This window comes from Glycine max, chromosome 2 (genome assembly GCF_000004515.6).
Source record: "Glycine max cultivar Williams 82 chromosome 2, Glycine_max_v4.0, whole genome shotgun sequence".
Taxonomy (NCBI): Eukaryota; Viridiplantae; Streptophyta; class Magnoliopsida; order Fabales; family Fabaceae; genus Glycine; species Glycine max.
The window spans coordinates 5,980,978-6,032,004 of record NC_016089.4 but is presented as its reverse complement, the minus strand read 5'-3'; the positions used below and the strand labels follow the sequence as shown (position 1 = coordinate 6,032,004).

The window sequence follows — 51,027 nt, the reverse complement described above, 5'->3', positions numbered from 1 at the left end:
AAAAGAGAAAGACCAACAAAGAAACTCACGGATTGCAACTTTAATTCAAGGCTAAGGGCTTTCCTGTATCATGCTAGTTGGAAAGGTAATTTACTTTCTATAATGGGGAGAGTGCAGCTAGTCAAGTTGGTTATCTCAGGAATGGATGCTTAGAGATTTAGTGTTTATTGTTGGCCAAAGAATATGTTGAAAGATCTTGACACTTGGATTAAAAAAATTATCTCAGGAAAATAGTAACGGTCCCTTGGAATGTGGTTTGTATGCCGTTGAAGCTTGGCTTAAAGATCTTTCAGCATCTGTTTTGCTTGGAAAGTTTTATCTTTGAACGCTCCCTGAAAAATAGGTTAACCAGGAACCTTTGGGAGCCAATTTATAGGAACTTTGCCATGCATCTATCTTGGTATTCCTTCATCTCTTGCATCGGCTAATGGCTTGAAACAGATTCAGAGTTGGTCACTAAAGCTTTCAAAAGTAGCCAAATATTCTGAGACAGTTTAATTTCAAGGTCATTCACATATATATACAGAGAAGGTAATCAATGTAGATTTACGTACGTGCTAATTTTGCTGTTACCCCCCATATTTTGCGCTCAGATTCATCTCTCATTAGCATGGGTTTTGGTTTTGTCTCCCCCTAGCCTTTTTATTATCAATGAATTTTGGCGGGTCAGTGGGTCCCTACATAGTTGGGATGCTCCACCATTCCTTGATGCCTCTTTCTCTGCCTTTCATAAAAAATAAAAAAATTTGATCTTTCTATCATTCATGTTTGAATCACTTAAGACAAATATGAATAATAAAATTATTTTTCTCAATACTTAAACTTTAAATTTAAAATCGGTTATTAAACTAAAACAACTAATCTTAGACCAATTTAATTATCTACAAACTTTGTGATTGAGTTGTATTATAATGCAATAACAAATCTCGCAAACCTTGACACGTATCGTAACTTCATATATTCTGGATTTGATTCCTGATTTAGTATTTCCCCACAAGAGGGTCTTATCAGAGCACAGCCCTACACCCCCACGATCATTAACGAAAAAGGTGAGGGTTGGTCCTTTCAATTTGTATAACAACTAATAATTCGTATAATTATTGCATAAACATGGCTTATCTTATACCAAATAATCATGTGATCTTGTTTTTCTACGTTCCACCAACTAGCTATTCCCGAATAACTGAGTCGCATCTTTGTATCCAACTTATGCAGCCACATGCAGTGCTTTTTCAGTTTCAATTTTGTTTTTTTGAGACGTTAGATATGATTTATCTGTCAGGTTTCAAATACCATGCATATGGACAACCTAAGGACTTGTTATGCTGGCGATGAGTAATCTTACTCCTAAGTACAATTCTTCGATTCACAAATGAATTGTACGAATTCTATTTCATTAGATAAGAGTTGGTTTATATATATATATATATATAGAGAGAGAGAGAGAGAGAGAGAGAGAGGTGTGCTCTAAAATGACAAAGTTTTTAATTAAGAGAATAAAATTACATGTATTATTGGCTTAAATTAAAGTACCTTGTAATCTTAACTAATTTTAAATTATTGATAAATAATTTTATTTTTGCTGAACTAATGCGGCTAGCCAGCCCAAAAAACAAAACTACAAAGATTAGCCAATAAATTTGTATCTTCTTACTTTAAAGGTTTATTTATTTTAGGAAAACAAAACTTAGAAGTTTAAATTGATATATCTCAAATATTAAAACTTCAGGTAATAATTTAAATAAAGTTTTAAGTATAATCGAGTAGCTTATGACTTGACGTTTATTAAATGATAATGATAATTTAGTTAAATATTTGTATAATTGAATCAACTTTATAGTCTTTATGCATACCTTATGCATAATAAATAGTTCATATCTTAAAATTTTATGATAAACATTACATGTAAAGGAACTATTAGCAGCTTTAATCAGGTTGAAATATATATATTTTATTTAATTAAACATGGTGGTGACCTCGTCAAAATGAACGAACGTCTTGAAATGGAAGAAAACCAGGCTTGCTCGATTAGACTGATTTGAATTGGGTCCGTTCGGTGTGACATTCATTGGTCATATCAAACCTATGCAGAGTGGGGTCTATAAAATGTCAATCCAAATTGAAAATTATTTTGAGTCTGAAAAACAAGCCCTACCATATAAAAGTGCATGCAATGTTAATTTTAATAATCCACGAAAATGTTACAAATTGTTGAATAGGAGATGAAAATGAAAAATCATCTACATAAATGTTACAAATTGTTGCATGGGAGATGAGAATGAAAAATCATCTACATAAATGTTACAAAATTGTTGCGCAGGTGATGAGAATGCTAATAAGGCTTTTAATTTATTTAACAAAATAAATAGTACTTTGTTTAATTGAAATTAGTTTAGAACTATTTTTTCTAACATTTTTAATTGATAATATCATCAATAAATTTAACATTTCTAGAAACATTGCTATTTTCTAATATATTAATGTTAATTTTATGTCAGTCAAAGTAATAATACAATTTTTTAAAATGATTTATAGGTAATATACGTACTTTTTTTTTTACCATTATATAACTTTTATTTAGACCAAAAGTATATCCATTAGAGTCAAAGTCAAGTTAAAATTAAAAGTAATAAATTTTTTGGGATATGAAGCTAAGACTTCGATGGCTTACGCTTTTGCCAGCCTTGCGAAAAACGGCCCCATGTTTCCAGTAAGCTATAAATATATATGCATGCTGTATTATCTTTTTTTGGTACAAATATGCATATTTTGTATTGAAAAATTGCATTTATTAACAGAAAAAGTTTTAAATATTAAGATCTGTTATTATATCTTATTTAAAATAAGATAAATTATTAATACGAAAATTGTGGGTTTATATTAATAATACAATATATTAATTAATATTCGACGTATTATATACTAAGCCAACTTCCTAAATCAATTCATCTTATTGTGTTAGGGATTGAAATCTGGATGTTATATTAAATTTTCAGACTAAAATGGATGTGATATTAAATAGATGGGATTAATATCTTACAAAGAGGTAAATTATGATTTGTATCTTTTAGAAAGTGATACCTTTATTTAATATGCAATTTCATGCGTATATTCATCAAAACATTTTGTACCATTTGGTTCTTCTGGTTTTGTTGAAGGATTTATAATTGTTTCATAATATTTATCAATATAATTATGTTTGGATAAATCTATGACTTTATGCCTATTACTCCAACTCTCCACTATTACTATTAAATTAACCGTAACGGGTTAAAAAAAATCAATTTACTATACTCTCTTATTTTCTTTTTAATATAAAATTTAAAAAGATTATCCAATAAAACCAACGTTTGTTTACACAACCACTATACAACTATTATTTAGACCAAAGTTATATCCATTAGAGTTAAAGATAAGTTGGTCTGAATCATATATAATTATTATAATATTTTTTATTCAAATATCTAAATTGGAACAATATCACGCAATTGATACATACATTCGATAATATATATATATATATATATATATATATATATATATATATATATATGTTTTTTTATAAAAGGTTTTAATATTGTTTATTTAACTATTTTATTTTAATGGGATTGCCGTTGAAATCAAGTATATGTGGATTTAATAGTAAGTGAAACCTAAAATGAAACTTAAAAAAATACTTCTTTTACTTTAAATATAAATCTAAAGTTTAAATTTTAATTGTTTTATAACTGGGGATGAGGAGCGATAGGGCGAATTACTATATAAAGAAGAGTCCTAAACTATAGGACTTGTTGTTGATTAGGAAGATTTTGATAGACGATTTGATTAAAATAGGAGAAATGATTCTTTGTAGTGACATTATAACTGCATAAGATTCTGGTCATTAAAAGAAATTTCATAGCATAATACATATTTATTTTAAAATTGAGCTTTGAGAAATGGTTAGATCTTAACACTTTAGATCTTGTTGAAATGGTGAACACGTACATTACTTATCCGTTCTAGAGACATAAATCCGTAGTAAGCACTTGGCAAACAGTGTCTCCTAATTTTGAAATACCATTTAATATTTTTTTACAAAGGACATATTGTGTGTCATGTTAATAGCCAAAGCCAAACCAAACACCACGCACGGGGCCCTTGTACTGACAATTGCTACCTCCCAATCCCACCTTATATATTCTCTAATATTTTTCGCTGCAAATTATATTTGATCCCTAAATGGAAATAGTAACTTCAATAGCTAGCTGTTATAAAAAAAAAAAAAAATTTCTGTCTTGAGTTTGAGGAATACAATTCCAAAACTGAATATAATATTGTGAGCTTGTTTTCTTTGGGAATTATATGGGAGAACATTTTAAATTCATAGGAATGCATATTTTTCTGTATCTCAATAAAAAAATTGTTTATTCTTTTTTAATCGATGTCATTAAGATACTAATTAATATTTGCCTTACTATTTTTCCGATTAATATGATTTCAGAAACTCGTAAAAGAAAATAATGTTAGAAACATCATTTTCTTTAATTGCACGGTAAGGATAATCTTCCACTCTATTGGGAGATGATACGTTGGCCTAATACATTTATGAGAAATAATTCTCATGTGTGTTAGCTCAATTTCTGCAACCTTATCGCTAAACAAGCTAAGAATAATTATGTGGTCGTATACTAATCCGTCTCAAAATAAATATGTATTTAAAAGAAAAAAATTTCATATAAGTATCGTATTTAATATTTTAATGTAACATTAATTACTCTTTTTTATTAATACTTCTAATCAATATCACTTTAATTTTTTGAATTTAATATAAATAATACTATTTTATTTCATCTATTTAATAAAATTATTACTCTTTTATTTATTAATTCTTGTTTATTTTGTAAAGTAAATTAAGATTACACTTATTTCAGGACACACTTTCAGACAAAAGAAAAATAAAAAATTAGGCCTCAAATACAATGAATATTATAATAATTTAAATAAAAGTCATTGATGACAAGCCTGCAGTGAATGCTAGCCATAAGCGCGTTATGTATTACAAATTATTAAAATTAATCTGTCATTATTAATATCAACCAAGTAAAATAATACGCAACAATAACTGATTAATCTTATATTGTTAAAACAATAAATACATTAATATAAATTTATTTTATCTATAAGAAAAAGAGGAATACATAAAATTTATAGTAACTCATGCATAATTATGATTTTGATACTAATAATTACAAATTAATCTAATAATCTGTAGTATTATGTCCTTACATTAAAGAGGTCCAAGCAGGGTCTTTGTGCCTATATATACCCGTTGGAATGCACAAGAAGGACGTATCACAACACAAGTTGAAACACAAAGAAGAAAAAATGGGTTCCTCTTTGTGGACTTGTCTGATTTTGTTATCACTTGCTTCTGCTTCCTTCGCCGCCAACCCAAGAACACCAATTGATGTGCCATTTGGCAGAAACTATGTGCCTACTTGGGCCTTTGATCACATCAAATACCTCAATGGTGGTTCTGAGATTCAGCTTCATCTTGATAAGTACACTGGTATGTAACTATATATGTGTGCTAATGCTATGCTAATATGATATGATATATAAAGTAATTGAGACTGTTATAAAAAAAAATCATAATACTCATGCAATTTTGAGCAGGTACTGGCTTCCAATCCAAAGGATCCTACCTGTTTGGTCACTTCAGCATGTACATAAAATTGGTTCCTGGTGATTCAGCTGGCACAGTCACTGCTTTCTATGTAAGAAAAACAATTCTCTGTTTTGTTTTCAAGTTTCTCTACCAATTTGTTTTCCCAGTTTTGTTATGTGACCCTTTCTTTGGCTGTGATTGGCACTATGCAGTTATCATCCACAAACTCAGAACATGATGAAATAGACTTTGAGTTCTTGGGAAACAGAACCGGGCAACCTTACATTTTGCAAACTAATGTGTTCACTGGTGGCAAGGGTGACAGAGAACAAAGAATCTACCTTTGGTTTGACCCTACAAGAGAATACCACAGATACTCAGTGCTATGGAACATGTACCAGATTGTGTAAGTATATATTGACTTCTTCACTCAACAAGTAACAAACTCACCTTCCTTTTTCACCACCATCTTGTTCCCCCAATACACAGAAATCATATTCAAGAAAAATTCAAATAAGTAATGAAACAATTTATATATAACTACTAAAATTCGTTACTAAATTTTTGTGGTATCAATGAAGATATTTTTACCACTAAATTTGAGTCTCTTTATTTTTGGAAATTTGTCTACATAACATTATTATTACTACTAAAAGAAATCCAAATGTGGGGTGTGCAGTTTCTATGTGGATGACTACCCAATAAGGGTATTCAAGAACAGCAATGACTTGGGAGTGAAGTTCCCATTTAACCAACCAATGAAGATATACAACAGTTTGTGGAATGCTGATGACTGGGCCACAAGGGGTGGTTTGGAGAAAACAGATTGGTCCAAAGCCCCCTTCGTAGCCTCCTACAAGGGCTTCCACATTGATGGTTGTGAGGCCTCAGTGAATGCCAAGTTCTGTGACACACAAGGCAAGAGGTGGTGGGATCAACCAGAGTTCCGTGACCTTGATGCTGCTCAGTGGCAAAAACTCACCTGGGTTCGCCAGAAATACACCATCTACAACTACTGCTCCGACCGCAAACGCTACCCTCAAGTCTCTCCAGAGTGCGCCAGAGACCGAGACATTTAATTTGGCTCATCAAGATATTGGTGGTGTCAATTATCCACTGACTTTGCTCATGAGTAATCTTTCTGTCCCCATACATATAATTTAATATAAGCTTCCATATCCTATTTTTATTACCACTACCATAAAGTTCCCATCTACTTGATTTCATGAAGGCCACACCTAAGTGCTGATACAAAATTCAATTTGGGTTTATTGCTTGTATTGCTGATAATTTATATCATCATTTATTGCTGCTGCTAATGCTATGGTATGTATACCTGTTTGAGCTATGTAACAAAAGAAATGGCAATGTGCCTTAATTTGTATCTGTAATTCAATCAAAATATACCACTGTTACTAGCAAGTATATGTGTTATGTTATTATTGTTATTCTTGGTCTATCATTTTTGTTCTGTGCTAGTATGGGGCCTTTTCTGGCTAATGAGTTGTAATGCATTTGCATATATATCCGTATTCGTGTTCTCATCCTGTAAGGAAAAGACACCGACAAGGGTATTAAATGGAAAAAATATTGAAAAAAGTGGAAAGTGTGGTGGTGATACTGAAAACAGAGACAAAAACATTGAACGAGTCTTGTAGTACGTGGCTCCAGTGAACACTTCCGCACGTGACAGTAGAGAGGTTGCAGTGGATAATAACAAATTGAAAACTGTGCTTTGGACCATTAAAATTTTAACATGCTTTGGCATGACTCAAAATCTCAAATTAGGAAAGTTAGTTCATAAACACTAACATGTAGTTCATTGTTTGATCGTATAATTAGTCTACATGTTATTTTTCCAATAATTGCATTCAAATTTTATTTTTGTTTTTATAGTTTTAAATCTATCAATTTGATTCTTATACTTTAAAAAGCTAGATATATTTAGTCACGATACACTGAAAATTGACAGGTTAATGTTATGTTGGGTAATATATTTTTGTTAATTTTTAATATGTTTTACTAGTTGAGAAGCTTAATTAGTTGTTCCATAAATAATTTTTTAGTAATTTTTAATTTTTTTTAAAATGATACTTGAATTAATATTTTTTAAATGTCAGTTCCTATTTTTTTTTTACTTTTATTTTTGATATATTTATTTATTTTCTTTATTATATTTTTAAATAAATCAATATCATATACTTTTTAGTTACTTCAACCATTAGTCTTATTGAATATTTTTAATTTAATAAGATAACTTTTTAACTTTTAACTTCTAACTAATTTTTTAACTTTCAACTAACCTTTTCATATAGTTTTGTTAAATATATAATATATAAAGACTAAATCTAATAATTTACCTATATTTTAAATTAAAGTATAGGATTTAAAACTTGTTAAACATATAGTATATAAAGACTAAATCTAATAGTTTACTTATATTTTAAATTAAAGTATAGGATTTTTTTTTCAGTCATAGTACTAGTTGATATGCAATCTTTCACACATGTTTATATAAAAGTTAAATAACAATAAAATTAATATGTCCCATATTGTCAATTATTTGAATTTAATTAGATTAAAATCCAAGACCTGCTTGGACAATGGACCACCTTTTGACATGCATGTCTACGTAGTGATGAGACGATAAGCCAAAGAGGTAGTAATGCAGAATTAGAAAGGGATGAATCTTGATGGTCTCATTGATCACTTACTTACTCCATCGTTGAACTTTCCACATAACGAGGTCATCAACGTTGGGTTGATTGAGAAATATGGATTCAGTAAGATGTCAAATAACACGTGCCTTGATGAGGTACATGGTTGGTTGCATTATTTCAATGTGGAAAATAACACTATTTGGATTTTACGCGGTTAAATTACTAGAGCAACATGATCATTTTTTTTTGGTAGAGTACTCCTTTGGAAAGTAAAGACTAGGTCTTCGACCAGTTAGTGAGACCACACTGAGACTTTTTAAGAAATTGACTTCTTCTAACACTTATACATAAGTTTAAAAATATTAAAGTCTTAATTATATATTTCAAGAACAAAGTTCTTTACTGTGACATGCATGAATCATTAAACAAATGAATATAGAATTGGAAAATACATTCGAGTAAGTTGTGATCTCTCTTTTCTTTCTGTTATAAAAGGAAGCATTATGGGAGCTAGGGGTGGTCAAACTAGATTAATCAAACCTAAACATTATAGAAATGGACTGAATTGTAAAAGCGGTTTGGTTGAACCCAACCGAATTCGTAAAAATTCGAGTAAATTGAAATTGTGTAACGGTTTAAGCGAAACAAACTTTGCCTGTAACAATTCACTGATTCAAATGAATTGAGTTGAACCATGCTGCTGCTTACTACTAAATGAATCATTCAACAAAGAATCAATGACATTGAGATGACATCGAAAATCATTGAGAAAAAGAAAAGATGACATTAATGCACTAAAAAAAAACTTAACAGTGAAGAAATAACTTACATATGATTTTTTAAAAATTGTCGCTGAAATTTTAATTATGTAAATGTTAGTGACAAACATTGTTATTAATTAGTATAAAAAATTTAAAACCTTATTACTAATGCATTGATTTCCTGTAGTGATGCAACATCTACGATCATGGAGATCACACTCAACAAAGTTGTCTTTTAATATTTTTTTTCCAAGTACAGAGAGTTACTAGCTAGCTAGTATTAACTTGTTTTTTTATTCAAAAATAGCTAGTATCATTTTAAGTCTTAATATTCAGGGAGTTGCTTTGTGTGGAGGATCATTGCTCACGCAGTAATATTACATCTTCTTATAAATCTTTTTGAATTTTTATTATTTCGTAAAAAAAATATTAAAAAATAAATACATTTAACATATTAGTTTAAAAATATAAAATAAATTCAAATACTTAAAGAAATATTATAAAATGATTTAATATTGTTCTTACTCTATTTGCCCATGTTACGTTATCCTATTTTCCAGGCAAAAACAAGCAGTGTGGACCATTGTTTGACTCCATAATCAATCATAATCTATGCCGCCATAACTTTTTTGACTTTTATTGGAAAAAATAATTAAACAATAAAGTATGAAAATATGGTGGGTCACCAAAAAAAAAATGTATATGGTTCCATCATCCACGAGGTAAATTATGTGATTTTCGTTGAAGTTATTTAGTCTGTCGGCGCATTATTTTTGCTGTGTATATGCTTTAACTTTGAAGAGAATTGCTGTGGTTATTTTTTGCTATTCTGTCTGGTGTACTTGTGTGTTTGTGTAAGTGCGTGTAAGTAGATTTTATTTTTATGTAGTAATTTCTTTGTCTCGATTTAGAGACTTGAATGTTCTAGGACGTGTGTGAAGCACTATCATCCATTATTCCATGGTAAAGCTATGCTACAAGGCTCTAATTAACTCCTTCAGCTCTGATGTTTGCAAAGACAGATTTTGAGACTTACATAATGCTATAGAGTAATATTTAAAAGGAACGTGCATGTAACATTTTTTTAATAAAAAATGAAGATATCATTGAGCTTTATAAATTTTTTGGAGTAGCTATTAGGAAGAAGCTTTCGCCACTAAGATTACTTTCGAATTATCATCGAACCTAGCTACAATATTTTAAAGAGTAATTAAACTCAATAAAGTTTTTGATGGAACCTATGCATCATATTTAATTATAAGATATTGACATAATAAAACAAAAAGCATTAATACAATAAAGTATTTTTTTTACTGGAACAGACTAATTTTATTTCCTTCAACAAAAGGTCAACAATACAATCAGGAATACTAGTAAGAGGTTACAAGGGTCAGCTTGGAATTCAGTTGCCCTAGAGTGTTAACTACTGAATTCTCTTGTCTTTACAAAATAAATTTTATAGTTTGATAGATCCAAACAAACTTTGCTTGCTTCCTTCGTCTCGAACACAAGGTTCCCGAAGGAGGGGGAGACCATTGAAAGGTTGTTTGTAAGTCTAGCACATTGGCCTATCTATTTATAATATATAAATTTTAAAGTGTGAATCGTAACATCACCATTTAAGCAATATTTAACAACATAATTTTACCAAAGTCTTAAAAATTAAACACATTCCGAAAAATACTTTTTGATAAGAAAGGATGAACAAAACACTTGGGGGACCAAACCAAACCCAAGAAGAACTTAAACTATTTGAATTTGTAAGAAGGTAAACCCTTTATATACCTAAGAAGATCCAGAGATATAAAAGCAGGTGGTGAATCCCACCAAAAGTAATCTAAGTTATGTGCACCAAAGTTTATCCAAGGACTAACCGGAAGAGACCATCAAACCTGCTTTATGTTATCAGCCTTTCTCGGATGACCAATAATTGAAAATTGCTTTAAAGTATTGAAATCTGAAAGCGAGTTATTTCTTCTTGACCATATGCGGTAGAAGGAGAAAGTGATTGCTGCAGTGATAACGTCTTGAACTTGAGAATCTCCATTTAGATCAGAAATAGAGATGAGACTATGCAAAGACGAATAATCAATAGCGCAATTGAGCTTACTAAATAGCCAATTCCAGATTTGCCTGGCAAAGGGACAATGAAGAAACAAATGCTCAATTGTCTCATTGATTTCCACAATTATTACAAACAGAAACAACAATGATCCCTCTCTTTCTCAGGTTGTCATCTTTTGGCAACTTATTATGCAGAGCTTTCCAAAGGACAACGATTTTTTAAGGGGGAATGCATTTGTTCCATATCAACTTTCACCATTTTATAACCACAAAACTAGGGAACATAAAAAGATAAGGATCCTTTAGGGAGAGGCCCCCAGAGATGGACTCTTTCCAAACTAGTTTATCGCAATTGTGCACAACAGGGATAGAGATTTCTTCAATCAAAGCAACAATGTGGGGGAAATTATAAACCAGAAACAGTGGAAGGCTCCATTTACCACTCACCACTGCTTGAAGCTTAGGACGAATGTGATCAAGAATGTGCAAACGATCTGCAATGTTAGGAAAAATCCAGTTATCTCTCTAGAAACTGATGACTTTTCCACTGTCAAGAACAAGGTTAAAGCAAACAAAATTTCTTATCCACTTGTCAATTGTACGTTTTGAGTACAGATTTAGGCCATAGGTAGACATGGAAGTTGTAGGCTAACATGCTATGAATGATATTAATTTAATATTCCAAGACCCCAATTTCAGCTTTATTCTATCCTCTATAGACTGCAAATGAATTCTTCTTGGTTTCCCTTGAAAAAGCGGAACACCAAGGTAAGTAAAAGGTAAAGAACCATGCCGAAAGCCAATGAGTGTCCCTGTGCCCTTAAAGGCAATTGGTGTCCCTGTGCCCTTAAAGGCAATTGGTGTCCCTGTGCTCCCTTTTCTTGAAAATTGGCTTTTGGAAAATACTTTCTCCAAATGTGTTAAAATTTTAACTCATTTTGAAAATTCATTTCTAATATATATATATATATAAAGCTAGGAGGTATAGATAACAATTTGCCTTGATTTTATTACTTTGAAGGGCCTAATACTAAATTCAAACAAAAATTATATTCTACAATCGACATGTTAGTTTGTTTTCTATATTTTTTATATTATATATAGATAAAAAAAAGTCCCCTAGATGAAATTTGGATTGGTAGATTTTGTAATAGATCCCTTGGTTATATTTTTAGGATATATTTCCTCTATTTCTTTTCAGTTATCAGATTTTAAGAAAAAAAATTATTCTTATTTATAGATCACATTAATTATATTTTTTTATTTTCTTATTTTTAATTAATTTACACATATATTTATTATAAAAAGAGAAATGAGTGAAATAAAAATTTCACAATTATTTTATTGAAATCAAGAAAATTTATTGTATTTCTTGATTTTTACAAAATAACCTTAAAAACAGATAAAAGGAACGAAGGTAGTACTTGCTTGGATTTTTTTCCATCAATATATTATTACTTGGATTGAAAGTCAACAAGTGAAACATATGATGATAAAATTTAACTCTTATTTTTCATCAATATTCCGTAGAATTTTTCAATTTCAGTTCTGTTACAAAAGTGTGTTTGGAACTAGTAGCTGTAATCAATACGTATGTTGACTTATACATCTGGGAAAGAAAACCGGGTCACCTGCGCGAGGCACCTCAAATTTGGATGTCCATTCCACGATTTTACTATAGCTAAAGCTCAAGAACAATTTAGTTTGCAAGATGCATTTCTGGAGGCCTAGTATCCACATTCATATTTAACGTCATCATTGCACATCAATGAGAAGCAAGGAAAGTGATTGTTCTATCTCTCGGTACAAGTATAGAAAGAAAAACGAAAACGAGGCAAGAAATGTTGTAATTAGATAAAACTATACTATATAATAGCATCATAGGTTATAAAAAAAAATGGGGTAGGCTCACTTCCAATTGTTGGCAAGAATGTCAGCCAAATCCACAATCCTTTGAGAGTAACCCCACTCATTGTCCTACCATGTCATCTCCCATGACCACGGTCAACGATGAGTCAACAGTTGATGACACATCAGAGCATCTAAAATCTACAGAGACAAGGGGCTCATCAAACACAGAGAGAATGCCCTTGAGCTCATTCTCTGCACTTTCTCTGAAAGCAGCGTTTACTTCCTCAGCAAAGGTCTTTTTTGTGACTTGAACAACAAGGTCCCTTGAGGGTTGGGAGGACAAGGGCCACAGCCTTTGCTGCTCCTGATGAGGTTGGCACTATGTTAAGGACGGCTGCCCTTGCGTGCCTTAGGTTACGGTGGCTCACATCAAGAAGCCGTTGGTCACCGTAGGAGTGGGTTGTGTTAGGAAGTCTCATATCTCTTGTCTCAATTCTTGGGACACAACTTATATATCCAATGTACAACTTCACTTAATAGCAATTGATTTTAAGTTGAAATCTAACATGATATGAGTCTATAACCTAGTTCTCGCCTGTTCTAGTAGGCTTTTCTATAGTCCAACTTATATATCAGTTGTCATGGTACCCTTGATAATACCTGTCATGTGGTGGCTCAGTGAGAATATGGACCATATAATAATTTTGCACGCAAATTTGAGACCAAAGTTTCCTTAATAAAATAATGACACATGAATGTAGAGATGGGTAATAAGTTTGATTAAAAAAATGTAGGGATAAGATGAATTACCGAATTTCTGATCAAGGACCTTGACGAAGGGTACTAGAAGCATTGCTGATGATGGGTTCATCTGGGTCGTAAATACCAGCATTGACACCAACCACGTAGGTAGGAATATCTCCCTTGCCAGGAGCTGTGATCAAAATCTTCTTTGCTCCGGCTTGAATGTGCTTTCCTGCACCGTCTCTGTCCACAAATACTCCAGTTCCTTCAATCAAAAGTCGATTTCCAAGTCCCTGTAAAGAGATAATATTGTTTCATTTCATCAAATTGCTTCAGAAATCAAGAAGACATTGATTATTTTTTAGTTAAATGACAAGTTTTGTTGCTTTGTTTCTTGAAAGCTTTTGTTCTTAAGAATCTTCTTTTAACATATGAAATTGTTTACATTTGCAAATTGACTATTTGGTAGGTTAAATTTGTAAGTAAGCTAGCACTTGGGGCACCAAGTACTTACTTTGAAGAAACAAGGCAGTGTTACACTTTGAAGGCCTAAACAGTCTATTCATTTATCTTTTCCATTTTTTTTCCTTTTTCTCTCAGTATTTCTGGATCATAGAACATCAAGAGGAAATAATTGTGTTAAAATGTGTTAGAGAATATGCTGCTAACACTCTTTTTGTGTTTATTTTGAAATGGGGTGAGCATTTAGTTTCTTCAAACCACAGCAAACTAGTACAGCTAAATGACATTAGATAGGTTCAAACTTATGTGTGGTAACTTATAGAAGAGGGAGAAAAAAGTTACAAAGTAGCAATGATGAAGAAGAATGAGCATACTTCCAAGGAAGGTTGATAGGGTTGCGGTCAGAGACAACCCTGACGACCTTTCCATTGTCACCAACAGGCTTGACATCAGCATCAAAGATTCCAAGGGTGGAATCATACTTGAGAAAGTGAGGCTTGAGAGGCTTGTTTAACACCTCCAGTAGTGTCGTTGATCGCAATGATGTGTAAAGGAGAGTCTTTGCGACCGTTCCAGCATCTCAAGAAGTTTCTTCCAATCCTCCCAAATCCGTTTATGGCTACCTTTAGTTTTGCTTCTACTACGCCTTTTGTGTTTCCTTCTCTGCCTCCAACCTTCAAACTAAAGTAAATACATTAACACAATGTTGTAAAACATGTCTAATTGGGTTTTATTTTCCACTTATTTGAGCTTCTTGAATGTCATCAAGTGCAATTGCCAACTCAGTTGTTGGCTGTTCACCCTTCTGGTGTCTCCTCCTTTGTATATTCATTAGATAAAACTTGAATCATATTTATCAATGATACCTAATATAATAAAATGCTGCAATGTTTTATTTAAGTGGGCCTATACTTGATAAGAAACAATTGCTTGGGTGAGCAATAACTGCTTTCTGATTACATACAAATTAACTCACTCTAGTGATGCAATTGGTTAAGATACACTGAAGCTACTGCCTTCAAAACATCTCTTAGATCAAGTTGTTATATCCTAATGATCAAGTTTTCCAATGAAATCGCGACATGTAAATGTATTTTAAAATTCTATAACACATAATTAATGAAAGTTATTTAATATTAAAAAAATCCTCATATTATATCATTGGAGAACTTAATGACAAGCATATAACAAACTATTAAGTTCTGTTTTACATTTATTCACATGGCATGGGTTGGTTTCAACTCTGATACAATGCCATAGCCATAGGAGAAAAACACACCTACGAGCGTGCAAATACACAAAATATGTACAAAGGGTGCATTTTTGTTCAGACACATGATCTGACATTTCTTAGTGTGTATAAAAACTATTTGATGAATCAAAATATGAATCTTATAGGGCATAATTCTAGTGTTGAAAGAATATTGAACAACCATATATCATATATGCATGGCAAATGTGAATCATGGCAAAGATAGCTCATAGAGTCCGAGAGAAGCTTTTAACTAGTTAGCCATTGAATTCGGTGATTATAATAACTTATTGTATGTACATTTTCTACATAGCAAGTGTCATTATTTATTTTACAATAAATTTGCCACACACATTGCGTGCAAATTATACTTACTGCTGAAGTCTGGAAGGCAATGACTGAATGGAAGTCCTCAGAACTTTTTCTAGAAGAAAAGGAAAGGTAACCTATTGATGAGTTGCGAAGGCCAGAGAATTCAGAGAAGCCCTTCCCATTTGCCTGCATAGACCAAGTAACAATGATCAAGTTACATCATAGTAATTTATAGACATCTAGTTCTAGTTTTTGAATAAAATGACACTAGTCACACTACTATTATGGCTTTCATAATGTAATATTCATGCAAATTAATTAATGTTACATAGTAAAAAACAATAACTTGATGAACCTGAAGAAAGAGTGGCCGAAGTCATTATTCAGCAAACAATGGAGAGTGACATTTTCTTATGAAGCAGAGGAGTGGACTTTTTAGAACAAGCAAAAAAGGTTTGAATCAAAAGTATTTTTCAGGTTCAATAATATGTCTCATTAATTTTAATATGATATGATGCAACGGTGGATGGATGTGTGGTTGTGATTCATGAAGCCAAGTGAGGATGAGATTACAGATAGCTTGTTGTGCTTGTGAATCATCTGGCTTCTCCCACTGTTGACAGTCTTAATTGATGATTGGGCTTCAGCATCAGATCTTCAGTGGGCCCTTTTATGTGTTCTTCATTTGTATTGGTGGATAATAAAAAGTGAAAAATGTTATTAAGATGCTTTTTAACGCACAATTTTTTATTTTATTATTTGTTGAAATTTATTAAAAATCATAGGAAGTTTTACTTATTATTTAATGAACCTCTTGCAATTTTTAAGAAATTTTAATTAATAATAAAATATGATTAAAGAGGGCATTGCTAGTCCACTTCTTTAAAATTTTAGCATATATTACACTTTTTTTTCCGGATTCAGCCAAAAAAAAATTAAAAACAGATGAAAGAGAAGTTAGGATAGAATTTTACTCAAGCAACAAAATTTTACTTAATTTAAATATTTTTAAAATAAATTATGAATAATTAATAATAAAAATGTATTATAATATAAATTATTTCTCATAATCTAAAATAAAATTTATATTTTAAAAGTATTTGTCTATTACAAATTTTAATTATAATTATAATATAATTTATATATTATAAATTATAAATTTTAGTTGTATAAAATAAATATATATTATGTGTAACACACAAGCTAAAGTACTAGTAAAATATCAAGATACACATACTAGTTTAGTTGGTTAAATGAAATGTGGGAATTATTTTAATTTAAATATTTTGATACTTGTTTTTGTGTTGGATTCTTAGGAATAAAAAAATAATAATAAAATATAATTTAGTATAAAAATGAAATCTTTTGAAAGGTTGAGATTTATGGAGAAACTCAATCTACACTTAAAAGATGGACTTAAAATTTTCGTTATGGAAGATTTTGATTACATGCTTATTTATTTAGTTAGTTAAAAACAAAATTGGTTCATCACAAGACACAAAGCACTACCCTATATTAATAATTAGTTACAGTGGAGTCCTCTGGACGAAGAATGTCATTTAGTGGGCAATGAGAAAGCAACGCAAACGTCACATACTGGACCTGATACTGCTAATCGACAAATGGTGAAGCTTGTGGCCATTCTTTACTTTGTGTTCAATATTTGGCCACAAATCCAAATGATGGTACGGTTTCTTCATAAGACAATCAATGCCCCTTTCAAGAAGCTAATAAAGGCTTGTGATTGATCAGATTTGATGGGAGTTCAAAGCCATTGTAGGGATGCCTAGAACATTTGTGCCGAGACCCTTGATGGACATGTGGAATAAATCTAAATCCCCTTTTGTTTAGCTTTGGTGGATTATTGCTAATCTTTCTATGCCTATGCTCACTCACACCCACCTCAATTCATTCTAGATTTACTTAACCCTAAAATCCTTAATAATTTAATCAATATTATATCATAATCAAACTAGTTTTGACAGGAGAATGGGGTTGGAGACTTGGAGTGCATCTTTGCTTTCTCTGCTCACTTTAAACTATCAATCCAGTCCACGTGTACGGTCCTCAATGTTTTCTAATATGGTAAAGAGACTGTCTAGTTGTTTCAAAAGTTGTGTTTTTATATTAGCAACGAAAAGAAAGGAGATGTGTGTATTTTGATACGTGAGAGGTGACTTGATGATACTAATTAAAAATTTTGTAAAGCTAAAAGGAGCAATTAAAAGCATATATTAGGGTGCATGAAGCCTTAACCTGTTTTCCGAGTACTGGGTCCTTGTTGGCATCATCCCAAGTGTTCAATCAAACAGAATAAAACAAATAGAGTAAAGCAAATTAAGGTGCCCTACAAAGATTGGCTTTATTCTTAGGGGAGATGCATTTTTTTTATATTGGTGTTGCTCTTGCTCATGAATTCAGCCTATGATCTAGTTTAGTTAGTTGCCTTTTTCAGTTTAGCTTATTGAGTTATCTTAATTTTATTTTTGTTGTACTCCTAATAAATTTTTACTATTTCTAAACCGTTTCTTTACAACTTTGTTTAAACATTTGGATCAATTTCCTCTGAATCAGCATTATCTGCTTTTCCTTTCTCACTATTGAGCATCTCAATAACTTCATCTACAGGTGGATCTCCACTCTCCAGGTCTTCGAAAAAATTCCTTCAACTGATGACATGATATGAGTATGACACCATATCAACAGAAAGCATCATAAACTAATGCACACAAAATTTATTATGTTCATGTTAGAACAAAAAAGAATTTTCGCTAATAAACTTGTAACGCCTTCATATGGAACAAAATAGACTTCTCACTCTTAACAGTGAAAACGTCTCTCATAATCATTTTTTGAGTTTGAAATCTACAAAATATATCTATATTTAGAATTTCAAAAATAATTTTATTTTACCATTCAGATAAAGTTAATTCTTTCAAAATTATATTTTATTTACAATTATACTTTTGTTGATGAATCCACAAAATCATGTTTGTAAAAAATATTTCTTAGAAACCTCCAAAAAAAATGTTTCTTAGAGAGTTAAATTATGCGGCGAATTGCGCAAAAGCAACGGCTTAGAAGAGAGATTGTGAAAGCTGTCGCCAAATGCTTTTTCGTTGTAACAGCAATAAGAGTTACATTGACATTACCATATAATATTAGATTTTTTTTAAAAAAAAAAAAAAACAGAGACACATAATATAGATGTAATGTATTGCAATATTCTTTCTCTATATATAGAGGCCACAAGTTCAACAATTGGGCTGCAAAAAAGAACTGTTTCATACATTTGACATTTCTCACTTTCAATTTGCGTCCTTCTAGACCAGATACATGGCAAATGAAGTGGACTTCAAGGTCCTTCTATATGATTTTCACTTTTGTTTTTTCTTTGTGATTTTCTTTTCTTTCATTTTGACACCATAATGGTTGAACTGAGATGAAATTCCATTTATTTATTTTTTCTACAAGATTGAATTGAAGGTGTCAGCTAATTGCTGCGAAGGATGCAAGAGGAAAGTCAAGAAGGCTTTAAGAAACCTTGAAGGTACTAAATACTACTACAAAACAACCCTTTCGAAAAAAAATTCACTTTTTATTTCTTTCTTGATCTTCTACTACTAATGACCATGGTTGGATCACCTTGTTAGGTGTTTTGAGCATAGACATAGACCCCATGGAGCCCAAAATAACAGTATTAGGAAACGTGAATCCACACATTTTGATTAAAAAGCTTCACAAGGTCGGAAAGCGAGCCGTACTGTGGAGCTATGAGGAAGTTGAAGAAGAAACAACAAAACAGGACACAATGTGGGAACAAGAGAAACAGCCTCATCCATGTGACATTAAAATTGAGAAAACTAAGGATGTCACAAGAAAGAAAAAAACTTCAAAAGAAGACAAGAAGATGAGTTACAATTCTTGTAGTACTCAAGAAATGAAGAAAGAAGAACATTATGTGCCTCATCAAGAAGGGAATTTCATGGTTCATGGTCATCCTAGCATGATGAACCCATATTATAGTAACAGCATCAAAACTCATCCTCAGTGTTGTTACATTGCTCAGCCTTGTGCAGTTGCAGTACCCTATTATGCAATTCCTTCTTCATATTCAGCTCCTCCTCAAGCTTGTGTTGAAGACCACATTCCAAGATTTTTTCAGCCTCCATTCTTGAGACCAACAGAGCGAGTAGGGGACTATTTCAGTGATGAAAACACCATGGGATGCCTTGTCATGTGATGTGAACCTAATTAAGATAGGCTTAACATAGAACAAGAGGAAATTAACAGTACCAAATATATATCCTACTAGCCAGTTCCAAATTTTGTCACATTGTTCTCGTAGGAAACTGGATTAATATCAGAGAAATGCTAAAAATTATTGCAAATTTTTGTATGTCTCATTTGTTAGTACTAACCCCAGATAATATGTTAAGAGGAGCGTACCCTTCCATGTCTTGAATATAAGTAAAAAAAACATAATAATTCACCCTGATTAAAAAATTGGTTAACATCATTTAATTGTATCAAGAATCAACATTATTTAAAAATAGTTCTTTTCTTTTTTTTACGGTTTAGGGTTAATTATTTGCTTAATATCTTTGGTTCAAACTTAATATCAACAATAAAAAAAAGTCAATAGAAATAAAATATTAATTTAATGAATAATATTTTAAGGATAATTTTATTAAATAAAATAAAATCATTTGAAATTTGCTTTTTATGGTATAGTCGAATGGATTCTTTTTATTTCAAAACCATGATGGACTCTTTTTATTTATATTTGGAAAAGAAATGAGTATTAGACTCTTAACACTCCTCTTAATCTTTCTAGTAGGTATTACAAGTGATAAATTGTAGCTTTCCGGACACAAAGTCGAATGGCTTATCATAATTTTGTTATTTTATCCTTGGTTATTTATTTGGTTTTAACTCTAGATTTATTAGGGAAAAGAGATCTAGACTAATTTGAAATTTGATCGGAATGTAATTAAAATTTGATAAATAATTATTTTCTCCAAAAAATAAAATCAAATATTATCTAAATGATTCAACTTTAATTTCAATATATTAATCATTTATGTTTAATTACTTTATTACGTTCTATTTTCTCGTTTAACTCAAACTAGTGCCCATATGAGAATAGAGGTATCTATCAAAAGTGAATACCATGGTTTTTGATAAGTTTATTTAGTTTTCATGGGTTCAAAGAACCCATCTAATCGAATATCTTATGAAAGTGATTGATAAGAAGATTGTTTCATGCTTTTTTAAAAAAAAGTTTGGAATGCTAATTTCTCTCGTCTGCTGTTTTTTTTAAAATCACTTATAAAAAATTAACATTCTCAAGCATTTTTTTACTATATTTCTCAACTAAATATTGCTATGAGAAACATGATAAAATTCTCAAGAATATTTTAAATATACCAAATGCATTTGTAACATTTTGAAAAATTTATGATTCTCGCACAGCATATTCTTGATAAACATAATTAATTATCATAAATAAAAAGAATTCTACGTATTAAATACATGATAAACTCAATACTATAAAACAATACCACTACACTTAATTTGGTGCAAATAGATACATATTTCCTTTAAAATAAGTCAAAATTTATATATTTTGATTAATAACGTTTACATAATTTATATATTTTTTTTCCCGACGCGAGTATTTCTCAATCGACAACTAGGAATCAATTTTTCAAGATATGAAGATTTATTTAAAAGACTAATATCTTTTTTTGGGTAAAAGACTAATATATAGCAAATGTTCTTCTAAACAAATAAATTTGACAAATAAATTCCTAAACATATGCTTAAGGAGTTTGCTTATTTGTCAACTATATACGACACCATTTTGGTATTTGTTTATTGATTTAACTCTTACGATTAAGTTTTTATTTTACAAGACACATAATACGTACGAAGGCCAGCTCTATGCGATGTATACAACTAAATGGCTATAACCATTTACGTATGATTTTTTTTCATTTTCGTGTGGATGCTACTCTCTGCACATGATCCAATTTGTTGCCTAATTTTTAAATTGGCTTACGTCTACATTTTAGGTAATAAACTAAAAAATTAGATATATTATAGATACATATTTAAGACAATATTATTTGACTTGTTTTTGTCTTGAACTTTAATTTATTGAAATTTTAAGCCTCTAATATCCACAAAGATTCACCATTTGCCTCCGTATAGTGTATTTGTGAAAGCGTTGAAGCGAACGCAATGCAGAACCCGAATTGCTTTGCCTTTTTTGCATCGGAATGTCAAATTTTTCCATTGAACATGGTTGCAATGTGTTTCCAAACACAGATATAGTAAGGAATTACCGAATTAATGATGGGGTTTAACCATATAGCTAGCCTCTTTAAATTTTTGTCTATACCTACCGATCTTTACTTCTTATTTTCAAAGGAAATAAAAACCTCTTATCCAATATATTGTTAAATGAATGACTCTTTTAAAATTAAAAATCCGCTTAGAAAAGGTGAAAGGTTATAATCAAGCATTATTAACAGAAAAATTATAAGATGTATAATAAATTATAAAATTATTTGTCATTTTTTTATCCAGTCCTCGACTCCTTTAAAATGCAATAGTAACTGTTAATTGAGAAATTAATTGTTGAAATTATATTAAATATATGCACATGTAAAATCACCCATAGATTTATTAAAATCTCGAGCATTGATATTCTACCCATTTTTATTATCAAAAGTATATAATAAGTACAACTTACCACTCTTGCTTTTCTTTATAAAGTAAGAATTCACTTAGTCGAGTCAAAATCCTTACCTGAATAGGTAGCCTCTTGAATTGTATGTCATCTTTTACAAATAGGTGCGATTAATTTAGGTCAATAAAATATTATAGAAAAAATCTATAATTTCAGTGTATTTTTTAGGATGGACCCGGTCCATACAATTTTTAGTTTCTTCGAACGAAAAACCTAGATCATGATCTACTTTTATGGACTGATGATACAAACTTACAATCCACTTAAATAACTAGAATTTATTTTCTCTCCACGAATGACTGGAAATAACCTTTGAGATACTTTTGAAAGGCGAACAAAATGACAATGTAATCTTTAATTTAATAAAGTCATGTAACATCATGTAACAGAAGAAGTTACATGACAACGAGTATATTTGAATCATTTTATGTTGTTAAATAACATGATATATGATCAATTGGTCATCCTAGAGAGACACAATTTTTTTATCAAATATAATTAGTGTCTTTTGTCTCTCCAACATGACAATGTCATGTCACTCAACAACATATTCACAATGAATAACTTGCACAAATCAATATCGGTTCAAAATCAACATCTGAAAATACATGACTGATTGAGATACATAGCTGTTAGGAGTTAGGGTTGGGTCCCTTGGCAATGCAAGAAAATAAAAACTAGCGTGTCCATAACATGCAGTTAGTCAAAAAAGAGTTTTGATAATTCTAATTCCCAATTCTATTGGTATTTTCACTTTAATCAAAATCTTCTTACATGTGTGAGCAAATAAATATTGCGAAAACAGACAAAATTAAAATAGATTATATATAATTTGTATATTCATTCCTTTATACAAACCAATAATCCTAAGTAAGATTTAGTGAGTTATGTTGGAAAATTAAGTTTTAAAGAGGGGGTGAATTAAGTGGTCTCAATAACTTAAAGAGGGCTGAATTAAGTTTTAAAATTTTTCTACTAACAAATTTTAACTCCCTTTTAAATTATATATGATAGACTCAGACTCAGACTCAGACTCAGACTGCAAAAGAAGAATAAACAATCAATTTAATAATGTTCTTTTAAAAGTGCAAGACAAAGGTAAATTGCAATAAAACAACTGTGATAAAAGAAGAGAGAAATGCAAACTCGATTTATACTAATTCGGCCACTTCCCGTACCTACGTTCAGTCCTCAAGCAATCAACTTGAGATTTTCTACTATTTCTATAAATCTTTATGGTCATTGAACACACCTTGAGATCCCTCACCCTTGTGTGTGTTCAAGATTCTCACAAGCGAAGAGACAAATAGTCTCTTGATTACAACTAAGTATATGAGATGAATAGAAAGATTTTTCTCATTTAGAGTAAATGATACAAATTGAAGTTCCTAAAAGAATTCTTATTATATTTGGACCAATAGTTATTTAGAGAGAATTTGACAATTAAGTTCTATGAATCATTTCTCTTTTTCTTTTCGAAATCAGACACACTATAGACCCATTGTACCTTTTCAAAATAATTTGAATAGATGTATCTTTTCAAAAAGTTTTTCCTGAAATTTTCTCATTGATAATCGATTACACAGTTATATTTTGAAGGGTCATATGATCTTTCAAAGTATTTTTTTAAAGTGTCGTTACAGGTAATCGATTACAGACATTTGGTAATTGATTACAAGATTTAAAATTCAAATTTCAAAACCTTTTTGAAAAATCCATCAGTGTGAGATTCTTTTAACAAATAAACTAAGGCCTTATTTTTTTTCTTGATCTTGTTTGTTTGACTTTGAATTAATCTTGAAGCAATATTTGTTTGCTTAACCTTGAATGTTTTTTGAAACAATCTTGTTTGCTTATACTTTGGCATCATCAAAAATCTTTATACATTCATTCACATTCTCTCCATTTTTTATGATGATAATCATTATCAAGTAAATTCTTTTTTTACATCATCAAAATATCTATGATTCACAAGTTAGGCATGATATGATCTCCAAAATCAAAATTTTACCATCAAGACTCCATGCAAAAAGGCTATTGAAGTATATACAAATTCTTACTCGAAGAACAAAACAAAAATTGAATATATTGTGATGCTGCTCATTGAATATGACTAAGAAAGCGATAGTGACAAAAGAATTACAAACATGCATGTGTAGAAGGTACTGTTTTTTCCTTGGCATCTAATAATGCTTCAATTAAATCATAATCCTATTTTTCAGATTATGAAAATATTCATTCTATATACTGCAAAATCTTTAGGAATTCAATATTATATTCTAAAATCAGCAGATAAGTTTTGTTTCTTGTTCAGTCTCAACTTTAGGAGCAGTTTTCTTCAATGCAAGCTTTCGTTTATTTTGAATTTGGCGGACAAATTCAGAAGCTATTACATGTAGCTTCACATTAGGCTTACGAGTAGTGGCGATAGCAGTCCCTAACCCTGCCCTTCTCAATGCACGAGCTAAACACCTTTCACCAAATTGAAAATGAGAGGGGCATGCAGGAGGAACCATGGACCTCAATACTGGCTTATTACAAAAAGAAGGTCCTGTTGGCAAACTGAATAAAGCCAAGAACTTTGTCAGTGAAGTTGTCTATTCTATATAGATATTGTAAGTATTGCACATAAAAAAATAAAATGTAAGAAATGTCTCGTGTGTGATAAATATATATGATTCAAATAATTAAATGAAGGTACAAAGCTCTAATAATTGAACAAAGGAGCATGCCTTCTGACAAGAATCTCTTAAGTTAATTTCTTATTAAAAGGCAATGATCCATATTGAAAGAAAATGAGTAAGTCACTGTCTCCATAGGTAAAGTATGTACCTTGATTTCCATCAAATATAGAGAGCAAGACACAAAAAAACAAAGAGATATAAGAGATTATATTCTTCACAACAATTTCTAGTTTTTTACAAGTTTTAAGGCATCACTCTTTTACAATGGATACTGGTTAGTATTCCTACTCATTCTTATTTCTGAGAACTATGAATTCTCAAGATCCATATTCTAGATGTTTGAAACATGAATAGGTTTACATTAAATGGAAACAAACAGAAAGATTGATTTACTTACCCGTTGAGGGTATGAAGACTAGTATTCAGTACGGAACACGTATTCAATAGCTTAAACCGGAAAAATAGGCTAAAAAATCCAAGTTTTTATTTACAAGAAAGATCTTCCATATAGAACCTAAAAATGATATACTGCAACATGATTTATTGATTTAGTAAGTGTTGAAATGAACACTATTTCACAAGCACACTACTATGGTAGCATTCCTGTAAGTAATATAACATGCCAATCTCTAAAAGACATGTTGATTGGTAAAGTGCAGTGTGCTGAAAACTCAAGAATTTGAATCAAATTACTCTTTAAGACAACAAAATCTGACCAGTTCTGAATCATCCTTGAACTCGAAATGGATTCATTCTTTGTAAAACATAAGCAACTTTCATTTGACATCATTAGTCACAAGCCTTTTCTAATAATTAGATTTTGAGCAACTAAATTATGTACGCATTTTCAAACAGGAGGAACCACTCATTCTAAATTTTCAGAAACCACAACCTTTAAGTTGCAATTTGCATGAAGGCTCTCTTGCAATAACAAAATGGATTCACTGTTGCCATTCTTCTGCTTCATAGACTCAAGAAAGGTTTGAGTTGGCCATAAAAGGATTAATGTCACACATAAAGATGAATAGTGAGCCTCAAAAGAGCACAGAAGTTGAAAGTTTAAACACAAATTACATGGTTGTTATTTCTCTTAAAAATTCAATTAGAAAAGCATAGAAACGATCCAGAAGCAACACTGACTCTACAATCCATAGTTCTATACACATTACACGCTGGATCAAATTAGAATTAACCAAGCTTTTAACATAGGGAACATTATACAGTAAACCGAAGCACAATAAAGTGGTCAATTTTTCCACAGCCAAACAACCAATTTTGAGAAACAAAGAAAATCACGCCCTTTTTCTTCTTCTAGGAACATAATTAACCCCAGAAGCACACTATTCGAGCAAACAACCGAACCAATCTATACACATTTAATCGTTAAATTAGTCTTAGTGCGTGTTTGGCTTCACATCGGAGAAGTAATTCCGAATTCATAATTGATTTTGGATAAATTTTCACATGTTATGTTTCACCTTGGAAAAAAGTTCAAAAATTGGTTTTTGGGTAGGATAAAAAAATTTGTCGTGAGCTGTACACTTAACTTGGTTTTATAATAAACACATTCAAACATAGATCACACCACATCACTTCAAAATCAATTTCACCATTGCAGATCCAGACACGCACTTAAACAGTAGAATTAGTATTCGAAAAAAAATTGCAAGACAAGACTAACATTTGGGTCTAAAAAAAAGAAAAAAATAGGACAACAAACTCAAAAGGTGTAATTTTCATCATTCACTTCACACTATCTTCAATTTCAATTTCAACAAGCACAAAACTACTTTCAATTGAAAAGAAAAAAACTTACTTTTTGGCAACGGCTTTGCATCCCTGGTAAAGCTTCTGTTTTGAATCGCCCAATATATGCGCATGACAGTAATTCGTCAAAGCCATGGCCTTGGTCTTGCAACCGCTAAAACGACACCGGACGATATCGTCGCCACCAGAAACGACGCCGTTTTGGTCGTTGTTGTTGTTGTTGTCATCGTGATCCTCCTTGAAGGGGCTTTTGCCATAGGTCCAGCAGTAGTCTCTGTACTTTGACCTCAGCTCCTCCATCAGGGCCCAGTAGTGGGCCCGGTAGCACCGCCCCAGCTGCCTCACTCGCCGGAGCCGCCGCCGGAGCACCTCCTCCCGCGTCAGCACCCGCGACTTCGACAACGCCGCGTCGCACTCGCCGCCCTCGATTGTCACCGGCCGCGTTGGAGAGGAGGCTGAACCCGACTCGTCCATCGGTGCTGAGTCGCCCAACTCGGAACTCGGAACTCGGAAGGAAGAGTTCGTTACGGTTTTTGATTTTTTTGAGTTTGCTTTGACACTGCCAGCTATCGATTGCGACTCAAAGGAACAAATAGGAGTAGTGTTTGTTTTGTTAGTCTTCTAAAATATTAACTTTTTTTTTCTGCCTCTCAAAAATAAATATTAATTTTTTGCAATGTGCATAAAAAGATAATTAGAAATTCATTTAAGAAAGATAACCTTAATTTGCGCTCTTGGAAATAATTTAAAATATTATACAAATAAGTTTTTTTTATAACAATTATACAAATAAGTTAAGAAGTTGACTAAATATATTTTAATATTTTCCAAAAGAGTTTTTTTACCAGAAAATAAATTTATAATAGTATAAAGTTTTTTTTATTTTATTATCTCATTATATTATTTTTTTAATAATTGCTTTAAAAATAAACTAAATTGTAATTTTGTTATTCCTATAATTTTAATTTTCTTATTTTTAAATTAATCATTATGATTTCTTTTTAAAATTATACAATTTAAGTCCCTGGTTAGAATCGAAGTTTCTTTTATTTTCCTTTATCACTTAAACTAGTAAATTATTCTATTGTTTGAGTATGTTACATATATACCTTACTGTATGAATTAGATATTCTTAAAATATTTATTTGATGTCAAATATTATTTATACATAATAAAATTATTTTAAATAACTATATATAAATTTTTTTCACTTACCGATATGTAATTTGTTTACACTCAATATTTTTCAGTTTTTGAACTCTACATTAAAAACTCTTTAATTTTAGAATTTTGTTACATGGATCCTCTCTCAGGGATAAATGGTTACATTCACCTCCTTTTAAGTGTGAAAAGTGTTGTTACAGCGACCTCCTTAGGAGACGAAATCAAAGTAATGTTAAAAATGAAGACTTATGAAGTCAGTGTAATTTACTGTAAACTAAACTATATTACATATATATTTAACTTTTTAATATATAAAATAAAAAAAAAAACAAGGGGAAGTGAAAAAAGATTAAAAAATTGTGGAGACGGAGCATCACCGTTTCAATACAACATGCCGGTGGTGGGTCCACCCAACGCTATTATTATTATTCAAAAAAACAATAAAAAAAAATAGAGGTTGAAGAAGCAACACAAGCACCAGTGTGAATACCCTAAATCGGAGTTTCAGTTTCACCCCTCTTTTCTCATCTCTAACATCATAGTCCTCAGAGGTACGGTCCCTTCCTCTAACCCCCCTTTTTTTCCTCGTAAATCTGAAATCTCACTTGTTGGATTCAAGTCCTTAGATGGAACCATCTGTTTTCGATTTGCAATATGTTTGTTGTTTTCTTGTTTCTCTTCTTTTCGGGTTTGGTTTGGTAAGTGGGTTTTGGTTACTCACTCCAAAAGTTTCCATCTTGGGTTGATTTGATTTGTAAACTGCATCTGGGTGTGTTAGTTGGTTGATGTGTTAATTTGCTATTTGAGTTGGGTTCTTTCATTTCATGTGTTGACTAGAAAGTTGAATCTGTGTTGACTGTTATTGACATGTTACTTTTTTTTTCTTTCTGATTTTGAAGCACTTTTCAATTACGGGTCTAACAAATTTTCGATTTCCAGAATAAAATGATTTTTTTTTTGGCGAGAATTTGTGTGGTTACTTATTGAATTCGTTTCTATCCTTTGGATTGATTCGTTTCCACTTAAATCTCATTTTTTGTTGTTGTGGAATTTGCATTTCAGGCTGATTGGTGCATACTAATTGTAGACAGGTTAAACTTTTCCTTTCTTATCATTGCTGTATTTTCAGTTTTGAGTCTAGATTTTTTAAACAAAAAAAAATAATTTGAATGGACTTATACTATGATCCAATTACAGATTATCATTTATGAAATGTATATTAACTTTTATAATAGTTTATTTTTTTTATAGGAGCTTTTATAATAGTTAAGTCATACTTGAGATGATTTTTTATTGGTTGAGAGTGTAAAAATCTTTACACTGACCATACTGGAAAATTATTTTTTTTTTCATCGAAAAGATATATTTTTCAGATTCTTTTTATTTACTGAATGCATGCTTATTGTAGTATTTTTTTTAAAAAAAAATATTATGATATGAAGGAACAACCTTTATTATAATGTTTTGGGAAATGCTTTTGGAGCTGTTGTTAAACATTTGATTTTCTGCATTGTGTATGGTTACAATTTTGGAATTTTGCAAACTTTCCCCTGCAGCACATATTGCAAACACTGTGTGTGGAATGCTTGCTTATTCACTTTACTCATGAAACATTGCATGATGGAAATTTTATTTATGTAAGAAAATGAAAAACTAACCACTGTTTCTTTTTCTTTTCTTTCTTTTTTCCATAGTCCAGAAATTCAACTTTGTTTGAGCCATTGTATGCAAATAAAATCTTTCAGTGTTATTCCATCAGTCTCTCTCGTGCATGTCTTGCGCAGTTTTTTGCTTGCCGCTTCTTTGTTATTTTATTTTTCATTACCAAATATGATGCCATCTTAGCTTGTGGGGATCTCAAGAATAATACTATAATTCTATGATTGTCTACCAACTCTGGGAAGACATTGCATATATAAGGACGCCAGCTACCAAGGTGTTATTTATAATGCACTGATATCTCTAAACATTGTTCAAGATGTGCCATTTATATGTAAAGTATAACCGTTAACAAGTAGTTTCACTCTCCATGTATGGCACACCACCATCATCTATTCATCTGTGTATTGATTTTAATGGGCTAAGTTTACTATTCCGATTCCATCATTGGTTCAGTAGGGGATCACCAGACATATCCAGTAAGATTTAACATGAAATCATGAATCGAATCCTCAACTACTCACTGTGCCTCCTTCATAGCCTAAACCCTGCCACTATTGTCTAAGTTCTGAACATTTCCCTCTCTTCCCATTTGCACTTGTCATTGTTGCCATTATCAATGTTTGTTACTCCTTGCTGCCCTTTCCCAATTTTTCTGCTGCACTCCACCATCAATCTCCTTCTTGGTAGATTTGTTTTCCTATCCTGTAAATAGTTTTTGAGTTTTCACACTTATTATTGTTGATTGAATGCCCATAAACTTGGGAGACTTTTGGGTTGGTGTTATTTCCTTGTTTGATGAAATCATCCATGGTGAAGTTTACCTCTTTGTGTTCTTAAACTTTGCTGTTATATAACTGAGCTGTTATCAATTTGTGGACACATAGGCTTCTTCTTTCTTAATCAACCTGGGTTAGTGGGTACTATAGTTGTGTTTTTTAATAGTGACAGGGGAGGAGAGTGAGTGTGCATCTGAAAAACAAAGGATGATAAAACTACGAACAGATATGTTGGATATCATTCATAAAAAAATGTTAATGGATGAATTGAATATTTATCAATTTAAGCAGGTCATGGCCTCATGGGTAGACTGGATATTTGAAAATTTACTTGATGGATCTTAAATGGGCTTTTCCCCGTCACTATAATCCAATCCAAAATACATCCACTCCATTTGTTTGCCACCACTAAACACCACCAATAGGCTTTGTTATTTTTAAGTCATGTCTTTTGTTTTAACAGATGCATCATTGCATATTAACTTGTTTATAAAAAAAGAATTCAATCACGATTCAATACCCATTAGAGGCTAAAATAGATTAAGATCTATATGGTGGCTAACTGGTTAAGTTGCTGTTTGCTGAATTTGTTATGTTTATAGGCTAGTCTTCCTATTATCACAAACAATGTCTGACAGTCAAGAATCTGACAAGAACATTGAGATATGGAAGATCAAGAAATTGATCAAGGCTCTGGAAGCTGCTCGAGGTAATGGTACCAGCATGATTTCTCTGATAATGCCTCCACGCGATCAAATTTCCCGGGTCACTAAGATGTTGGGAGATGAATTTGGAACTGCTTCAAACATCAAAAGTAGGGTGAACCGACAGTCTGTGTTGGGAGCCATTACTTCTGCTCAGCAGAGGTTGAAACTATATAACAAGGTCCCTCCAAATGGTTTGGTTCTTTACACTGGAACCATCGTCACTGAAGATGGCAAGGAAAAGAAGGTGACAATTGATTTTGAGCCTTTCAAACCTATCAATGCATCACTGTACCTCTGTGATAACAAGTTTCACACAGAAGCACTGAATGAACTTTTAGAATCTGATGACAAGTTTGGTTTCATTGTGATGGATGGAAATGGCACCCTTTTTGGGACTTTAAGTGGAAACACTCGTGAGGTGCTTCACAAATTTACTGTTGATCTACCAAAGAAGCATGGTAGAGGAGGTCAATCAGCTTTGCGTTTTGCTCGACTTAGGATGGAAAAGCGGCACAACTATGTTAGGAAAACTGCAGAACTTGCTACTCAGTTTTTCATCAATCCTGCCACCAGTCAACCTAATGTTTCTGGACTTATACTTGCTGGTTCTGCTGACTTCAAGACTGAGTTGAGTCAGTCAGATATGTTTGACCCTCGATTGCAAGCAAAAATATTGAATGTGGTAGATGTTTCTTATGGTGGGGAAAATGGATTCAATCAAGCTATTGAGCTATCTGCAGAGATTTTATCAAATGTGAAGTTCATTCAAGAGAAACGCTTGATAGGGAAATATTTTGAAGAGATCAGCCAGGACACTGGGAAATATGTCTTTGGGGTTGAGGACACTTTGAAGGCACTGGAGATGGGTGCTGTGGAAACACTCATTGTATGGGAAAATTTGGATATTAATAGGTATGTGCTGAAAAATGGTATCACTGGTGAGATTGTCATTAAGCACTTGAACAAGGAACAAGAGGCTAATCAAAGCAACTTCCGTGATTTGGCCACTTCTGCAGAGTTGGAAGTTCAGGAGAAGATGCCCTTGCTCGAGTGGTTTGCCAATGAGTACAAAAAATTTGGATGCTCCCTGGAATTTGTGACCAACAAATCTCAAGAGGGCTCCCAATTCTGCAGAGGGTTTGGTGGCATTGGTGGAATTCTTCGTTACCAGCTTGACATCAGATCATTTGATGAGTTATCTGATGATGGAGAAGTGTATGAGGATTCTGATTAAGTTCCTGTTACTGCAGAACCCTTACTTTGTTTTGGAAGATTGGGGCCTTCAAAAATGATTTGGATATTATTGATTATGGTTCTAAGACTTAGACTTTGCCCTTTGGTTTTTGATCCATAAGATGTGTATCATTCACTTTTTCCCTTTCCTATGCTTCATACATTTTGCATTTTTGCTATTAGTCCATGTATGCATATGGCAACTCTGCCAGATTGTGCGCTGATTCTTCAAGAAATAGCTCTCAGGAGGTCATGATTCGAAGTGTTTTATTCTAGATGAAGGTGGCATCTGGATTTTATACTATTTCTTGGTTACATGATTGATGATTCAAATAACTCGTGTTGCAGTCTTGTTAAGAGTTTTTAAAAAGTAATTATTTACTAATGTTTCTTCGCTTGTTGTGTAGTGTCAGTTGCATAATGAAGGGGAAACTAATATTTTCAATATACAACCAGAGGGAGTATTTGGACGTTGGAAGACTTCATTAAATAAATGTTTTATTAAGCTATTTATTTAAGTGCATCATTAATCTCGAAAGCTAACAATAATGAATTAACATTTCCCCTCTTATCTCTTTTGCTTGGTCACCAAAATTTGTAGCTTGTAGGAAATTTAATTAACCTTTTGCTACATTTGGTTAGCGAGCAAATGTTGAGGAAATTTAGAAGAGTAAACTTTTCGGGATTTAGGTATGTTAGGTTAACCAAGTAAAGGATAATTAAAAAATATATAAAAAGAAACATTTTTTTGCCTTCTTTCATTGTAATTTTTTCTCCCTCTTCATTACTCTTTTACCATTTCATGAGGTTAGGATTTTCCCTTATTTATACACTCTTTTCACGCGTTTAATACTTTTTGGACATATCTTTTTAGAAGTTGAGTTTAGACCTAACTCAACCCTAAAAGATAACTCATGAGTTGAAGGTTGTCCCTCCCTTATATATTTTATATTGGCTTTATCTCTAGTCGATGTGGAACTTAAATTTTTTTCAATTTAGTGAAACTATCCTTAAAATATTTTTTTATTTAATTAAAGATGAGTTTTAATCAAACTATCTCAAATGTAACAACACTGAGGATGAGTTTTGATGCTGTTACTATAATATGAGTTCATCATGCTTGGATAACCATGAAATTCACTTCTTGATGAGGCACGTAATGTTCTTCTTTCTTCATTTCTTGACTACTACAAGCATTGTAACTCATCCTTTTGTCATCTTTTGAAGCTTTTGTGACATCCTTAGTTTTCTCAATTTTGAAGTCATGTGAATGAGGCTGTTTCTCTTGCTCCCATAGTGTCCTGTTTTGTTATTTCTTCTTCTTTCTCTTCAACTTGAATTTCTTTGAATATAGTCATATTTTTATCCATAGAAATAAAGTATAGGGATCAAAAAGTTTTTTAATAATTTACTTAGCATGTCAATCAATTGAGTTAAACTTCCTTAATATTATTAAATAGTCATCTAATCAAACATTAGTATATATAATATTAATTTCACTTAAAAAAAAAATTTATTCATTTTTATAATTTTTTTTTAAAAATAATTTATGATTAATTGATAATGTAATCTTCTTTGCATATGTATAAAAATTAAATGCTTATTTTTACAATAATTTTGTCAATCATTGTTCTCAATAAATAAAATATTTTTATAAAAAGTTAAATTAATTTACAAGTTCTTGAACTATGTGACAATTTTTAATTAGGTCCATGCATTTCCTTTTTTTTCAATTAATTAAGTCTCTAAACTTGTATTGAGTTTTTAATAACAGGATAACTTTTTCATATTATAAATATAATAATAATATTTTTAACCTTATGATATTTTTAATAATATTAATTTATACATAAATTATAATACAACTATTTTACATTCATTAATAGAAATAGAACATTTTCAAAAAGTGTCCATAAAGTTATCGAATTTTACATGGACTTTATTTAATTTCAAGAGAAAAGATTTTTAAGAATTGTTTTCTTTCTTATTAAACTGCACAATCTTTGTTATAATAAGTATTCATGTTTAATCATACATTTTTATTCTTTTAAAAAATATTACTTATTATTTAACTAATTACAAACAACATCTGGAAGCCTAAAACAACCAATAACATAAGAGGAGATAGTCTGAACAACAACTTTGATCAAGGTTTTCCTACCAGCCAAAGATAAACTTCTCCTTCCATCCTTTAAATTTCTTCCACACCCTATCCTTATCCACTTGAGATTTGGGTCTTCCAATAATAATAGGAAGACCCAAATAAATTGTGTTACTTTCCATAGCCTTTAAATCAAGGAGGCTTTGGAGCTATCTCTGTCAGGAACTAGAAACATTTTAGTTACAAGAAAGTTCTGGCTTGTTTAGGTTATCTTTCTGACCCGAAGCCTTCTCATACTTCATTAGGATATGGGCAGAATATGAAATTTCCTCAACAAAAATGATGTGGGAAATAACAGGTCCTCTTGGAGAAATCTTTAAACTACAGTTGAAAGAGTTTCAGCACACAATATGAATAAATAGAGAAAGAAAGCGTCTCCCTGTCTCAAGTCTCTTTGAGAACATGAGGTGACACAGTTAAGAAAAGCCATATCAAGCTTGAGAGCCATAAAGCCCTTCTTGTCCCTTTTCTTTTTTGATATCCGTAGTGAAAAGCTTCAAAAGCTACTTGAATTGTTTCATTCTATTGGCAATGGCTTTTGTGATAATTTTGAACACCACACTACATAAACTTATGGGTCTAAACTTAGTAGCTTGAGTTAGCATTTTGCACTTAGGAATGGAGACAATAAAAGTTTTGTTCATACCAATACTTTTGCTTAACTAGCTCAACTTCTAGTTCTTGTTTCGCTTGAGGGTTTCACTCTACCTTGAACAAGGTTAGCCACTTATTCCATATCTACTGGATTGGAAGTAGAGAAGAGGTTTTGAAAGTAGCTTGTCAAGACCATTCCCTATCCTTTCTTTCCCTCTGCCAAGATCGTCAACAATATGCTGTATAGAAATACTACTAATTGAAACTAATTCTATTCGCTTTGTGCAAAATCTATTCTCCTATCTTTCATACCAAAATATATTCGTAACCAGAATTACCTTAAAAATTGTTACAGAAAAGTATATTTTTAATTAAATAATAATTTATAATATTAAAATAAGTTATATAAATTAGTGACGAGGTTAAATATAGAAAAAATAAGATAAAAAATATACGAAAGACAAAAAGTGATTGTATGAAAACTATAAATAAATAGTAAATTATATAATTTATTTATTAAATATTTTAATTTTTATATTTATTAGATAAATTTATTGTGTATAAATAAAATTTAATATTAAATAAATATATTTTTTTAAAATTAACTCATACGGTAATGTATATATGTAATATACTCAAACAAATAGAATAATTTATTAGTTTAAGTGGTAAAAAAAAAATAAAAGAAACTTTGGTTCTAACGACTAACGAGGAACCATATTTGCATAATTGAGAAATCAAAATTATGAGAAATATAGAAGTATCAAAATTATAATTGGATTTAATTTTAAATTAATAATTAAAAAATTATTTGAACCAAACAATAAATTATAATGAGATAATAATATATAAAAAACTTTATATTATAAATATATTTTATGGTAAAAAACAACTCATTTGTATAATTGTTGAAAAAAAAACTTATTTGTATAATATTTTAAATTATTTCCAAGAGCGCAAATTAAGGTTATCTTTCTTAAATGATTTTCAAATTCTCTTTCAATGACAATTTTATGCACATTGCAAAAAACTAATATTTATTTTTGAGAGGCAGAAAAAAAAAGTTAATATTTTAGAAGACTAACAAAACAAACACTGCTCCTATTTGTTCCTTTGAGTCGCAATCGATAGCTGGCAGTGTCAAAGCAAACTCAAAAAAATCAAAAACCGTAACGAACTCTTCCTTCCGAGTTCCGAGTTGGGCGACTCAGCACCGATGGACGAGTCGGGTTCAGCCTCCTCTCCAACGCGGCCGGTGACAATCGAGGGCGGCGAGTGCGACGCGGCGTTGTCGAAGTCGCGGGTGCTGACGCGGGAGGAGGTGCTCCGGCGGCGGCTCCGGCGAGTGAGGCAGCTGGGGCGGTGCTACCGGGCCCACTACTGGGCCCTGATGGAGGAGCTGAGGTCAAAGTACAGAGACTACTGCTGGACCTATGGCAAAAGCCCCTTCAAGGAGGATCACGATGACAACAACAACAACAACGACCAAAACGGCGTCGTTTCTGGTGGTGACGATATCGTCCGGTGTCGTTTTAGCGGTTGCAAGACCAAGGCCATGGCTTTGACGAATTACTGTCATGCGCATATATTGGGCGATTCAAAACAGAAGCTTTACCAGGGATGCAAAGCCGTTGCCAAAAAGTAAGTTTTTTTCTTTTCAATTGAAAGTAGGTTTGTGCTTGTTCAAATTGAAATTGAAGATAGTGTGAAGTGAATGATGAAAATTACACCTTTTCAGTTTGTTGTCCTATTTTTTTCTTTTTTTTAGTCCCAAATGTTAGTCTTGTCTTGCAAATTTTTTTCGAATACTAATTCTACTCTTTAAGTGCGTGTCTGGATCTGCAATGGTGAAATTGATTTTGAAGTGATATGGTGTGATCTATGTTTGAATGTGTTTATTATAAAACCAAGTTAAGTGTACAGCTCACGACAAATTTTTTTATCCTACCCAAAAACCAATTTTTGAACTTTTTTCCAAGGTGAAACATAACGTGAAAAATTATCCAAAATCAATTATGAATTCGGAATTACTTCTCCGATGTGAAGCCAAACACGCACTAAGACTAATTTAACGATTAAATGTGTATAGATTGGTTCGGTTGTTTGCTCGAATAGTGTGCTTCTGGGGTTAATTATGTTCCTAGAAGAAGAAAAAGGGCGTGATTTTCTTTGTTTCTCAAAATTGGTTGTTTGGCTGTGGAAAAATTGACCACTTTATTGTGCTTCGGTTTACTGTATAATGTTCCCTATGTTAAAAGCTTGGTTAATTCTAATTTGATCCAGCGTGTAATGTGTATAGAACTATGGATTCTAGAGTCAGTGTTGCTTCTGGGTCGTTTCTATGCTTTTCTAATTGAATTTTTAAGAGAAATAACAAGCATGTAATTTGTGTTTAAACTTTCAACTTCTGTGCTCTTTTGAGGCTCACTATTCATCTTTATGTGTGACATTAATCCTTTTATGGCCAACTCAAACCTTTCTTGAGTCTATGAAGCAGAAGAATGGCAACAGTGAATCCATTTTGTTATTGCAAGAGAGCCTTCATGCAAATTGCAACTTAAAGGTTGTGGGTTCTGAAAATTTAGAATGAGTGGTTCCTCCTGTTTGAAAATGCGTACATAATTTAGTTGCTCAAAATCTAATTATTAGAAAAGGCTTGTGACTAATGATGTCAAATGAAAGATGCTTATGTTTTACAAAGAATGAATCCATTTCGAGTTCAAGGATGATTCAGAACTGGTCAGATTTTGTTGTCTTAAAGAGTAATTTGATTCAAATTCTTGTGTTTTCAGCACACTGCACTTTACCAATCAACATATCTTTTAGAGATTGACATGTTATGTTATTCACAGGAATGCTACCATAGTAGTGTGCTTGTGAAATAGTGTTCATTTCAACACTTACTAAATCATAAATCATGTTATCATTTTTAGGTTCCATATGGAAGATCTTTCTTGTGAATAAAAACTTAAATTTTTTAGCCTATTTTGCCAGATTAAGCTATTGAATACATGTTCTGTACTGAATACTAGTCTTCATATCCACAACTGGTAAATCAATCTCTCTGTCTGTTTCCATCATCTAGAATAAGCATCATGAGAATTCATAGTTCTCAGTAATAAGAATGAGTAGCAATACTAACCATTATCCATTGTAAAAGAGTGATACCTTAAAACTTGTAGAAAACTAGAAATTGCTATGAAGAATATAATCATATCTCTTTGCTTTTTTTTATGTCTTGCTCTCTATATTTGATGGAAATCAAGATACATTCTTTACCAGTGGAGACAGTGACTTACTCATTTTCTTTCAATATGGATCATTGCCTTTTAACAAGCAATTAACTTAAGAGATTCTTTCTCAGAAGGCATGCTCCTTTGTTCAATTATTAGAGCTTTGTCCCTTCATTTAGTTATTTGAATCATATATATTTGTCACACACGAGACATTTCTTACATTTTATTTTTTTATTTGTAATACTTACAATATCTAGATAGAGTAGACAACTTCACTGACAAAGTTCTTGGCTTTATTCAGTTTGCCAACAGGACCTTCTTTTTGTAATAAGCCAGTATTGAGGTCCATGGTTCCTCCTGCATGCCCCTCTCATTTTCAATTTGGTGAAAGGTGTTTAGCTCGTGCATTGAGAAGGGCAGGGTTAGGGACTGCTATCGCCACTACTCGTAAGCCTAATGTGAAGCTACATGTAATAGCTTCTGAATTTGTCCGCCAAATTCAAAATAAACGAAAGCTTGCATTGAAGAAAACTGCTCCCAAAGTTGAGACTGAACAAGAAACAAAACTTATCTGCTGATTTTAGAATATAATATTGAATTCCTAAAGATTTTGCAGTGTATAGAATGAATATTTTCATAATCTGAAAAATAGGATTATGATTTTATTGAAGCATTAGATGCTAAGAAAAAAAAAGTACCTCCTACACATGTATGTTTGTAAAAAAAATTGTCGTTATCACTTTCTTAGTCATTCAATGAGCAGCATCACAATATTTTCAATTGTTGTTTTGTTCTTCGAGTAAGAATTTGTATATACTTCAATAGCCTTTTTGCATGGAGTCTCGATCCTTTAACAATATGTTGGATAAGGCGTTTTTATTTCCCTTGAAAATAAGAAGTAAAGCCTGGATAAAATAATGTTAAACCTGGCGAGTATTTTCAGCTGGCCTTGACCTGGCAAGTTTACGTTTCCATCCCTAAGGTTTACTTTGAAAGGTGCGAAGTAAAATATATATCTCTAGCCTCTAAGCTGTCCATTGCCAAGCCTTGGACCTTTTGCGAGACAAACTTCATACAACGTTTTTTGAATGAAATGAGTGGTGCCCAGAAGACACGGGGGAAAGAGTACTGACGACAGATTTAGATGATTAAGAGCGTGTTTGAATTGTTGGTATTAACCTCCATTTTCAAGAAGTATCATCTTCCTTGCTTCTATGTTAAAGTTGTCTCTTACCTTTTGCTGTAGCAAAATTGCTAAAGATGCAAACACGTACTAAGTTACCTTGGTATAAACTAGTCTAAGTAAAAAACACGTCAAAGACTAGTAAGTATAGCCAAAAATTTAAAGAGGCTGCATGGTTAAACCACATCATTAATTCTTTAATATATCTGTGTTTAGAAACACGTTGCAACTGTGTTCAACGGAAAAAATTGACATTCTGATGCAAAAAAGTCAAAGCATTTTGGTTGTTGCTTCTGCATTATGTTCGCTTCAACTCTTTCACAAACACACAATATGTAGCCAAATGATGAATCTTTGTGGATGTTAGAGGCTTAGAATTTCAATAGATTAAAGTTCAAGACAAAAAAAGTCATATAATATGAGTTACTCATGTTTAAATATCTTCGCTCTTTTACTTTTATAATTTTGATACTCTAATTTATTAGTAAAGTTTTATTTGATAGTATCAAAGATAAGATACTCAGCCTACTTAACATCTATTTGAAGATATGATTAAATTATCTCTCTATGTAAAGATATAAGGTTGACTTGATGATAAAGAGTGGAAGGAGAGAGATATATATATATATCATGAATTTGAATTCTCCCGCTAACAAAAATAAATTAATTAACGACTAATATTTATTGATAAAAAAAAACTCTATGTAATTATTGATGGATCTAATGCAATACTCAACGTACGATTTCATTTTCGTCTTTAAATTCTCTATTGTGAATATGATCTTTTGGATTCTCATTTTACACATCTTGATTAGTTGTAAATCGGAAGTTTAAATTTCAATTCATTTTTTAAATTAGAATACTAATTTTGAAGAAGAGAAGTTTGATAGACAAGGTATGAGATGAATATACAAATTTGTTGGAGATGCCTGAGAATTAGTCATACAAAAAGCAAAATCCAATTGCCTTATAAATGGATCATTGAGGTTTAATGTATTTGCCTATAGCCGTTACTCCAAGGAACAAACATCAAATTGAAACGACTTTATAAGTCACACTTAACTTATAATTGTGTGTATTAGTATTAACGCCATAATTCTATCAAAAACTTTCATTAAGAACTCTAGGTCAAAATATATTGTCATTGGCTATTATTTAATTTGGGATCATGTAACCTTAACAAATGTAAGCATAAAGTGATTGATGTTGACCGTCATTAATGGACTACAATAGTGTGCATAGACCCAAAACTCAGACTATCAAAATAAAACTAATAAAGCCGGATAAAGCTAAAAGAAAATATAAGAAATAATATCATAAATAAGTTTGAATATATGACATCCATTAGTTGTTATAGTATATAAAAGCTGGAATGTAAATTATATATAGTGTGGATACCTTAACAGTGATTTTTTGGTGGCGGATCTAGGATACTAACTTAGTGGAAACAATTTATTTTCAAAAAATAAATTAAAATAATAATAAATATTATTATCACGGAATGGAATAAAATTTGTAGCTAAATAAATTGTATAGTATACATAGTGCTAAAAATGGAACGAAACATAAGAAATAAGTTAGTCAATAAATTAACTTTAAAAAAAAGTTAGTCAATAAAAAATAAAAATTTACAAGAAAGTGAGAAATTGGAGATAATGGGTTCAAAAATATAAAAATAAGGGGCAAAATACAAAAACTTTAGATATTTATTTATAATTTTCTCAAAGTGAGGGAGTGTATTTGTACACCCTCACTTCTACATAATTATGTTACCATTGATGCCTTTTTTTCCATTTTAGTACCTTTGATATATTGTTAACTTCGAAATTAATCTTCACTTTGACACTACCAAGATTGTATGTCGTGTTTGAGAGGATAACTAGCCAAGTTTTCTATAATTTATATCATTAATTGAAATCCGAGCTTTGAAAGAATGTATATTATAATCGACTAATTTAATCAAATTTCTTAATATTTACGAATTAGTTAATTAAATCTTATATTTTCTTTATCTTAAAATAAGTATCGTTTTAGTTTGTTTTACATATAACAAGAAACACTAATAAATAAATGAAAAAAATAATAATTTTACAAAATTAAAATTAATCTCATTAAATAGATAAAATAAATAGTATTAATATTAGATTTAAAAACTAAAGTGATTGGTAAAAAAACAATTAATATTACATTAAAAAGATAAATGGAATACTTATTTCGACAAATTTTTTTCTCAATTACGAGACTTATTTTAAAACGTGAAGTAATAAGGAACGAAGGAAGTAGTACTCCGTTCATCTATCTCATGTTTATATACATTTAATGAGCATGAGCATTAGCATTAGCATCTAGGAAGTTGTACTTAATTAATAGTAGCTTAGGGAATGATCTCCTCCAAGTCTAATACGAGACTATAATAATATGGATGACATGCAAAGCCAATGCACTACTACATTCTCTTGAATAAGAAGCTGTTTCATTCTACGAGTTCTCTCTTTCTCTCAAAATTCACCCCTTTAAAGTGCTGCCTCCTGTCCTAGGAAATATAACTGCAGCTGTAAGCCTACCTGTTAGACAAAAAATGGTGTACAGAGACCACTGCCAGAAAACATTACATTGTTGAAGCCAACTTTAACAAGAAAGGACAGACAAGAGGCCACTCCCACTCCCACTCTTTTTGCCGTTTTTCTTCTCAAGCTTTGAACAACAGAGAAACAATGTAATCCCAAGAATATATCATCATTTTCTCCAAACTTTAATGTTATTGATAGTGAGTGATGTCACAAAACCTCCAGATTTGAATGTGTGATATACTTTAGTATGAATTTTTTTTTATCCTTCAAAAGTACAACATATACATGTATCTTCTAGTGCAATTTTCAAAGCTGACTACATCAAGAATGGCTGGATTGAAGCAAGTAATAAGAAACTTCATCCTGTATGCTTTCTCTTCTTTGAACCCTTGCCACCAGAGAAAACTCCTGTGGCATACCGTGAATTGGCAAGCTCCCGAGGCACAGCTGCTCCACCAGATTTCAGAACTTCAATTAATTCTGCAAATATATTCTTATTCTCCTCATTCACAAAAACTATGCCTTGACCTTCCTCTCCCATTCTAGATGCCCTTCCAATCTGATGTACATACTCCTTAATGTTATTAGGCATGTCAAATACAATCACCTGCCTTACACCAAGCAGATCAACCCCCCTACCCAAAACTCCAGTAGCCACAACCACGGGGACCTCCCCCACCAAAAGGGACTGCATTGTTTCTCTCCTTTCCTTCATAGACTTCTCCCCATGAATGGAAACTGCTTTAATTCCTGTGGAAACTGTAATTGCATTAGCCAGGAGATCTGCCCCAAGTCTGGAGCCAACATATACTACAACAGGTGGCTTAAAATGCTTCTTACTTTCCAAAATTTCAAACAGCTTCTGCTTCTTTTCCTTTGACTCTACCCAAATAGCTAGCTGCTTCACAGCCTTATTCGGTGTATTAGGTTCTCCAACAGAGATAACCACCGTACCTTTCACCAGAGTGTTAATCATCTTCTCTAAATCATTAGACATTGTAGCAGAATACATCAAGACCTGAGGTTGTGACAGAGCCCTATATATCTGCATGACCTGATCTCTAAAGCCCCTTTGCAGCATACAGTCCACCTCATCCACAACGAAAGTCATCACATCATCTAAGTCAATCTCATGCTTCGTTAAAAGATCAACAAGCCTTCCTGGGGTTCCTACAATCAATTCCACCCCTTGTTGAATGCGATGGAGTTGTCCAGCCATGGCATCACCGCCAACCACAAGAGCGGTTTTGAAAGGCATACCCTTTCCAAGCAACTTAGCATGCTCTTCAACCTGCATACAGAGCTCTCTGGTAGGAGTTAACACCAAAGCTAAAGGATTCTTCTTATCTGAAACATATTGTCGACGATGAATCGCACAACGAGAAACTATTGGAATAAGAAACGAAGCAGACTTCCCAGATCCTGTATCGGCCAAAAGGAGCATGCTTTTTCCCGTCAAAGCAGCTGGGATTGCTTGCATCTGGACAGGTGTAGGCATTTCATATCCTGCTGCTTCTATATTGTGAAGAAGCTTGTCAGGGAGGTTACAGGCAGAGAATGACAAAACCGGTGCCACTACATCACCCTTCACATGAATGTCAAGTTTCTTTCTAAGATCACTAGCCATAGATGCAGTCCCCGATTCGTAATCAGCATCTTTAACATAAAAGCACTCATCAGCTGCAGGAATCCTTTTAGGTGGTGGAGACGACGATTTGGCAATCCTGCAAAGCAGTGCTTGTTTGCACTCCAAACTGCAAACATCATCATCAGTTTCATCACATATGTATTCACCGTAGCGGCCGCATATAATACACTTGGGCTCACCTGGCAGAGCCAGTCTTTGGTCCCTAGACCTCAACTTGACCTCATCTTCAGCATCTAAAATCACAAACAGAAAAAATGAACTCAATTGGTTTGGTATTTTCCGAATTCCAAAAACACGCCTCTTGAAGGCGTAACATTCTAGATCAAGGCATCAAAAGTAATAAAAAAAATTCTTTAAAATGAAAATATCACAAAGATTATTCAATAAACCCTGAATTCCACCCATGAAGTATTACCCTCTCTTCTAAATGGTTCATAAAGTAAGAAAATTACATAAGTAATCCCCTAAATAATAGAAATCATGTTAAGTAATCCCCTAAATAATAGAAATCATGTTAAGTAATCCCCCAAATATTGAGAAACCCTTTAAATTAGTGCCTGAACGTTAGTAAAATATATCAACTTAGGAACTAAACTGATAGGTATTCCATTCTTAAGAGATTACTTATATAATTTTAGTCCTTCAGAGACAACTTACTAGAGAAAATAATACTTGAGGGACCAAATTAGAAGTTTATTCTCAATATACTGAACAAGCAGTGAGTCTAACAAAAGTATTTATCCCACTACGCGGATTAAACTCACAATTTTGTTTTGTGAAAAACCAAATTCTCTAATAACGTTGATGGATGAGAAAAAAAGAAAAGTGCATAAATTGAAGCATGTAAATCAAAATTAAGGCGAATAACTAAGAAGCATTACCATTGGGTGCATCGGTATCGGTAGCGAGAGATGGGTCATTGTGATTGGCGTCAGAATCGGTCATGGTGGAAAAAGGATGCAGAAGAAGAAGAAGGAGAAGAATAAGAGGGTAAGTTCGGTTAATCTACGTTAGGGGGTTATGAAAATAAAGAGTGCCCCTTTGCAGCTGTGCGCAATGCTTCAATTGCTCAAAGAACTGAAGTTGAAATTGGATTCCGAATGATTCAGGGACACTAATAACACTCCTGCATAGGGGAAATGGGAACAGAAAAAACATAAGAATAAATAATATTTTTGTTTTTAAATATATAATTTATCGATAAATATATTTATAAAAGATAAAAATATAAAATTTAGAATAATTTACTAACGATAAATTGCTATTTACTCAAAAAATAACTTATTAAAGAAGGTGATTTTTCCTAAAACGACACTAACATTTGAATTGAGTTTAATGTCATGCATTTGAACTCACACAATAACAATTTTATATTATTATTTAATCATAAATGATGATGATTTTATAATTTAATGATTTTTAATATATAATTATTTTTCTCTTGAATTATTAGTATAATGACTAATAATACTAAATTTGAGAATATAAATATAAATTTTAATGACAATTTCTTAAGATTTTGATGATATATATCATTATTTTATAATTCTTAATAATTTAGATTGGTTATAAAACAAATTTAAATATCAATACACTTGTTGATCATAAAAAATATAATTCAATTACATCTGAATATTAAAATCAAACCTTCAAGATCAATAAAAATGAAACTCAAAGTCAAAAACATAAACCAACATCATTGTATTATAGCACAAAAAATATTTTACAAATTCTAACAACTAAAAAATATAACTTTTTTGTGTTGATTTCAATTTTTAATTTAAAAAACTAGAAGAAATTTTATCCCAACTTTAAAGGATGAAAAATATATTTGAGTATTTTTTATAAAATGCCAAATCATTTGTCAATTTTTACGGGGACAATATTTTGAAAAATAAGTTCAGGTCCACGTTGTATCATGTGTGCTATGTGGGTGCGAGCCCTTTTTATGGAAAAATTATTTATTTTCTTTTTATAATTATTGAAATCTTATCTTTTAATCTCTTTATAAAAAACATTCATTTTAATCATTTAGCTCCTCTGAAAGCACTTTTAGTTTTTTTTTGGATCATGGTGTTACAAAATGACCAAAATTAAAAGATAAAATTTATGTAACGACAAAAATCAAATAGAATTTAAAAGTATTTATATAAGAATTAAAATGAATGATTTTCAAGTGTATAAACTAAATGGTTATATAAATATTGAGACCAAAGTAATTTTTCCTTTTTTTTAAAAAAAAAAGAACATGTGATTTGTTTCGCTAGTCCAGTCCACATGACAATGTTTGAGTTGAGTGATATAAAAAGGACTCAAATTGATACATAATTTTAGAAAAATCCATTTTTAATAAATAATTTATAATTCTACTACTCTTTACCCATTATTTCATAAAATTATGTATCCGAGAAAAAAATTACTTAATAAAATGGGTACTAAAATAACATCGACTTGACAGTTGACATAGAGATTGCATTCTATTTCTTTCGTTACTGATTTCAACACAAAAATGCAGCAATTATCAAATCTCCACTTAAAACCTTAATCTTAGTTATTTCCAAATGTCCTCGAATAAAACACAGCTCACCCTCTCAATTATACACACAGAATCACAGTCTTCTATCATAAAAACGTAGTCACCAATGGATCTAGTCGATCAGAGTCATGTGGCAATTTTTTTTTATTTTACTTTTATCAAGTAGTTTTTCCACCTTTTACTCTTTTTTCAAAAGAAGCGTTTAAATTAAACCCGACGTGTCCAAAGACAGATAAAGAACGTGTACCTGTAATTATAAAAATAAAAAAAAAGAAGAAGTACGTATACCTGTACAGTAAAAAGTGCTTATGCAAATCATTATTCGTTGACTAATGATTTGGGTCCCGTAGGATTTCTTTTCAAATTTTAATAGTGACACCATATTTCCTTCTTGCACAATCCCACCAAATTGGCCTTAACAAATAGCCTGTGTGAGCATTACTTTGCAAATCTTATGTTTGGAGATGTACCAGTAATTTGTTAGGTGAGTAAATCAATGCCTATAGCTTGTGTATTTGGTCCACACTTAATATTCAATTCACAACCATTCAACTCTTAAACTTTTCAATTGTCTATTTCACTTATCAATACTTTTATCTAATCACTTACACTCATTTGTCATATCTGTTTTCACTTACATTTAGCTGTCTATTTCACTCCCCATCAGTCATATCTGTTCACGATGGTTCAAAAGATGAAAATAGAGACAGGGTTGGTAGACGAACAACCTCTATCTAACGTCCAATCAAATGACATTAGCAGAGCAAGATCAATCCATTATAGGCCAATCATAGCTGAATTACGCATCGAGCAATTTCACCTAGTAAGAATCCTCATGCACTCTAGGTTAAAAATTTTAATGCTATATCACAAACCCAAGATGATGTTAGGATTTTTAACTTGAAGCAAAAAATTGATACTTTCAAAATAGGAAATCATTCTTGATTTTCCAAAATAGGTATATGCATTGTGTCTTGCAATGTACTAGACCAATCTCATATCTCTTGATTTACTACTACTAAGTAAACATGCATATTTATTTTATTAAATTTAGTTTTCATTTACTTCTTGTTATTAAATTTAGTTTTCATTTACTTCTTTTCAAGAATGACTTATATTTTATTTTTAGAATTTTTACAACTTTAAATAATAACTTGTATTATGTATGATTACGGTTGATTTTCAACTCAGTTGATTGGTTCATAAATATTTAATAAAATGTGTATATTTTGTTTTTTGTATTTTAGAGGTTTTAGTTCCAACATTTCTTAATAATCTTATATTAATTTTAATTCTCATTAATTAAATTCTATAGCATTAGAACTAAATCTATATAATTATATTATACATTTAATTTTACCAATTATACGTATAACGAACTAGATTTTCAAAAGAAGCGTTTAAATTAAACCCGACGTGTCTAAAGACAAATAAAGAACGTGTACCTGTCATTATAAAAAAAAAGTACGTATATCTGTACAGTAAAAAGTGTTTATGCAAATCATTATTCGTTGACTAATGATTTGGTTCCCGTGGGATTTCTTTTCAAATTTTAATTAATAGTGACATTATATTTCCGTTACCCTCGTGGTTGTGTCGCTGACTCGCTGCAGTGTAGTACGTTTTTTAACTTGAAATAAACAAAACAAAACAAAAAAGTTGTAAAGCGTTTCTTGAATAATTGTTAAATTTAGATTAGGAATCGACACTCATTCCATTCAAAATGTGGGGCTGAAAATCCATGTATTACATTTGTTGAATATGGAGCTTAAATGGCCAGCAGTCGTGGCTTTAGTGGTATGTCTAAGGGTTTTTTTCATTGTTTAAGGGTATGTTTGAACTTTGAATATGTGTTGAAATTTTGTTCAATGCAAAAGCTTCAATTCTGTGCAATCACGTTTAGTGTTTGAAAATGTGTAATATCCCGTTCAGCATAGGTACAAACGCCTAAAACAAACACATACTAAGCTATAATGGCTCTAGATTCAGGTTGAAGCACCAATAAAACAATGAATACATGTACAGTACTACCACAACAACTATAAGGCCATGCCTCCAACATGTTTGTTATTGTTAAAAACTACTACTAGATACTATTATTTTTTATGTTTGACTAAATGAGTCTTATAACATATTCTTTATATTTTATCACACTATTCTAATTAAGTACTTTTTCTAATATTATTGTAATATAATTAAGCTCCGTAAGAGATGCTTAATAAGCATAAGCTTCAATGTAAAAAACTCATTAAGCAGCTATATACTTAATAAGTAGAAGCAAAGCAAAATAAACACCTCTGTTGAAGGTGCCCCCAACATCTTCTATTTTATTATTTTTTAACAGAGCCACTTCTCATTCATGACTTGTTCTTGTACAAACAAAGCACCGGAATCCTAAACAAACAACAAGCCATGCCTATGTTTCTCCCATATTCTTTAAAGCATTGATAAAGGGAGAGATGAAGTTTGAACCTTTATGAACTAAACAAACCCCAACAAGTACTAAAAATTGGTAAATATAATAGGTTTCAACTTTCAAGCACCTTATTGGATTTGCATCTCGTTCCTCTTCAAAGAATCTTGCTTCTGCAGCATGATTTGCCTGCGGAATTTCCTGATGAAAAGATCAGCCATGTGATCAATCTCATCCTCCATCTTGAACTCTTGCCCTGCCTCTTCTTTTGAACTCTTCACCAAATCAATCACTGACCCTCCAATTTCCAAATCGTCTGACTCAAACATTGTGTGTGTAAGATCCGGGTACTTATTGCCACCACCACCACCATCATCATCATCATCATCATCATCACCATACGTGTAGAAACATTCACATCCATCATCATCATCAGCACCATCATTGTCCTCCACTACCATTTGGGTCTCACTAGGATTAACATTGGACACTGCTTTTCTGGTATGTCCAAAAATCTCACATCGCTCAGAAGTCGAGACTATAGATGACCCTATCGATGCTTGTAGACTTGAGGTCGAAACAAAATCCTCATGCAAGTGTGCATTGTCATTGATCACCACAGTGCACTTGTCCTCCACACTATCATTACCATCTTCCACTTCTTTGAGATGTGAATGGTGATGCCCCAGAAGAGATTGGAACTTGTCAGAAATGGTGCTCATCACATACCTCTTGTTCATCACAAGTGAGAATATAACCAACCGAGCCTTGATGGCGTTCGTTTTGGACTTTAGAGCCAAAGATTTTGACTTTGCCATTGACCTCAGTGCAGCTATCAACTTCAAAATCCCAGATGCTCTATTATTCTTCATCTTGTAACTAGCTAGTGAGAAGTAACTAAAGTCTAACTGTGTCTATACACAAAGCAAAAAAGAAAAAAAAAAGGGATTTTTCAATTTTGAAGCTTGATTCAAAAGGGGTGAGAAAACTTGTAGCAAGTTACAAAAAGAAAAAAAAGAAAGAAACTCTGTTTAGCAATGTTTGTGTGTTGTGTGAGAGAGTGTGAAGATGGAAATTCCAGATGCTCTAATATTCTTCAAGCTGTCCTAAGCTAGTGAAGTAACTAAAATCAAATTGTGTCTACAAACAAAGCAAAAAACACATGGGATTTTTCAATTTTGCAGCTTGATTCAAAAGGAATGACAAAACTAGTACCAAGTTTCAAAAAGAAAAGAAGCTCTATCAATTGTGTGAGAGATTGTGAAGAGGATAAGTGCTATTATATAATTGAACCGATCAGTTTGTGGCAAAAGAAGTGTTTTGGACACGAGAGAGTACAAGGAAGGTACATGTGTTTATAAATGACAAGGGGTAGATCTAGCAAGTGACAACTGGATTTGTCTGAGAGAGTGAAACAAGGTAAAGGAAAGAGTGGTGGTTAAGAAAAGGGGTGAAAGGGGAAATTTCTCGTCAAAGGGAAAGGTGTTGAAAGAATAATAGAATATTTAACGTTATGGGACTCGTGGCCTTCTTTTATAGGTCTTTTGTGAGTAATGGTTGGTTTAGTGTGTGTGAAGAAACAAAAATTTTGTGGGTGTTGTACCAAAACAAACAACTTTGGTGGGTTAAAGAGCCGGGCATAATTAGTGGGGTTCGTTGGAGAGTGGGAATACTCTTTTTGGTGCTTTTAAATTTAAAGTGTGTTTATTCTCTCAAATATCTTTTTTAGAGATTTTTTTTTAATTTAAACAATATTGAGGACAAAATACATAATATCTTTATAATACAAATTGTTTAGTAATGTTTAATAAATAAATAATTATTATGAAGGATTTTGAATTAATAAATACAAAAATTTGAAAATAGAAAACAAATTGAGTATAATATGACAATTTTGTAATTAAAAAGTAAAAAAAAAATGTAAGTAAATGCCTCGTTTTTTTTTTGGTGAACACCCTCCAAATCTTTCAAGGTATGAGGATTTATTTAACAAATGATATTTTTTAACTGGTGTTTTTCAAATATACGAATATGAGAATTGAACTTCTAATCTAAAACTGTATATTTAAACAATGTATTTATATACGTCAATGGTTGGTGAAATATTTATATTATAATAGTACTTACTTATATGTTTACAACTAAACCATTGCTACAGTTTTTAATAGTTGTATCCATTA

General features: G+C 31.6%; 7 protein-coding genes and 1 long non-coding RNA gene across 11 annotated transcripts; 4 read left to right on the top strand and 4 right to left on the bottom strand.

The window, feature by feature from the left end:
- Positions 1–5,331: 5,331 nt before the first annotated feature.
- Positions 5,332–7,072, top strand: LOC100793686 (xyloglucan endotransglucosylase/hydrolase protein A-like). The gene is given in 4 exon segments (NM_001255296.2): positions 5,332–5,551; positions 5,659–5,759; positions 5,863–6,056; positions 6,330–7,072. Coding segments are annotated over 4 exon segments (879 nt in total). The 5' UTR covers positions 5,332–5,367; the 3' UTR covers positions 6,730–7,072.
- Positions 7,073–11,365: 4,293 nt separating this feature from the next.
- Positions 11,366–16,309, bottom strand: LOC121173856 (uncharacterized). Of its 2 annotated transcripts, none has more exons than XR_005889400.1 (5): positions 16,112–16,309; positions 15,820–15,942; positions 14,567–14,873; positions 13,797–14,023; positions 11,366–11,629 (listed from the first exon to the last, which is right to left on the bottom strand). It is a non-coding gene; the product is annotated as an uncharacterized lncRNA (long non-coding RNA). The 2 variants fall into 2 exon arrangements; XR_005889399.1 differs by lacking the exon at positions 11,366–11,629 and adding an exon at positions 12,628–13,646 and having other exon boundaries at positions 16,112–16,307.
- Positions 16,310–19,092: 2,783 nt separating this feature from the next.
- LOC121173204 (heavy metal-associated isoprenylated plant protein 29) lies at positions 19,093–20,201 on the top strand. The gene is made up of 3 exons (XM_041007561.1): positions 19,093–19,116; positions 19,231–19,306; positions 19,410–20,201. Exons 1-3 carry the CDS (start codon positions 19,093–19,095, stop codon positions 19,997–19,999), a joined length of 690 nt encoding a protein of 229 aa, XP_040863495.1. The 3' UTR covers positions 20,000–20,201.
- A 4,387-nt stretch (positions 20,202–24,588) lies between these two features.
- On the bottom strand, positions 24,589–27,555 carry LOC100782023 (INO80 complex subunit D). Its single transcript, XM_003519893.4, has 2 exons — positions 27,014–27,555; positions 24,589–25,075 (listed from the first exon to the last, which is right to left on the bottom strand). Exons 1-2 carry the CDS (start codon positions 27,436–27,438, stop codon positions 24,799–24,801), a joined length of 702 nt encoding a protein of 233 aa, XP_003519941.1. The 5' UTR covers positions 27,439–27,555; the 3' UTR covers positions 24,589–24,798.
- A 970-nt stretch (positions 27,556–28,525) lies between these two features.
- LOC100786788 (eukaryotic peptide chain release factor subunit 1-3) lies at positions 28,526–32,839 on the top strand. Of its 2 annotated transcripts, XM_006574681.3 has the most exons (3): positions 28,575–28,679; positions 29,191–29,219; positions 31,169–32,839. In XM_006574681.3, exon 3 carries the CDS (start codon positions 31,194–31,196, stop codon positions 32,505–32,507), a length of 1,314 nt encoding a protein of 437 aa, XP_006574744.1. In that variant the 5' UTR covers positions 28,575–28,679; positions 29,191–29,219; positions 31,169–31,193; the 3' UTR covers positions 32,508–32,839. The 2 variants fall into 2 exon arrangements, with proteins under 2 accessions (XP_003518164.1, XP_006574744.1); XM_003518116.4 differs by lacking the exon at positions 29,191–29,219 and having other exon boundaries at positions 28,526–28,679.
- Positions 32,840–36,363: 3,524 nt separating this feature from the next.
- On the top strand, positions 36,364–39,277 carry LOC100785208 (INO80 complex subunit D). The gene is made up of 2 exons (XM_003518115.5): positions 36,364–36,902; positions 38,799–39,277. Exons 1-2 carry the CDS (start codon positions 36,478–36,480, stop codon positions 39,073–39,075), a joined length of 702 nt encoding a protein of 233 aa, XP_003518163.1. The 5' UTR covers positions 36,364–36,477; the 3' UTR covers positions 39,076–39,277.
- A 2,699-nt stretch (positions 39,278–41,976) lies between these two features.
- LOC100781473 (DEAD-box ATP-dependent RNA helicase 41) lies at positions 41,977–45,038 on the bottom strand. Of its 2 annotated transcripts, none has more exons than XM_003519892.4 (2): positions 44,780–45,038; positions 41,977–44,131 (listed from the first exon to the last, which is right to left on the bottom strand). In XM_003519892.4, exons 1-2 carry the CDS (start codon positions 44,841–44,843, stop codon positions 42,609–42,611), a joined length of 1,587 nt encoding a protein of 528 aa, XP_003519940.1. In that variant the 5' UTR covers positions 44,844–45,038; the 3' UTR covers positions 41,977–42,608. The 2 variants fall into 2 exon arrangements, with proteins under 2 accessions (XP_003519940.1, XP_040867231.1); XM_041011297.1 differs by lacking the exon at positions 44,780–45,038 and having other exon boundaries at positions 41,977–44,004; positions 44,078–44,132.
- Positions 45,039–48,734: 3,696 nt separating this feature from the next.
- Positions 48,735–50,344, bottom strand: LOC100780939 (uncharacterized). Its single transcript, XM_003519891.5, has one exon. The coding sequence runs from the start codon at positions 49,717–49,719 to the stop codon at positions 48,979–48,981; it is 741 nt and encodes a 246-aa protein (XP_003519939.1). The 5' UTR covers positions 49,720–50,344; the 3' UTR covers positions 48,735–48,978.
- Positions 50,345–51,027: the final 683 nt, after the last annotated feature.

What these genes read in the sequence shown, in the direction of transcription:
- LOC121173204 (XM_041007561.1), top strand. Translation starts at nt 19,093, where the DNA reads ATGGCAAATGAAGTGGACTTCAAG. An exon ending in CAAATGAAGTGGACTTCAAG is followed by an intron (nt 19,117 to 19,230) that starts GTCCTTCTATAT and finishes TTTTTCTACAAG; the next exon opens with ATTGAATTGAAGGTGTCAGC. An exon ending in GGCTTTAAGAAACCTTGAAG is followed by an intron (nt 19,307 to 19,409) that starts GTACTAAATACT and finishes TCACCTTGTTAG; the next exon opens with GTGTTTTGAGCATAGACATA.
- LOC100782023 (XM_003519893.4), bottom strand. Translation starts at nt 27,438, where the DNA reads ATGGACGAGTCGGGTTCAGCCTCCTCTCCAACGCGGCCGGTGACAATC. An exon ending in TGCAAAGCCGTTGCCAAAAA is followed by an intron (nt 25,076 to 27,013) that starts GTAAGTTTTTTT and finishes GGCTTTATTCAG; the next exon opens with TTTGCCAACAGGACCTTCTT.
- LOC100786788 (XM_003518116.4), top strand. Translation starts at nt 31,194, where the DNA reads ATGTCTGACAGTCAAGAATCTGACAAGAACATTGAGATATGGAAGATC.
- LOC100785208 (XM_003518115.5), top strand. Translation starts at nt 36,478, where the DNA reads ATGGACGAGTCGGGTTCAGCCTCCTCTCCAACGCGGCCGGTGACAATC. An exon ending in TGCAAAGCCGTTGCCAAAAA is followed by an intron (nt 36,903 to 38,798) that starts GTAAGTTTTTTT and finishes GGCTTTATTCAG; the next exon opens with TTTGCCAACAGGACCTTCTT.
- LOC100781473 (XM_003519892.4), bottom strand. Translation starts at nt 44,843, where the DNA reads ATGACCGATTCTGACGCCAATCACAATGACCCATCTCTCGCTACCGAT. An exon ending in CGATACCGATGCACCCAATG is followed by an intron (nt 44,132 to 44,779) that starts GTAATGCTTCTT and finishes TTGTGATTTTAG; the next exon opens with ATGCTGAAGATGAGGTCAAG.
- LOC100780939 (XM_003519891.5), bottom strand. Translation starts at nt 49,719, where the DNA reads ATGAAGAATAATAGAGCATCTGGGATTTTGAAGTTGATAGCTGCACTG.